The sequence below is a fragment of the Coregonus lavaretus genome (assembly GCF_964263955.1).
Source record: "Coregonus lavaretus genome assembly, chromosome: 24".
Classification (NCBI taxonomy): Eukaryota; Metazoa; Chordata; class Actinopteri; order Salmoniformes; family Salmonidae; genus Coregonus; species Coregonus lavaretus.
In genome coordinates this window covers 21,354,126-21,415,073 of record NC_140011.1, presented here as the reverse complement: position 1 = coordinate 21,415,073, position 60,948 = coordinate 21,354,126, and the positions used below count along the sequence as shown (strand labels likewise).

Here is a 60,948-nt window from a genome sequence, read left to right as displayed (position 1 = left end):
TGTTTTACAATCTTGACCAATTCAATTCATGGAACATTGATTGGCAACTAAGGGTTCAGACACACATAGTGTTTGCTGGCCAAGAGTAGGACTATTTAGCACCTCTGAACGTAATTTGCGAACCAAGTGCAAATCAATTTTACATGTAGAATCGCCAGAAAAATGTTGGCAGTCAGACATCTACAGCGGGTGGTCCCTAAAAGCACAGCGTGATGAACGATTGGCAGATGAACGCTAGACCCACATTCGGTGCGATGTGTGTGAGCCTTAAGTCCCCTCTACCTTGTGTCCAAGGTCTACTGCACTGATTGTGATATGACTTAATGGGTTGAGTTCTGGGGTCTCAGAAGTATGTCATGTAAATAAAGCATTTGCTCAATACATTATCTTCTTGTCCTATTCTAGATTATTTATTTTCATTAAATTCTGCATAAAAAGAGTCTCTTTATGCATGTATGTAAATGTTTTTTAATGCTTTATTTAAAATCAAATAAAATTGACAGATTTAATCTTTCAGGGATCCAGCCTCAGCGATTTGAACATTATTATGAGTGACATTTAAACATTAAAATCCAGAATCAATCACATAGAGAAGCATTTAATAGAAGTGATTTGACATGCTCCACAAGGTGACTGTTTCTAGTAATCTCCATTTGAAAACCTTAGGATTGTCCCTGATTTTAAAGTAGCAGCAAAGTGTACGGTAGCAGGAGAAAGCTGCTTCATAGTGCAGGTCATGACTTCAAAGGCAGGACCGTCTGTATTGGAGCGCTGTCATAATAGTGTTTCGTGTGCAGTTGATGCTTAGAGAGGTCATTGTCTATTTAGTGGTGCTGTTGGAAGAGACTTTTCATCTTCTTCCATCATTCTTCACTAGAACATAAGAGGTTGAGAATCAGTGATGTAACAGAGTGGAGCACTGTTGGTGATGATGGCATAGATTAGCAAACAGACAGGGATTTCACACAGAGGATTGGTAATAGAGAAGAACAAAAATGATGCAGCTGTCACAGAGACACATTGAAAAGGAGACAAGCAGAAGTGATGATGTCATAGACACTATTAAGCAGATAATGACTCCTAAATAAATGCATAGTGTATCTTGTACACCCACCAAGTAGACAATGTGTACAGAGTCTGGGTTGCCTTGGGTATGGAGAGAGGGGACAGTGTTTTCCAGGGCCACAGTCGCACTGGAGTCACGACGGTTATCACTGGGGAGACAGTGGGAAGAGTTACAATGACAACAGAGATAAATAACTCCATCACTGTCTAATAGAACAAACTGTTGATTCCATCAAGGGGTTAACCTTGAAAGGTATAAGGGTGCTAAGGTGGCTAAGGAGTGGGTGAGGTCTGGTGTATATGAAGTGGTGCGGTGTACAATCAGGGTGAGGACCCACTGGGCACCCCACATAATTTCAACATGGAAATTTGGTAATATTTGGTTGAGACGTTGACCAATGAGATTTCAACCTTTATTCACCCACTCAAAAAGACAGCCAGAGGTTTGTTGAATTCCCAATGTGCCATCACTATGCTTTCAACCATTTAAAAGCACAAAATTCAAAATGGGAATACAATGTCAGATATGTTTTATTTATACAACAACTTGTGTTATCACTGTGCTTCATCTAATAGCACAACCAAATGACCTGGATTGCAGTTGAGATTACATTAAAAGTACATAGTGCAAGTGATCAATGCTGTTCAAGATTCTGCACAGATTATTATAGCAATTGTGAAGATCTCCACAGACCTGCGACCTTGAACATGCATGCTTTCTATGATTACATAAGAAGACATTTATAGTTACAGTAGGCTAACTTCAAAATGTGGCCATGGATGTGTGACTCATTTTAAGGTTGAATAAATACTGTTACATTCGTTTGTAAGAGCCTTAACTTTCAGCTATTTACTGTATTACAAAAGTATTATTTAATTGTGTTTGGTTGACAACGCAGCCAAATATCAACATTTAAAGTATATCTAATCCTTGGATTCATTCATCTGAGCGTGAATCCAACATATCATTTGTTAACTTGTCGACAAGTTAATAGGCTATTTGTGTTTGGTTGTCAACGCAACCAAATATCAACATTTGAAGGAGATGCATCTTTGTGCCACTGACAGAGTCTGGCTTTAATTCCAGTTTGTCTACAAATTAATGATATGTTGAATTCACGTCTACATCTCAACCAAAGATCTAAAGTTGAACCCTGGGTTGAATTGAAACAATAACTGTTGATGACTTTGCAAATGCCTTATAGGCCTAAATAGTATAATTGATTATATGACTTAGTGCCTTCAGAAAGTATTCACACCCCTTAACTTTTTCCACGTTGTCTTACAGCCTGAATTTAAAATTGATTACATTTTGTTTTTTTGTCACTGGCCTACACACAATACCCCATAACGTCAAAGTGGAATTATGTATTCAACCCCTTTGTTATGGCAAGCCTAAATAAGTTCAGCTGTAAAAATGTGCTTAACAAGTCACATAATAAGTTGCAGGGACTCACAATTGTGCAATAGTGTTTAAAATTATTTTTGAATGACTACCTCATCTCTGTACCTCTCGTGGCAAAATTACAACTTCTGTTATGCACATACGCTGTATGAGCCTTAAACCTGTACATTTCCAACTGTCTGTTTGGAGGGCTTGTAAGAAGCTGGTATTTATCTACTCTGCCTCTGTTCAACTTCGTCACACGGTCAAGAGAAAGAGCCTCTGAGAGTGACCACAGTGTCTCAGTCTATCCTGTTCTTCTCATATCCTTCAAGGGCACAGCTGTGTGACCTGCGTGATCAAGGAAGCCACCTCAAGCCTATAATCCTCGGCAAGTAAACAATTGCCGCATTGGAACTCCGAGTGATCCGGTTTGTTCCGAAACAAAGCGTAATAGATAGTTTCTACAGCGCTGGAACCGTTCATTTAGTTCTCCAGACAAAGAGGGCTCCATTGCAAAACTATGACCCGATACACATAGCCACAAGAAGAAAACAAGGTAGCTTATGATGCACTGATCTGCATGGGAGTGGTGGAACCAGCCATGACTAAGCATTTTAGGTCCACTATATAAGACCTCCGCATTTCCTGTATTGATGGGTTCTCAACGATCACCTAACGGGTGGTCGTTGACCAGCTCCATTATTGCAATAATTAATCGATATCAAATAAAGATTGATTGTTTGAAGAAATGACAAAGTCTCTCTCACTTGATTACAATTTCCACCACAATACTTGGCGACCCAGATGGGACACCAAACTCCATCTGCTGACTGCTCCTGAGGACCTAGGTTAAACCGTGCACAGGGGCCACACCAAGTGGCTCAAGAAAACCCGCACTCCACTGAAGGAGAAATCAGGGACCTGCCTAAGATCTGGTTGAGTGTCAGCGGGTGGATACAGTGTCCCGAACAGAGACAGATAAATAGGGTGAGACTGACATTTCTTGGAAACAATGATAAAACATTTTTATTGAAGAAAATTTAGTTCTGAGGGAACTTAGCGTTGAAATATATGAAATTTGTTTAAGGGGAATACATTTGGTATTGGAATGACTAAGAGTACTGTTGTAACTCAGTGGACTCCTTTAGACCTTCCTAAATTTTATAAGATCTACGATTGCGGTAGACTGTAGTTTAAAAAAATTATAACTAAGCTACTGACTGAAGGAGTTATGACCGATTTCCATTAATACCATTTTCTGTCTGCCTGCTAGTTGTAGCAGTGTTGTAACTGCTAACCCTTGCTTTCACAGCACTACCGGTGAAGACTTTAGAATTCTACGTTTTAAAAGCTAATGCTTTGAGCCTCGTGTAGAGAAGGCCTGTGTACACAATTTGAAAAGGTGTTCTTGATGTAACGGATTCCTAGTTTTCAAGTGAGTTGACACGTGTAGTAAGAATACCTGAACTCTCGGGAACTTAATTTTTTGAATTTAATTTAGAATAGGCCAGGAATTAGTTAACTGATTGATCTAGCTAAGAGTTGACGGCTGTTAAGAAATGTAGACACAGTAAAATAACTAAACAAATAAAGAGGGGTACCCCATTAATTGATGTGTGGACACACACAATAACAGAATGATTGTGAATTAATAATGATGAACTGTTTTAACACTGATCTCTGTTGGCCACAAGATGGTGATGAAGGACAAGATAAAGTGGACTCCTGAGTGTTTGCAGGCACTTGGTGTTTGGATTTTTTAAAAATGGTTTTATGTCATCTGTCCTTATATAGGATCACAGTGGGAAGCAGCCGCCCGTTGCATACTACTCTAAGAGACTTAACAGTGTGGTGAGAGGGTTGGGGTGTTGCCTCAGAGCTGTAGCAATGTCAATGTGCCCTTTAACCTTTAAAGTTCCTCACACTGTTCATGCTCTCATTTCACAGGCACGTACTGCTCACCTCACCCCAGAAAGGCTGCTCCATTACCAGAATGTGCTGTTAACAATGTGTGAGAATTGTAAGTGGGAATTGTAAATAATTTTTGGTTTGCTCCAGGGTTTTCTGTATTTGCGGAGCAATTTTTTGCAAAATGTGTAAACCCCTTTTTTTATAATAATAATAATAATAATAATAATAATAATAATAATAATAATAATAATAATAATAATATCAGAACAGATTGACACTGATGGGTTGCGAGGATCAAATGGTAAGCTACTGTGATGCACTATACAATGTTCTGAAGTCTATTTTCCCCAGGATAAAAGCGGCTTTGCCTGAACCAAAGGGAGGACAGCTCCACAAATTGCAGCCAGGAGATTGGGTGGTCATCAAGGACCTCTGCAGAAAGACTTGGCACAAACAGCGCTGGACTGGTCCATTCCAGGTGCTCCTGACGGTTGCAGAGAGGTCGTTGTGGGTTCATGCCAGCCACTGCAGGAAGGTGCCCCACAACCCAGACGAAGATGTACAAGCCGATGAATCGTCATAGGCGACTCCAGTGGCCATGGGAGGACCAGGACTGGACTCTACGCATCATGTTTGTTGCTTTCGTGGTCAGTCTTTTCATTGCAGCTGTTGTATGGGCCCTGGAAGAAGTGGCCACAATGCAACTGAAGAATACCAGCATAGTTCCACGGCTAGACTTAAATAACAGCCGCTGCAGCGTGAGCCAATGGCAGGCTCAGGACGGGAGTCCAGCAAACTATAGCTGCCCCATTGTTTAAGAGGACTGAGATCGATGCATCAACGTGATGATTGTCCTCTTTGTACAGATGAAAAGTTTACTTCTGTATAACTTTTTAATTGTTTAAATGACTCCCTTAAGAATGTTTTGCATCATGTGAAGGTGAAGTTAATTGGAAAGTTAACTGGAAAGTAAGAATTCAAATTTTAAATGGTTTGGACTGATTAAGATTTAGCAAAGTGAAAACTAACTAAATGTTTATGTTATGAATATTTGTTAATGGTGTTAATACCGTGTTCGATTTACTGTGTGGGGTCTTTTTATTTTGGTTTTAGTGGATATTTCACAGGTTAGAAATTATACACATTAAAGGGCAAACAAATGACATTTTCAAAAGTTTCTATTGCCAGAGTTTTGGTTGCACACATGTACATTATCCTGATAACAAATGTACTGAAAAACCCAATGTAAACCTGGTACACAATGTTTGAAATGTCTTGAAATAAAGTCTGAGGGTCCAGGGTAAACACTAATGATTAGGAAAAAGTGTTTAATTTAGCAATAGTCCTATGTGTGATTCGGACCATGGCAAGGACAGAGAGAGTGCGCTGCCCCTGAATGAGGGACACCTGTCACTAATCAATTTGACAATTCCTTGAATTACCTTATGGGATACAATTAAGTTAAGGTAGGAGCAGATTTACCGCTTGTGGGAGTTCCCATAGGGGTAAATCTGACTATGCAAATGGACTTACCATTCTTACTTGAGATACCATGTAACCCTGACCCCATGACGTTCTCTGTATTTCACAATCACACAGGCCCACCGTCGTTTGCTAGGCCAGATAATACCGGGTTTGGAGGGTGGATCATGCAACTGTGTCTGACTTTTGTTTTAGTCATTGTATTGATTTTGCTGCTCATCCTCATGAAGTTTTGCTGCAATATGTTTTTAAAACTGGTAACAAATTCAAGGCCAAATGTAATGTTAACTGTTGCCATGACCAGGGCCAGAATGCAGGATGTGAAGGATTAGCTGAGCTACCCTTTACTGCTGAAGACAGTGATGTTTGACCTGTTGCATACTTAGAAATGCGCCTGTTGTAGACAGAGGTATGCTCTCACAAGGTCGGCTCAGTGGGTGTGGAATATTGTCTGAATGCCCAGATGCTGTGATTGCTAGGTGTTCTCTCCTAAGCATCCGCACTCTTGGAGCAAACGCTTTTCTGAGAAAGGATAGACACTGGCAAGTTAGAACTGTATAGGGTATGTGTAGACGGTTAAAGGTTTTAAACTCAGTAGCACAACAGAAGCCATTTACAATGTACTAGTGTAAGAAAGCCCTCTCCTACAATGTTTCATATTCTGCTTGGTTGAGGTTTTGCTTAGATTATGACATAATTGCCTTACATTATGAATTATTACTTACATGCTTACTTGTAATTTTATATTAGGTTGAGATTAATCTCAAAAAGGGAGGAATGTCGTGGCAAAATTACAACTTTTGTTATGCACATGCGCTGTATGAGCCTTAAATCTGTAAATTTCCAACTGTCTGTTTGGAGGACTTGTAAGAAGAAGCTGGTATTTTTCCACTCTGCCTCTGTTCAACTTAGTAATACGGTCAAGAGAAAGAGCCTCTGATAGTGACCACAGTGTCCCAGTCTATCCTGTTCTTCTCATATCCTTCAAGGGCACAGCTGTGTGGAGATACAAAATAAGTATTTGGTCAATAACAAAAGTTTCTCAATACTTTGTTATATACCCTTTGTTGGCAATGACACAGGTCAAACGTTTTCTGTAAGTCTTCACAAGGTTTTCACACACTGTTGCTGGTATTTTGGCCCATTCCTCCATGCAGATCTCCTCTAGATCAGTGATGTTTTGGGGCTGTCGCTGGGCAACATGGACTTTCAACTCCCTCCAAAGATTTTCTATGGGGTTGAGATCTGGAGACTGGCTAGGCCACTCCAGGACCTTGAAATGCTTCTTACGAAGCCACTCCTTCGTTGCCCGGGCGGTGTGTTTGGGATCATTGTCATGCTGAAAGACCCAGCCACATTTCATCTTCAATGCCCTTGCTGATGGAAGGAGGTTTTCACTCAAAATCTCACGATACATGGCCCCATTCATTCTTTCCTTTACACGGATCAGTCGTCCTGGTCCCTTTGCAGAAAAACAGCCCCAAAGCATGATGTTTCCACCCCCATGCTTCACAGTAGGTATGGTGTTCTTTGGATGCAACTCAGCATTCTTTGTCCTCCAAACACGACAAGTTTAGTTTTTACCAAAAAGTTATATTTTGGTTTCATCTGACCATATGACATTCTCCCAATCCTCTTCTGGATCATCCAAATGTACTCTAGCAAACTTCAGACGGGCCTGGACATGTACTGGCTTAAGCAGGGGGACACGTCTGGCACTGCAGGATTTGAGTCCCACGCGGCGTAGTGTGTTACTGATGGTAGGCTTTGTTACTTTGGTCCCAGCTCTCTGCAGGTCATTCACTAGGTCCCCCCGTGTGGTTGTGGGATTTTTGCTCACCGTTCTTGTGATCATTTTGACCCCACGGGGTGAGATCTTGCGTGGAGCCCCAGATCGAGGGAGATTATCAGTGGTCTTGTATGTCTTCCATTTCCTAATAATTGCTCCCACAGTTGATTTCTTCAAACCAAGCTGCTTACCTATTGCAGATTCAGTCTTCCCAGCCTGGTGCAGGTCTACAATTTTGTTTCTGGTGTCCTTTGACAGCTCTTTGGTCTTGGCCATAGTGGAGTTTGGAGTGTGACTGTTTGAGGTTGTGGACAGGTGTCTTTTATACTGATAACAAGTTCAAACAGGTGCCATTAATACAGGTAACGAGTGGAGGACAGAGGAGCCTCTTAAAGAAGTTGTTACAGGTCTGTGAGAGCCAGAAATCTTGCTTGTTTGTAGGTGACCAAATACTTATTTTCCACCATAATTTGCAAATAAATTCATAAAAAATCCTACAATGAGATTTTCTGGATTTTTTTCCTCAATTTGTCTGTCATAGTTGACGTGTACCTATGATGAAAATTACAGGCCTCTCATCTTTTTAAGTGGGAGAACTTGCACAATTGGTGGCTGACTAAATACTTTTTTTCCCCACTGTATGAGGTGAACAGAGGCTGGCTTGAACAGAGAGGAGTAACAGAACTAACGTTATCACTTGTTTGTTCACTATGACCCGATACACATAGCCACAAGAAGAAAACAAGGTAGCTTATGATGCCCTGATCTGGGGTGGAACCAGCCATGACTAAGCATTTTTAGGTCCACTATATTAGACCTCAGCATTTCCTGTATTGATCGGCTCTCAACGATTCCCTAACGGGTGGTCGTTGACCAGCTTCATTATTGCAATATTTAATCGATATCAAATAAAGATCGATCGTTTGAAGAAATGACAGTCTCTCTCACTTGATTAGATTTTCCACCACAATACCACATACAATTATCTGTAAGGTCCCTCAGGTCGAGCAGTGAATTTCAAACACAGATACAACCAAAAAGACCAGGCAGGTTTTCCATATACCTCGCAAAGGGCACCTATTGGTACACCCAATCACTACAAAGATACAGGCATCCTTCCTAACTCAGTTGCCGGAGAGGAAGGAACCCTTCATGGATTTCACCATGAGGCCAATGGTGACTTTAAAACAGTTACAGAGTTTAATGGCTGTGAAAGAAGAAAACTGAAGATGGATCAACAACGTTGTAGTTACTCCACAACACTAACCTAATTGACAGAGTGAAAAGAAGGAAGCCTGTACAGAATAAAAATATTCCAAAACATGCATCCTGTTTGCAACAAGGCACTAAAGTAATACTGCAGAAAATATGGCAAAGCAATTAACTTTTTGTCCTGCATACAAAGTGTTATGTTTGGGGCAAATCCAATACAAAGCATTACTGAGGACCACTCTCCATATTGTCAAGCATAGTGGTGGCTGCATCATGTTATGGATATGCTTGTAATCATTAAGGACGGTGGGAGTTCTTCAGGATAAAAAAAGAAACTTAATGGAGCTAAGCACAGGCAAAATCCTAAGCACAGGCAAAATATGTTTTCCATCAGACACTGGGAGAGGAATTCACCTTTCAGCAGGACAATAACCTAACACACAAGGCCAAATCTACACTGGAGTTGCTTACCAAGAAGACAGTGAATGTTCCTGAGTAGCCAAGTTAGTTTTGACTTAAATGTACTTGAAAATCTATGGCAAGAACTGAAAATGGTTGTCTAGTAATGATCAACAACCAATTTGACAGAGCTTGAAGAATTTAGAAAATAATAATAGACAAATGCTCTTAGATTTACCCAGAAAAACTCACAGCTGTAATCGCTGCCAAAGGTGCTTCTTTCTACAAAGTATTGACTCAGGGGTGTGAATACTTATGTAAATGAGATATTTCTGTATTTAATTTCCAATAAATTTGCAAACATTTCTAAAAACATGTTTTCACAGTCATTCTGGGGTATTGTGTGTAGATGGGTGAGAAAACAAATCTACTTAATCCATTTTGAATTCAGGCTGTAACACAAAATGTGGAATAGGTCAAGGGGTATGAATACTTTCTGAAGGCACTGTATTAAGTATGGTTACATTTCATTTGCTCTGTTAAACCTACGCTTTGGAATGACTTCGATAGAAACAGTTAATATATTTAGTTATTAAGAGATCTCTCAATAATTGTTCTCATGATAGCACATTGGTAGTAGTCAGTGACAAATATAAAAGCAAAGCAGGGCTTGGTTAAAACCCTGGATGGGAGTCCAAATCAATAGTACCCTGGATGGGAGTCCAAATCAATAGTACCCTGGATGGGAGTCCAAATCAATAGTACCCTGGATTGGAGTCCAAATCAATAGTTCCCTGGATGGGAGTCCAAATCAATAGTTGTAGATCAACTCTCCAGTAGGAAGTGCTGCCCAGCCTATTATCTTTTTTATTTCTGATAGTGGATATAACATTGAAGATCTGACATTGTTTCAAATGTACAAATTCAACATATTTTAACAAGGTTTGTCTTTGTTGAAAATTGGTTACAATTATGACATTCGCAATCCGGTGGTTGAAATTTCACCCTCAAAACAACTTTTTTCATATCCAATGTATTTTCCATTGGATTCCAATGACGATGAAACAACGTTGATTCAACCAGTTTGTGTTCAGTGGGGAAGGTGTAAAGATTGTATGTGCAGTCGACACTGTACCTATTCTCCAGGTGCTCCTCAAGGTCTTTCTTGATCTTCTCAAGAGTGGAGGAGGATGAGGAAACAGCCTGATTTAAACATTTAGGGAGTAGGACTAGGTCAGGTTGCTTGTAGGGACTCATTACTGTTGAACAAAACAGAGAAATACAAAAAAAACCGTCAAAGGATAAAGCAGAGAGTGCATGACGTGAGAAGTGTGTTTGTGTCCAGGCCCAATAGATTGTGGGTTGTGTCGTTTTTTTATGAAGGGTGACTACATTGTCCGTTCAGGCTATCCATGCTTTGGGCCTTTCTCTCGTCCTTCTTCTCCTCCTTTTGGGGGGACAGTACCTCCTGGGAGGCTGACCTCATCGCATGGATGGAGCTCCTCTTCCTCTTGGAGGATGCTCCTCTTACAGCTGAGAGAGAGAGAGAGAGAGAGAAACAAAGTTGATCTACAACTATTGACTAAGAAAAGGAATGGGAACATTTATAAGGTCTATTTGAGTGTGTTTGAGTGAAAGAAGTCACTTACGATGGATCTTTTTGAATACAGTGCCGCCCATGAACTTCAGAAATCTGTCTGCATAGAAACTGGGCCTGTGAACTGACACTGTATCCTGACACACAAACATACACAGGTGTCAGGCCGCTATGAGAGCCAAATGGAATATGAATACAATCACACGCGCACACACTGTAGCCTACCCCATCGTGTACGAGGGCTTTCCAGGAGTGCTCCACCTTCTTGATGAACCTTAAAAAGAAGTACAGATGTTACAAAGATAAGTTACGTTATGTGTAACATAGATACGTTTTTCTTGATGGAAATGATGACAGTGGTTCCACAAAAAGCTCTTACCTGTAGGACTGGAGGATGTCAATAATCCCTAAGAAGATCAGCAGCTTCTCATCTTTGTGTTTAGCTGGAATTCCACCCATTCTGATAGACAAAAAATGAATTTACATCTCAACCAGCTGCTATGCAGTGTATGACTGAATTACGGTGTGAATAATACAATGTACTAACGTTTACAATGACTCATTGTGTAGTCAGTGATATGTCATTAGTGAAAGGGCCTTATGAAGGTGAATGTTCTCTCACGTGTCATCATCTGCCACTGGCTCTGTAACCTTGCCGTCCCCTTCCCCTTGGATGGACTCCAGGGCAGTGGAGTAGAGGACCCTCTGGCCATTGAGGCGCTTACTGTCCCCCCTGGCCCCCCTGTCCAGACACTTCTTGTCCAGCACATGCACCCCCAGCAGGAGACTGTAGTCCATGATCTTAAAGCTCTCCAGGACCTGACCACAGAATCCACACAGATGAATATGACAGGAACATAAAAGTACACGTGACCAAAGCACAAACATGACCACATTTTGTTCCCACTTAATAAACAATTCTGAACAATCCTCTTAAGTGACCACTCCCCGAGACCTTCGACAACCACCCGTGCTGAAAGTCTTGTCAAACTAGCCACCAAAGATGGATTAGCAAACCAAAAACACTTAAACCTCTAGCCTTCTGACCAATGTTCCCTCAACAAAATGTAGGCACTGAGCAAATTTCTGGTCTGCTGAGCACAAACTTGAACGTTGTGAAAATTCTGTGCAACTTCCGGCACGCGTTTACTGTGAACACTGAGGCTGTACCTGCTTTAAGTTACAGTTTCAACAATTGCCAAGTAGGTTACTGTGGCTATTTGATCATAATGTAGGCCTAACAGAGTGGCCTACCATCAAAAACAATAGAGAAAAACGCATCCCATAACATTTTAACATGAAAATAGCTGTTCTATCATTCAGCCTGTGTGGTGTTCAATGCCTACATTCCATGAGACTTTTGGAGAAAAAAACATGCAGGGCTTGACATTAACCTGTATATCCACTTGTCCTTCAGACAAGGAGGTGACTGAAAATGTTGTGTTTGATGCAAGAAACCACTTTACATAAAATTAATTATTATTCCCATACCATTATTACAGAGAATCAGACAAATAATGCCACGCTTTGGCTATTGGCTACTTAGCTTATTCAAAGTCGTCTCAAAATACAACACTTCCCCTTTAAGACATAAAAAAGCTCTTTACCCGACTCGCTTTTCAAAGATGGCTAGAAATGCACACATTTTGTGCTCGTTGGAAGCAACCACTCCCCTATTGTTGACTAGAAATGAGCTATAACTGGGCTAATAACTCACTAACTAGCAAAGAATATGAACCAATGTGCACACCTGGCTACATGCAGAACTCACTTTGATCTCAAAACAAGCGCATCTACTCGCGACCACTCATACTGTAGCCTAAACAAAGTCCAGTTCAAAGTGAATGGTAAAGATCCATATATGGCAATGGCTATTTGCATATAGGCTTACTGCAGCTCTGATTGGTTATGGCGGGAAGGCCCTCGGTGGTTAGGTGGGGAAATGGAGACTGTGCTTGAATCTGAAAGTGCGGCAAGTGAAGTGTGTGATAATAAATGGAACATAGTGAAATCAAAGAATGGAACAAAACGAGCAAAAGTTGTAGTAGAAGACAAGGACCGGTCCCATAATGCATTTCTTATTGGACTGCGTTTTTTGGACAAGGAGGTTCATTTGGGAAATCCATTTGTAATATCGAGGGCTGTGAAGAAAGCAGTGGGAAAGGTGGACTCAATCAAGGTGACTAGAAGCAGCCTTGTTTTAGTTAATTGTGTCGAAGAACAGAAGAAGTGTGCACTGCATCTGGCAAAATTGCCCATGTCAGAAGTAACCTGTGTTGATCTTCGGAGCAGGGCGCCTGCAAAAGGAGTTATAGCTGGAGTCTCATTGGATATACACTACCGGTCAAAAGTTTTAGAACACCTACTCATTCAAGGGTTTTTCTTAATTTTTACTATTTCTACATTGAAATAACACATATGGAATCATGTATTAACCAAAAAAGTGTTAAACAAATAAAAATATATTTTATATTTGAGATTCTTCAAATAGCCACCCATTGCCTTGATGACAGCTTTTCACACTCTTGGCATTCTCTCAACCAGCTTCATGAGGTAGTCACCTGGAATGCATTTCAATTAACAGGTGTGCCTTCTTAAAAGTTAATTTGTGGAATTTCTTTCCTTCTTAATGCATTTCAGCCAATCAGTTGTGTTGTGACAAGGTGGGGGGGTATACAGAAGATAGCCCTATTTGGTAAAACACCAAAGTCCATATTATGGCAAGAACAGCTCAAATAAGCAAAGAGAAATGACAGTCCATCATTACTTTAAGACATGAAGGTCAGTCAATACGGAACATTTCAAGAACTTTGACAGTTTCTTCAAGTGCAGTCGCAAAAACCATCAAGCGCTATGATGAAACTGGCTCTAATGAGGACCGCCACAGGAATGGAAGACCCAGAGTTACCTCTGCTGCAGAGGATAAGTTCATTAGAGTTACCAGCCTCAGAAATTGCAGCCCAAATAAATGCTTCACAGAGTTCAAGTAACAGACAGATCTGAACATCAACTGTTCAGAGGATACTGTGTGAATCAGGCCTTCATGGTCTAATTGCTGTAAAGAAACCAGTACTAAAGGACACCAATAAGAAGAAGAGACTTGCTTGGGCCAAGAAACACGAGCAATGGACATTAGACCGGTGGAAATTTGTCCTTTGGTCTGGAGTCCAAATTGGAGATTTTTGGTTCCAACCGCCGTCTCTTTGTGAGACGCGGTGTGGGTGAACGGATGATCTCCGCATGTGTATTTCCCACCGTAAAGCATGGAGGAGGTGGTGTTATGGTGTGGGCATGCTTTCCTGGTGACACTGTCTGTGATTTATTTATAATTCAAGGCACACTTAACCAGCATGGCTACCACAGCATTCTGCAGCAATACGCCATCCCATCTGGTTTGGGCTTAGTGGGACTATCATTTGTTTTTCAACAGGACAAGGACCCAACACACCTCCAGGCTGTGTAAGGGCTATTTTACCAAGAAGGAGAGTGATGGAGTGCTGCATCAGATGACCTGGCCTCCACAATCCCCCGACCTCAACCCAATTGAGATGGTTTGGGATGAGTCGGACCACAGAGTGAAGGAAAAGCAGCCAACAACTGCTCAGCATATGTGGGAACTCCTTCAAGACTGTTGGAAAAGCATTCCAGGTGAAGCTGGTTGAGAGAATGCCAAGATTGTGCAAAGCTGTCATCAAGGCAAAGGGTGACTATTTGAAGAATCTCAAATATATTTATATTGGTTTAACACTTTTTTGGTTACTACATGATTCCATATGTGTTATTTCATAGTTTTGATGTGTTCACTATTATTCTACAATGTAGAAAATAGTAAAAATAAAGAAAAACCCTTGAATGAGTAGGTGTTCTAAAACTTTTGACCGGTAGTGTAGATGACGAGTACCTTAGTCAGAAAATCCCAGGAGTGGTCAGCGCATGTCGCCTGACCCGTATGGTAAATGGAAGGAAGGAGAAAAGCCTATCGATATTATTGTTGTTTGAGGAGACTCTACCTGAACATGTGAAGCTTGGATATGTGAGGTATGCGGTGAGAGCATTTGTGTCCAAACCATTACAGTGTGAGAATTGTAAATATGGGATATGGGCACATGTCAAATGTTTGCAGATGGGAGAAGTATGGTATTGAAGAATCGGTAAATGGAAACTGTTGCAACTGTGGTGGGGATCATACTCCGGACTTCCTTGAGTGCCCTGTTAGGGTGAAGGTGGTTCGAGGTGTCAAGGATCAGGGCTGTGTAGCGGTTCTCCTATGTGGAGGCAGGGAAGAGAGTCAAAGGGGCAAGAGGCAATAGTGTTGAAGATTTGTCATTGGATGCATCGCAACCAGTTGCTATTGTTTTAAGTCAATCGAGTGATCTGGATACATAAAGAAGGTGGATTTTGTGTCATTTATAGCCACAGTGATTAGTTGTACAGCACAAGTGTCTTAGAAGTCCAAGGAGCTGGACATCATTATATCTGCAGCCGATAAGTTTTTGGGGTTCCAGAACTTCACGGCAGAAGCACTGCAAGGACTATTGTCGCTAGGAAATGTCCCGCCCTCACAGGAGTCTTCTGAGCCTGTGTAGGGACCTGTTAAGAATTCGTTTTTTACAGAAAAGCAGGTTGATTTTGTTTAGTTAATTTATTTTTTGATAGTTTGTTTGATTATTATTATTTTTGCCCACATTATTTCCTTTTTTGGGATCCTTATTATCCACCCGCACAGTAGGTGGCGGAATGCACATCCGATTGTTGTGAATGCCATTATACCACAGAAGAAGAAGATTGGTTATGGCACACAGGTCTGTGTACGGGTCGGAGTTGTGCCTGTCAATGGAATAGAATCCTACTCCAATGCGCTCTGCCTACAAGAAAATCTCTTGGTTAGTTTTGCATTCTAAATCTTGCATAGTTGTTTTGTTTCGGTATATTACAATTGAAAGTGGCTAATATTGCGTTGATTCAATCACAATTCCCACAGTAGAGCGAAACGTTGATAGTGTTAACTAAAGGGGAAAACTCTAGAAAGTTGAGTTTAGTTCAATCTCGTGCTTCTCTGCGCGGGCTCATAACGCAGCTTAGAGAGAACATTGCTTCTGACCAACACTGATGTGACACTATAACTCCTCTAAACAAAGGCCTTAACAGTGCCTGAGTTACCCTACTGTGCTGCTGCCTAACTACCACATTGTGTTGGGTGACTGTTATTCTGCCTCAGTCCAGTTCCTCTGTTGAGGAGTCTACTGTGCTTTCCCACTAATCAAACAACATGCAGTAATAATGCAGTCATTCAGAAGGGCTCAAGGTGATGGAGGAGAGGCCGGTCATCCTTATGTAACATTATCGCCAATGAGCGTTCAAAGTTCAATGAGAAATATCCAACCAAATGCTACTGAAGGAACAAAAATGTCCCTCTAACAACACCAATTTGACTAGCCTTCATGCTTTGAATATGCAATACCAATATGTAAGTGAATCAACTGCGAGTGGCCTCACCCTGCAGTCCCTCTGCAGTGTCTTCATTAAGGCACTGTACGTGTCGCCATCAAAGTGCAGGCCCTCAAGCATCTCCTGAAAGTCGAGGTCTTTGAAGGTGGGCGAGAACTTGGCACGCTCCTTGCACGAGGCATGGCGTTGGTAGGTGGAGCCCTTCAGGTCGTATTTGTAGTGCATCTGGAGGGCCCTGGGCAACACATTGTTCATCACCACCAGGCGGGTGTTGAACCCAGCACACTGGATGCAGTACAGGCCGTAGAACTTCGGTAGCAGTGTCCTCGGGTTCTGATTCAGATTCTGAAATAAAACAAGATGGAAAAAGAGAAACATTTACATATTTAAGACACATTTGAGAATAGTTCACACATGTTGCTAACATTTAAATAAAACTTTACAATCTTTGAATAAGAATTTCCTGAAGGCACTAGAACTGATAGGAGTTGCTCTATTTATTGTGACAGGAATGGTGTTCGTGTTAAGGGAGAGGCTCACCATGTAGTAACCAGGAAGGAGTTTCTGCAGGAACTCAGCCTCTTTATGCTGCACAGTCTTAATGATGAACTCATCATCGCTGGTCAGGTAGAACCAGGAACTGCTGGCCCCGGGGTTGGACAGCTCGATCAGAGGCTCATTACAGATGGAGTACTGGAATTCATACAGGAAGAACCAATAGCATGCATTTATATAGACAGGACAGCAACAAGGAAGTTTTCAACTAACAAATCAAACCCACTGGGCAAAAACTGGTTGAATCAACATTGTTTCCACATCATTTCAACCAAAGAATTCAAATGTGATGACACTGAATTAACGTAGAAAACTGATTGGATTTGAAAAAGGTAATCAACTTAAGGGAATTCTTTTTTTCACCCAACTTTTAACCTAAACCCAATGTGAATGTTGAATTCACGTTAGTTAACAACTCAACCAGACATTGAACTGACATCTGTGCCCAGTGGGAACACTGTGCTCTTATTGATAGAACTCTGATGGGGTGTATTACTACATGATTGTATACTGTATTATCAGAGAAGCACATGGTGTGTAGGAGTGTTTTCTGTAAAGGGCTTTCCACACTAACCAGGTAGTCATCTGCTTTGATGCCAAAGAGCTCCCTAAAGTAGCGGAAGGCGAGAGGGGCGTAGGTTTTGAGGCGGAAGTCTGGGAAGTGGTGCGCTGGGGTCATGTTGCTCCCCTCACTGACAACCCAAGCATTATCACACAAACAGATTAGTGTTATCAGTGTACAACAGCAATCCTATACATCCATTTACAAACACTAATTTATCACTGAAAATATGTACATTTGCATCCCGAGAGAAGAGTGCACAGTACACAAATGTATCAGCTAGAGCAGTGGTTCCCAAACGTTTTCCACTCGGGCCCCCCTTCCATCATTGGGGAACAAAAAACATTAGCTGACATGGGCTAGTAAGTTGGTTCTGGTCATTTCTAAAACGTTATAAGAGATACCTAATCAGTTGCACAATGGAGTGCATTCAACCTAAATGTGTCTTTCGCATTTAACCCAACCCCTCTAAATCAGAGCGATGCGGGGGGCTGCCTTTATCGAAATCCACAGCACAGTTTTTGTTGATGGGGATTAACGGCAGATTTTTCCACCTTGCCTGATCGGACATTCAAACCAGCGACCTAAATAGCTCTCTGAGGGAGCAATGACTGACATGACATGGGGAAAACTGCTGATGCACTACCTAATTTTGAAGTATTCTACTATTACAGCTTTCAAGAGTAAGTTGGCCCCAGAGTTTGGGAACCACTGAGTTAGAGCAAACAGAGAATATTGTGACTGAGTGATTGACCCCTACAAGGAAGCTTTTGAAGTATACAATAAGCATCAGCTTTGTGATAAGCAGTGCCTAACTGATGCCACAACAGATGTGCATCTTTCAGTGAAGCTTTGAGGGTCATGCATGTCAAGCTAAGTGTTGTAGTTTTAAAGACGTCCTCCAGCGATAAAAAAACAAAAAAACAATCCTGTTGAAAAGCGATATCCCAAGTATAAATACAGTAAAGTACACACAAAAAGGTTTAATTATTATTATTTTTTTAGCAAGATTGAGTATTTTTTTAGACACAATTGCTAACTTTAAAGACACTTAAAATGCAACGAGAGAGCTTCATTTCCTACGTACTTTTGTGTGGCTAATATTTTGAAACAGACAGTATATGACACTCCAGCACTCTGTTTGCGTAGGGTTTGTTGGGCCCTTAAAGTGGCACTCCAGTCTCATTTCACCTTATTTAACACCTGATTTACTTAACAAAAGGCACATTTCAATAGGTGGTCCAGGTATGTCATGACATAGCACAAGGCAGGGTGTTGGCATTTCCTCTTCTGTTCTCTATTGCTCCTATATTGTTTCTCAAGATCACGGATTCCCATCAGACCAACTCTTTGAATGCCCTACTAATTTGTTTAACCTTTGTGAGTACTTTACTGTATTTATACTTGGGATATCGCTTTTCAACAGTAAAGGTAAAACAATTAAACTATTAAAATCGGCCCCCCTTGTGCCATGTCATACCTGGACCCTATTGAGATGTGCCTTTTGGAACTGACAGCGTTTTAACGACTTTGCAGATATGAAACAAAAAGACAAATCATATCAGTAAAAAATATCAAATTCCCAGCTTACGCTACAAAACCAACTTTATAAGACGTTTTTAAAATAGGTTATATTTGACTCAAAATTCCATGACGTAGAGTAAGGCATTGTTGGCCGATGGATGCAGTTCAATGAATGGATAATATAATATATAATTCACCAATAACTGTTTCGGTAGTCCAACAAATATTGTTATCACAGCTGGCCTGGTACATTGTTTTCTTCCTCCAGCCATTCGGGATGCACCGTTTCAGTTTCAATGACTCAATATGTTGGACAAAAAAATTGACGAATGTAACTAAGGATGAGAATGTCAATACAATCAAACTAGTAAGGGCAATGATCATAAGTCATTCATAACGTTGCTAATAGGCTAGCTTATCTATTTATGTAGCTATTTATTTACCAACAAAAACACGAAGCCTAACGTTAGCTAGCTAGCTAGCTGGCTGCTGGGACGATGTTATGTGATTGGATGAGTGGGTGAGTGGCCAACTTTTCCGTCATATCGTTTTTCTGTGGCTACAGCTAGAGGGGCAGGTGTCATTTGGTTAGCTAGCAAGAAATGTGAATCACTTTGCTAGCTAGCTATGCTGAACTTGAACGACTGTTATCCACAATTACCATATCCCTTAGTTGTCAATCAAATGTATTTGGCATCGACCAAATGGGCAGGCAGGCAAGTTTGTTCCCATTCAGTTGTCAAAACGTGGGTTGGGACAAGCATGCATTGGCAGGCAAGCTGCAGAAGGGCGAGCAGGCTACTATTCCACATCATTTATCAGTGCAATTTTGGAGTTTGAGAGGGTTTATCTACTGTTCCCTCGTTAGATTTTAGCTCTTCTCGCTCTGGCTATCAGTTGTTGTTCTTGTTGATGTGCATCAAATCAAATTGTAATTGTCACATGCTTCATTAACAACCAGTGTAGACTTACAGTGATCTGCTTACTTTACGGCCCTTACGAACAATGCAGAATACAATTACAAACAAATTATAATAAAATAAAAAAAATCATAACACAAGGAATAAATACACAATGAGGATTGATAGCTTGGCCATATACAGTTGAAGTCGGAAGTTTATATACACTTAGGTTGGAGTCATTAAAACTTGTTGTTCAACCACTCCACACATTTCTTGTTAACAAACTATAGTTTTGGCAAGTCGGTTAGGACATCTACTTTGTGCAAGACACAAGTCATTTTTCCAACAATTGTTTACAGACAGATTATTTCACTGTATCACAATTCCAGTGGGTCAGAAGTTTACATACACTAAGTTGACTGTGCCTTTAAACAGCTTGGAAAATTCCAGAAAATGATGTCATGGCTTTAGAAGCTTCTGATAGGCTAATTGACATCATTTTCGTCAATTGGAGGTGTACCTGTGGATGTATTTCAAGGCCTACCTTCAAGCTCAGTGCATCTTTGCTTGACATCATTGGAAAATCAAAAGAAATCACCCAAGACCTCAGAAAAAAAATTGTAGACCTCCACAAGTCTGGTTCATCCTTGGGAGCAATTTCCAAATGCCTGAAGGTACCACGTTCATCTGTACAAACAATAGTATGCAAGTATAAAACACCATGGGACCACGCAGCCGTCATACCGCTCAGGAAGGAGACGCGTTCTGTCTCCTAGAGATTAACGTACCGTTTGCCGTGCGGTAGCAGACAAAACAGTCTATGACTTGGATGGCTGGACTCTTTGACAATTTTTAGGGCTTTCCTCTGACATCGCCTGGTAGTATAGAGGTCCTGATGGCAGGGAGTTCGGCCCAAGTGATTTACATTTTTAAAAACATTTTTGTCATTTAGCAGACGCTCTTATCCAGAGCGACTTACAGTTAGTGAATACATATTTTTTTATACTGGCCCCCCGTGGGAATCGAACCCACAACCCTGGCATTGCAAACGCCATGCTCTATCAACTGAGCTACATCCCTGTGATGTACTGGATGTACTGGGCTGTACACACTACCCTCTGTAGTCCTTGCGGTCGGCTGCCGAGCAGTTGCCATACCAAGCGGTGATACAGCCAGTCAAGATGCTCTCAATGGTGCAGCTGTACAACTTTGAGGGTCCATGCCAAATCTTTTCAGCCTTCGGAGGGGGAAGAGGCATTGTCGTGCAATCTTCACGACTGTGTTGGTGTGTTTGGACCATGATAGGTCCTTAGTGATGTGGACACTGAGGAACTTGAAGCACTCGACCCGCTCCACTACAGCCCTGTCGATGTGAATGGGGGCGTGTTCGGCCCTAAGTTTCCTGTAGTCCACGATAAGCTCCTCTGTCTTGCCCACGTTGAGGGAGAGGTTGTTGTCCTGGTACCACACTGTCAGGTCTCTGACCTCCTCCCAATAGGCTGTCTCATCGTCATTGGTGATCAGTCCCACCACCGTCGTGTCATTGGCAAACTTGATGATTATGTTGGAGTCGTGCGCAGCCACGCAGTCGTGGGTGAACAGGGAGTACAGGAGGGGACTAAGCATGCACCCGAGGGGCCCCCTTGTTGAGGATCCGCGTGGCAGATGTGTTGTTGCCTACCCTCACCAAATGGGGGCGGCCCATCAGGAAGTCCAGGATCCAGTTGCAGAGGGAGGTGTTCAGTCCCAGGGACCTTAGCTTAGTGATGAGTTTGAAAAGCACTATGGTGTTGAACGCTGAGCTGTAGTCTATGAACAGCATTCTCACGTAGGTGTTCCTTTTGTCCAGGTGGCAAAGGGCAGTGTGGAGTGCAAAAGAGATACGTCATCGGTGGATCTGTTTGGGCGGTATGTGAATTGGAGTGGGTCCAGGTTTTCTGGGATGATGGTGTTGATGTGAGCCATAACCACTTTCAAAGCATTTCATGGCTACAGATGTGAGTTCTACGTGGCGGTATTCATTTAGACGGGTTACCTTCGCGTTCTTGGGCACAGGAACTATGGTGGTCTGCTTGAAACATGTAGGTATTACAGACTGGGTCAGGGAGAGGTTGAAAATGTCAGTAAAGACACTTGCCAGCTGGTCAGCGCATGCTCTGAGTATGCGTCCTGGTAATCCGTCCTGCGGCCTTGAGAATGTTAATCTGTTTAAAGGTCTTACTCACGTCGGCTACGGAGAGCGTGATCACACAGTTGTCCGGAACAGCTGGTGCTCTCACGCATGCTTCAGTGTAGGATTCTATCTTTGTCCTGTATTGACGCATTGCCTGTTTGATGGTTCGTCGTAGGGCATAGCAGGATTTCTTATAAGTGTCCAGATTAGTGTCTGCTCCTTGAAAGCGGCAGCTCTAGCCTTTAACTCAATGCAGATGTTACCCGTAATCCATGGCTTCTGGTTGAGATACAGTGGGGGAAAAAAGTATTTAGTCAGCCACCAATTGTGCAAGTTCTCCCACTTAAAAAGATGAGAGAGGCCTGTAATTTTCATCATAGGTACACGTAAACTGTGACAGACAAATTGAGGAAAAGAAATCCAGAAAATCACATTGTAGGATTTTTAATGAATTTATTTGCAAATTATGGTGGAAAATAAGTATTTGGTCACCTACAAACAAGCAAGATTTCTGGCTCTCACAGACCTGTAACTTCTTCTTTAAGAGGCTCCTCTGTCCTCCACTCGTTACCTGTATTAATGGCACCTGTTTGAACTTGTTATCAGTATAAAAGACACCTGTCTACAACCTCAAACAGTCACACTCCAAACTCCACTATGGCCAAGACCAAAGAGCTGTCAAAGGACACCAGAAACAAAATTGTAGACCTGCACCAGGCTGGGAAGACTGAATCTGCAATAGGTAAGCAGCTTGGTTTGAAGAAATCAACTGTGGGAGCAATTATTAGGAAATGGAAGACATACAAGACCACTGATAATCTCCCTCGATCTGGGGCTCCACGCAAGATCTCACCCGGTGGGGTCAAAATTATCACAAGAACGGTGTGCAAAAATCCCAGAACCACACGGGGGGACCTAGTGAATGACCTGCAGAGAGCTGGGACCAAAGTAACAAAGCCTACCATCAGTAACACACTATGCTGCCAGGGACTCAAATCCTGCAGTGCCAGACGTGTCCCCCTGCTTAAGCCAGTACATGTCCAGGCCTGTCTGAAGTTTGCTAGAGTGCATTTGGATGATCCAGAGGAGGATTGGGAGAATGTCATATGGTCAGATGAAACCAAAATAGAACTTTTTGGTAAAAACTCAACTCGTCGTGTTTGGAGGACAAAGAATGCTGAGTTGCATCCAAAGAACACCATACCTACTGTGAAGCATGGGGGTGGAAACATCATGCTTTGGGGCTGTTTTTCTGCAAAGGGACCAGGACGACTGATCCGTGTAAAGTAAAGAATGAATGGGGCCATGTATCGTGAGATTTTGAGTGAAAACCTCCTTCCATCAGCAAGGGCATTGAAGATGAAACATGGCTGGGTCTTTCAGCATGACAATGATCCGAAACACACCGCCCGGGCAACGAAGGAGTGGCTTCGTAAGAAGCATTTCAAGGTCCTGGAGTGGCCTAGCCAGTCTCCAGATCAACCCCATAGAAAATCTTTGGAGGGAGTTGAAAGTCCGTGTTGCCCAGCGACAGCCCCAAAACATCACTGCTCTAGAGGAGATCTGCATGGAGGAATGGGCCAAAATACCAGCAACAGTGTGTGAAAACCTTGTGAAGACTTACAGAAAACGTTTGACCTGTGTCATTGCCAACAAAGGGTATATAACAAAGTATTGAGAAACTTTTGTTATTGACCAAATACTTATTTTCCACCATAATTTGCAAATTAATTAATTAAAAATCCTACAATGTGATTTTCTGGAATTTTTTTTCTCATTTTGTCTGTCATAGTTGACGTTTACCTATGATGAAAATTACAGGCCTCTCTCATCTTTTTAAGTGGGAGAACTTGCACAATTGGTGGCTGACTAAATACTTTTTTTCCCCACTGTATATACACACGTACTGTCACTGTGGGGATGACGTTGTCTATGCACTTATTAATGAAGCCGGTGACCGATATGGTAAACTCCTCAATGCCATTAGATGAATCCCGGAACATATTCCAGTTTGTGCTAGCGAAACAGTCCTGTAGCTTAACATCTGCTTTATCGGACCACTTCCATATTGAGCGCGTCACTGATACGTCCTGTTTGAGTTTTTGCTTGTAAGCAGGAATCAGGAGGATAGAGTTATGGTCAGATTTGCCAAAAATGGAGGGCGAAAGAGAGCTTTGTTTGTATGAGTCTCTGTGTGTGGAGTAAAGGTGATCTAGAGTTATTTTTCCTCTAGTTGCACAGGTAACATGCTGGTAGAAATGAGCTAAAACTGATTTAAGTTTTCCTGCATTAAAAGTCTGCAAATGTAAGAGGACTCCCGTGGTATTTACATATTTGCAGAAATCCATTCAGGTATATTTTGTGGCCTTAGGTGAATGCTTTCTAATGATCTGAAGTTGTGCTGTTGCTACTGCCTGTAAACACACAGTCCAATTCAAATTGAGTGATGGCTGGCCCGTGTGGCAAATGGCTTATTTGCATATAGGCTTACTGTAGGTCTGATCGGTCTGTGTAGAGTCCGGTCCTGGACAAGACAGATGTTTTTATTAGGTTTTATTTACTGCAGTGTCTATTAATTGTCCAAACGCACAGCCACTTTCCCACACTACATTGCTATCGAATTTTCCCAAATGCCTTACTCTGCGTCATTCCCAAACATTCTATGAATGTATGAAAACTTGGAAATGAACAGGTGTTAAATGAGGTGAAAAGGACACTGGAGTAGGACTTTTGTAGTGAAAGGGACTTCTGTGTCAATGGGAAAATCTGACCAATGAGGTTCAGATATGCTTCTTTAACAGAGTTTGTGCTGTATTCGTGTCACTAACTAGTGATGTGTATAAGCCTGCTGAGTGATGCCAGTGCTGTGTACTGTACCTGGGTAGAAAGACACTCTCCACCATGTAGAAATCCTGCATGAGCACATCTCTGTCAGGCTTGGATGTCAGGTTCCCCACAGCATACCCAATGCCCAGCTGGATGGCTCCTTTCAGTGCAGCATCTGTGGGCTGGGACCACACAAACATTATATTCTAAATCAATACAACACAGATTATAATGTGTAGGATTCCAGATCAAACCATACCCATAAAATTTTTGTACATCTGAAAGGTACATCTGATGCATGTCAGTCAGCATGTTCATGGATACCAGGACCACCTGTAGCTTTTTAACTGATTTCGGGATTTCCGTTCTGAACCGACAGAAAGGCAGAAAATCTGCAGGGCAGTCAGCGTGCCTCTTGTGTGGCTAAACACAGTGGCTGATCTACCTAATCACGTTATCCGCCACTCTGGCCCCTCCATCAGCCAACACAAACAGACAGACTGAGCACTGTTACGTAACGCTCAACCACAACACCATCTCCAGTCCAGGGAGGGCAAAGCATTGCCCAATATTAAGAGGAATGGCAGTAATCCTTCTTGACGCTCAGTTCACCAATGGAATCTCGTTCACACTCAGAAGGACATTATACAGGATTTGTAGATGTGTGCCATACATTATAAATCAATTACCGGGGCCCAAAGACTCCATACCTTTTTGTAATCTTTTGACCCACTGGTTCCTCCACCTCCATTCTCAGTGGTTGTTGTTGCCATCTTTTGGATAGAGAAAATATAGATTCATTTAAAAGCAAGTTTAAGTATATACCCTTTCACCCTGTTTAACATGACATAATAATAGATTTATTCCATTCTAAATCATGGTTGTGGTATTTCATTATTAACCAATCAAATCACATTCATTTCATAAAGCCCTTGTTACATCAGCAGTTGTTAGAGTGCTTTACGTACAGTGGGGAGAACAAGTATTTGATACACTGCCGATTTTGCAGCTTGTAGAGGTCTGTAATTTTTATCATATGTACACTTCAACTGTGAGAGACGGAATCTAAAACAAAAATCCAGAAAATCATATTGTATGATTTTTAAGTAATTAATTTGCATTTTATTGCATGACATGAGTATTTGATCACCTACCAACCAGTAAGAATTCCGTCTCTCACAGACCTGTTAGTTTTTCTTTAAGAAGCCCTCCTGTTCTCCACTCATTACCTGTATTAACTGCACCTGTTTGAACTCGTTACCTGTATAAAAGACACCTGTCCACACACTCAATCAAACAGACTCCAACCTCTCCACAATGGCCAAGACCAGAGAGCTGTGTAAGGACATCAGGGATAAAATTGTAGACCTGCACAAGGCTGGGATGGGCTACAGGACAATAGGCAAGCAGCTTGGTGAGAAGGCAACAACTGTTGGCGCAATTATTAGAAAATGGAAGAAGTTCAAGATGACAGTCAATCACCCTCGGTCTGGGGCTCCATGCAAGATCTCACCTCGTGGGGCATCAATGATCATGAGGAAGGTGAGGGATCAGCCCAGAACTACACGGCAGGACCTGGTCAATGACCTGAAGAGAGCTCGGACCACAGTCTCAAAGAAAACCATTAGTAACACACTACGCCGTCATGGATTAAAATCCTGCAGCGCACGCAAGGTCCCCCTGCTCAAGCCAGCGCATGTCCAAGCCCGTCTGAAGTTTGCCAATGACCATCTGGATGATCCAGAGGAGGAATGGGAGAAGGTCATGTGGTCTGATGAGACAAAAATATAGCTTTTTGGTCTAAACTCCACTCACCGTGTTTGGAGGAAGAAGAAGGATGAGTACAACCCCAAGAACACCATCCCAACCGTGAAGCATGGAGGTGGAAACATAATTCTTTGGGGATGCTTTTCTGCAAAGGGGACAGGACGACTGCACCGTATTGAGGGGAGGATGGATGGGGCCATGTATCGCGAGATCTTGGCCAACAACCTCCTTCCATCAGTAAGAGCATTGAAGATGGGTCGTGGCTGGGTCTTCCAGCATGACGACGACCCAAAACACACAGCCAGGGCAACTAAGGAGTGGCTCCGTAAGAAGCATCTCAAGGTCCTGGAGTGGCCTAGCCAGTCTCTAGACCTGAACTCAATAGAAAATCTTTGGAGGGAGCTGAAAGTCCGTATTGCCCAGCGACAGCCCCGAAACCTGAAGGATCTGGAGAAGGTATGGAGGAGTGGGTCAAAATCCCTGCTGCAGTGTGTGCAAACCTGGTCAAGACCTACAGGAAACTTATGATCTCTGTAATTGCAAACAAAGGTTTATGTACCAAATATTAAGTTCTGCTTTTCTGATGTATCAAATACTTATGTCATGCAATAAAATGCAAATTAATTACTTAAAAATCATACAATGTGATTTTCTGGAATTTTGTTTTAGATTCTGTCTTTCACAGTTGAAGTGTACCTATGATAAAAAAATCACAGACCTCTACATGCTTTGTAAGTAGGAAAACCTGCAAAATCAGCAGTGTATACTTGTTCTCCCCACTGTATATCCAGCCTAAAACCCCAAAGAGTAAGCAATGCAGAGGCAGAAGCACAGTGGCTAGGAAAAGCTCCCTAGAAGGCCATCCTTCTGGTTCTTTTGTTAAGCATAAACAGGAAACAGGTGAGTTCCTGTTCCACGACACATTAAATGGTGTGATATCAGGGCTGCTTTTACCTTATAAAAAGCAAACATTTAGCAATTACTGCCTATACCAGTTACACACTTCCTAGAGGAGATAGAGAGGGTCAAGTCCAAAAATTATCAGCAGTATAGCGAACACAAAAAACATCTGTATCCCACTGTCCATATCAAGTTCCCATCTACAAAACGGAGACGTTTACGCAATCAGCTTGATGAAAATACATTATACTGTAGCAAATATGACAATTTAAGTCAAGAAAGCACTCAAGGGACCAACATCGGAGGTTTCACTGAGATAAAGTTATTCAGCTCTGAAAAAGGCTTCTTCTATAATCAACAACCTTCCATTCCCAGCCGCTCAGTAAAGTTGTGTGCATCTGTTCGATAGTTTCTGCCAGGGTCCAATACCTGGGCATCTTGTAGTCTTTCAATTAGGCTCTCTCTTCCCAAAGAAACAAAACAAATCAACAAGTAACACTGAGGTAAAGTTGCTCGGTGAAGTGGACACGAGACCCATTGTTATAAGGGCTTATTCATGATTCATTAATTAATTCATGATTTAGAGTCTCTGCCAATATGATGACCACAATAATATACCACTCCAAATCTTGGAAAGCAAAGCAATTATTCGACACATTCTCACATTGTGTTGTGAAAAACAATGACGAAAAAAGTATTTACTTGTGCTACTTAATCAACAGACTCAATGTAAATGCAACTCATCTGCTAACCTCACACCAACCCATCAACCACTCACATTCTGAAGCAACTTATGTGAGCATCTAAGTCTTCATACAGGTAAAGTGGCTGAAGGTAGCATCATACAGTGAGGGAAAAAAGTTATTGATCCTCTGCTGATTTTGTACATTTGCCCACTGACAAAGAAATGATCAGTCTATCATTTTAATGGTAGGTTTATTTGAACAGTGAGACAGAATAACAACAACAAAAAAACTGAAAAACGCATGTTATAAATTGATTTGCATTTTAAATGAGGGAAATAAGTATTTGACCCCCTCTCAATCAGAAAGATTTTTGGCTCCCAGGTGTCTTTTATACAGGTAACGAGCTGAGATTAGGAGCACTCCCTTTAAGAGTGTGCTCCTAATCTCAGTTCGTTACCTGTATAAAAAAAGACACCTGTCCACAGAAGCAATCAATCAGATTCCAAACTCTCCACCATGGCCAAGACCAAAGAGCTCTCCAAGGATGTCAGGGACAAGATTGTAGACCTACACAAGGCTGGAATGGGCTACAAGACCATCGCCAAGCAGCTTGGTGAGAAGGTGACAACAGTTGGTGCGATTATTCGCAAATGGAAGAAACACAAAAGAACTGTCAATCTCCCTCGGCCTGGGGCTCTTTGCAATGATCATGTGGACTAGCCAGTCTCCAGACCTTAATCCCATAGAAAATCTGTGGAGGCAGCTGAAGGTTCGAGTTGCCAAATGTCAGCCTCGAAACCTTAATGACTTGGAGAAGATCTGCAAAGAGGAGTGGGACAAAATCCCTCCTGAGATGTGTGCAAACCTGGTGGCCAACTACAAGAAACGTCTGACCTCTGATTGCCACCAAGTACTAAATCATGTTTTGCAGAGGGGTCAAATACTTATTTCCCTCATTAAAATGCAATTCAATTTCTAACATTTTTGACATGCGTTTTTCTGCATTTTGTTGTTGTTATTCTGTCTCTCACTGTTCAAATAAACCTACCATTAAAATTATAGACTGATCATGTCTTTGTCAGTGGGCAAACATACAAAATCAGCAGGCGATCAAATACTTTTTTCCCCTCACTGTAGATGCATCAAATAGATGGTGTATCCTGCTTCAAAGTGCCAAAGGATGTGCAATTGTTCAATTTGATGTTTAGGATTACCATAGCTCACATTCCCTGCTTTTTTTGGTACAGTACTGGAGTCGTGTACTGTACATTTTGTGTGGTAGCCTTTCATTGTGGGGGTTTCAGTTCATACTGGTTAACTTGGGTGGGAAATGAATGTGTATTTCTATGGGCACAAGTACTGTTCATGACACAAACTGTTTATACCCTCTTGTTGGCGGAGAGAAAATGGTCTTGCAATTCTATACATTTTGCAATGTCTAATGTGTATTCATGTGATATTTCGGTGACTCAAACATTTCTACAAAATCTATGGGCTAAAAAAGTTAGCTAGAAAACGTTAGCTGATCTAGACATTTCTGACAAGTTACATACTGAACAAAAATATAAAACGCAACATACAGCAATTTCAAAGATTTTACTGAGTTACAGTTCATAGAAGGAAATCAGTCAATTCAAATATTCATTAGGCCCTAATCTATGGATTTCACATGACTGGGCAGGGGCGCAGCCATGAGCGGGCCTGGGAGGGCATTGGGCCCACCCATTTGGGAGCCAGGTCCACCCACTGGGGAGCCAGGCCCAGCCAATCAGAATGAGTTTTTCCCCACAAAAGGGCTTTATTAGACAGACAGACAGACGTACTCCTCAGACGATCTCACAGGTGAAAAAGCCGGATGTGGAGGTCCTGGGCTGGCGTGATTACACGTGGACTGGTTGATGGAGGGATGGATATGGGGGTCACATCTGCCCTCTTCTTTCTGTTTACTTGTCTTTGTCCTGTATAGCTTATTTTGTATGATACATTTTTTTACCTACAACTCTGGGTCTTTTTGTATCTGTCTGCTCTTTTATGTTTATATAAGAATTGCATACTTGTCTTTTCTACAAGGTACCTATACACCATTCTTGTGTGTGTTGAATAAAAAAATATTTGAGCAACAACTTTCAAAAGTTGAAAGTCAGACTGAGTACCTTTAAAAAAGATATATAATAAGACCCAAAATGTAAAAGTAGGCTACAAAAATGTAGACTAAAATCATTCCAATCCCGATTAAAATGCAACGGCTGTTTAGTGTGTTGATGGCTGGCTTTAGGACCATGCGGATCATTCCTTGGAGAGAAGCTGCCAGCCTGCGTGCCTTTCATTTTAAGCAGAGACAGTGCCAGACAAGTGTGCGGATTGCTTTGAATTTGATGTCGGCATTTGAACTCGGCCTTGTAAGCCTCAGGGCCAGCTGTTTTATGTAGCGGTTCCTTTCACATTGATGTTGGCATAGGCGGCGCATCCAACAGGCTAGGGGAAAAAAAGCTTCCCCTAAAGTGCATTTAATTAAGTTGTCAAAATTAGCTATAATTACTCGTGCCTATACAGAAATAAATACAATCATTCAAAATACTACACCAAAGAGCATGATTTGGCCACAGAGGATCATTAGTTTCTTAAAAAATGTTTTTGCTATGGATTTTTTTTAAGCGCACAATTTAGTAGCGCGCTGCAAATAGCCTACCAAATAGCTCATTGTTGAATTGCTGCGGTCAGTGAAAAGCAGTTAAATAGGCCTAGGCCTGTCGAAATATTTCAAAATACAAATCGTAGGAAAAACAGTTTAGAAAGCAAATGACTATTGCTGAAAAGAGAAGACAAAGAAAATACCCCAATCTGTCTCTAGTTATCAAAATGCTCAACTCCCAATTGAGCGAACAGTAGCATATCTTATTGGCACCAGCAGAGATAAATCGGCCATATCCCTGGTGAGTGTGTGCATATTCACTGTCTTTATCATTGGATCAGTACCACTGGAAAGTTTTGGGGGATAACAATATCTAGATGTACATCAAATTGTACAATTTGTGTCTGCCTTTTTCATTGGCCTAGATTAGATGGTCATTTTTACTGATCTGTTTGCCAGTGTCAGCAGAATAGGCTACTAATTTGTGTCATATTAAAAAAGATGTTGCTTATGTCTCCAGTCATATAAGGTGTAGTGGAATTGCATGAAATGTGTTTATAAAAGGCTACATTTTTCCAGTGCAAAGAAAGGAAAATAAATGTCTCTGATTAGGCCTACTGTCACTACGCACACAGGTTTGCATTGTTCATAACTGCCGGTTTTGCTAACAGTGATTGAGTTATATTATTAGCCTAAATTATGACTATGCAATCTACTCATCACATTAGGAATAGTAGCACATCTTACATTAGTCTGCAAATGCGATGACAGATGCATGCAATCCTTTATTATAAAGGTGCAATTTTACAGTGAAGAAATTGCTTCCCCAAACTTGAAACTCACACGCCCCCTATGGATGTCGCATTTGAAGTCAGCCTTGTTGTAACTTGATAGTGTGTATTATGCATCTATTTCACGTTGTACTGTGTGCGCAGTTCCACAAGTAAATTAGTCAATTTATGATGAGGTTGAGTAGTGGTTGACATTGTATATGCCGTTCCACAGACCTGTAAACCTAACATTGCGGTGATAATTAATGGCTGGGGTCATTTGTTTGTTTTTGCTGTTCTCCAAAGAGCATTTTAGAGTTTTTAAATTGTGTAGAAATGCCCCACTTTGCTATACCCTAGGTTAAGCTGAACCTTTAATGTCAATCCCTGATGACCAAATCACTGGATTATATAATATTACGTACAGCACAACGTGAGTAAAAACATGGAACCTCTGAGTAGTCACTGCTATTCTACTTAGAGTCATCGAAGGGTGTTAAGAGATTACCAGTTGTGAAAGGCTCTCCCCATCAAAAACAATGATGCAAAGAAAAGCTGTGCTTGGTCAGACTTTAGATTGAATACCATTCAGTTAACCTTAACATCAACAAGGGTTGATGTGTGATGCTATCATACTGGGGCACTGTGAAATCTGAGCTGAAGATTTGTTGACCATGCCATAGTCAAATATGGTCCACACACACCCACCCATACACACTACACATACTGTTTCATAAATAAATGCCTCTTTAGGAGTGAAAGATAGGAAATGCAATATAAAAGAGAGGAAAGAGGTTAATGTTTACATTTCGTGTGGAGAGGGTGATAGGAGAGAAAACAATTATGCAAATAAGGCCAGAGATCACCTAAGCAAACAATGGACTGACAGTATTGTGGGATAGGTGGTAGAAGAGCAGATTAACCTGGAATAACCCTGCCAAATGTGAACAAAGAAACCCCTGAATGCAGTCCTATTACGGTCTGTCCATGGGGACTATTCTAGTAGAATTTTGTATAAATATCTGGTTTATATCTGATGCCTGAATGCAGTCACAGAGCCAAAATAGTGTTAGCATCATATCCTGTTCCTACATAATATCATATGCAGGTCAACAACTCCAGTTACTAGTTTACTGAATTGTGTATACTTTTATCCCAGGCCAATCATATTCATAGATTCCATAATTATGCATGTAAACAATAATGGGTAGCCTACATTATTGTACAAAGTGAAGTTCCTACTCTGTCAGGTTATGGGGAAGTGACAACCCACTGGGCACAAACTGTTTCAACGTAATTTGTCAAGGTATTATGACGTGGAATCTACATGCAAAATACATTGAATTTGAAAAAAGTAATCAACTGTTGTTTTGAGGGTGAAATTTCAACGCCAGGATTATGTCATCATGGTGACCAAATTTCAACAGACAAACCTTGTATAAAATATGTTGAATTTGTACCTTTAAAACAACATCAGATCTTCAACGTTATAGCCACTATCATATATAGGCATGGCAGCACCTCCTACAGGAGAAGTGATCTATCTACCGCTACCCTTTGGTCTCCCATCCAGGGTTTTAACCAAGCCCAGCCTAGCTATTTGTCACTGACTATTACTAATGTGCTATCCTGAGAACGATTGTTTAGAGATCTCTACTTAAAAACTAAATAGATTCATTGTTGCTATCCAAATAATTGCTAAGGGTTTAACAGAGCAAATGAAATGTATCACTCATATATCTTTAATAATGGTATTTAGGCCTATATAGCATTTGCAAAGTCATCAACAGCTATTGTTTCAATTCAACCCAGAATTCAACAAAACATAGACAGTACAATAGGCCTAGGGTTTCAAACTCTGGTTGATTTAAAATGTAATGATTTTTAGTGATATTGAATTGTGTTTAGTTGTCAACGCAACCAAATATCAACATTTGGATAGTTCCATCTGTGCCACTGATTTAGTCCGGCTTTAATTCCAGTTTGTCTCCATTTCAACCAAAAATCTAAGTTAAAGAATAGGACTAAATCAAATCAAACTTGATTTAAATTGAATTTAACATTTTGATTTAATTTGATTTAATCCTTAGATTAGTTGGATGCCAGATGTATTTCCTCCTGTGGTTCAGCAAATCAACTTCGTGTCATCATCATCAATAGCCTTCATTGCGATTATCAAATGCAATCTTACCAAGACTGCTTGGATTGAATGTCAAGAACAGCAAAGAAAAGTGATTTGCAGTGAGAACTTAGACTATGTCAATCACAGAATAGTTAATTATGTTATGAAACCAAAAAGTGGCGTAGGCTATTCGATTGATCACCAAAACGTCGACAGGTGCCACCAACAATGGCCGACATATTCAGGCGGTGTCAAGTTTGTAAACAATTGGTGACAAGAAGACAACATATTATTTTTCGCATGTAAAATATGTGTGCGTCCTTACCTTGAATATTATCGTCGTTGTAAAAATGAAAAAACAAAGACGAGTAACTTTTGCAACCAGGTTTCATCGCTTCTGACTCCTCTGAAGGCTTACGGTAATGATGAGTCAGTGACGCGCGAGAATCCTCGGTGCTTCGAGCCATCCTCCGCCTACTGTCATGTCACGCACCTTTGTGTAAAACCCGGAGGTATGGTGTCCGCATATTCGCACAAAGCTGTTGTAGGCTACTATGGGCTGGCTACTTAAATGATAAGATAAATTGAAAAACGTAATCTATAGTTGAACGCATTCCAGTACTCCTATGGATTTGAAGTCAAATAGTCTGCAAACCCATAAGCCTATTATAAGGTCTCACATTTGAGTAAATGCAGTGATTTAGCCAGTTTCGCGGGAGCCACTGCATTATATTTTTTGCCATGGGGCAGAGAAAAATTTGCAGTTTAATAGCTAACTCATGCCATTTTACACATTTTGTAAAATGTGGGGGGGTGCTAAGCCAGTGAGTAAATGGCATAAACCTACAGTGGTAAATATTATATATTGTTTGTATTGGTTATGGCTTTTGCCTATAGTTTGCCATTAACCATAATAATTAGTTGTTGTTCAGAGCTGTGAGTTGTGTATCTTAGTCAGTCGAGGATGGTGCAATTACACTGAACAAAAATATAAATGCAACATGCAACTATTTCAAAGATTTTACTGAGTTTCAGTTCATATAAGGAAATCAGTCAATGATAATAAATTCATTAGGCCCTAATCTATGGATTTCACACGACTGGGAATACAGATATGCATCTGTTGGTCACAGATACCTTTGAAAAAAAAGTAGGCGCGTAGATCAGAAAACCAGTCAGTATCTGGTGTGACCATCATTTGCCTCATGCAGCGTGACACATCTCCTTTGCATAGAGTTGATCTGGCTGTTGATTGTTACCTGTGGAATGTTGTCCCACTCCTCTTCAATGGCTGTGCGAAGTTGCTGGATATTGGCAGGAACTGGAACACGCCGTCGATCCAGAGCATCCCAAACATGCTCAATGGGTGACATGTCTGGTGAGTATGCAGGCCATGGAAGAACTGTGACATTTTCAGCTTGCAGGAATTGTGTACAGATCCTTGCGACATGGGGCCGTGCATTATCATACTGAAACATGAGGTAATGGCGGTGGATGAATGGCACGACAATGGGCCTCAGGATCTCGTCACGGTATCTCTGTGCATTCAAATTGCCATCGATAAAATGCAATTGTGTTCGTTATCCATAGCTTATGCCTGCCTCATACCATAACCCCTCCGCCACCATGAGGCACTCTGTTCACAACATTGACATCAGCAAACTGCTCGCCTACACAACGCCATTCACGCTGTCTGCCATCTGCCCGGTACAGTTGAAACCGGGATTCATCCGTGAAGAGCACACTTCTCCAGCGTGCCAGTGGCCATCGAAGGTGAGCATTTGCCCACTGAAGTCGGTTACGACGCCGAACTGCAGTCAGGTCAAGACCCTGGTGAGGATGATGAGCACGCAGATGAGCTTCCCTGAGACGGTTTCTGACCATTTGTGCAGAATTCTTCAGTTGTGCAAACCCACAGTTTCATCAGCTGTCTGGGTGGCTGGTCTCAGACGATCCCGTAGGTGTAGAAGCTGGATGTGGAGGTCCTGGGCTGGCGTGGTTACACATAGTCTGCGGTTGTGAGGCCAGTTGGACGTACTGCCAAATTCTCTAAAACGATGTTGGAGACGGCTTATGGTAGAGAAATTAACATTCAATTCTCTGGCAACAGCTCTGTTGGACATTCCTGCAGTCAGCATGCCAATTGCACCCTCCCTCAAAACTTGAGATTTCTGTGGTATTGTGTTGTGTGACAAGACTGCACATTTTAGAGTGGACTTTTATTGTCCACTCTAGTGTACCTGTGTACCTGTGTAATGTTCATGCTGTTTAATCAGTTTATTGATATGCCACACCTGACAGGTGGATGGATTATCTTGGCAAAGGAGAAATGCTCACTAACAGGGATGTAAACAACTTTGTGCACAACATTTGAGAGAAATAAGCTTTTTGTGCGTATGGAACATTTCTGGGATCTTTTATTTCAGTTCATGAAACATGGCACCAACACTTTACATGTTGCATTTATATTTTTGTTCAGTGTGGTTCAGAATCATATGATAGCCTAGACCTACTATACTCTGAAGCTCAGCATCATACTGTACACAACACGAGAAAGATCATACTTGAAACTGAACATGTTGTGTGTGACAATCATATTGTACACTCAATATGCTTTGGTCTTCCATCTTATAATAATAATATAATAATATGCCATTTAGCAGACGCTTTTATCCAAAGCGACTTACAGTCATGCGTGCATACATTTTTTTTGTGTATGGGTGGTCCCGGGGATCGAACCCACTACCTTGGCGTTTCAAGCGCCGTGCTCTACCAGCTGAGCTAAAGAGGAACATTACACAATGCATGGAAAGCAAACACAAAACAACAAAAGCAAAACACAATTATATGAAACAAACACATTTTTTTGTGTTTGTATGCAGATCCTCTCAGTGGATATATCCTCTGGCGTGTTGATGTTAATGTGTCGATGTTCTCCGTATCCATAGCCAGAATGATTTTGCAGTGCATGGTGATCGAACAGGTTTTCTGTTATATTCATCAGAGGTGTAGGGAGGGTGAAGTCTGTGAATCCCAAAAATTGTAATTATACAGATGATTAACAAAACATGCACACAACATAATGCATATCATGGTTTTTGTGGTGAATGTGAATGATAATGGTTTTCATACACATACCTTGGCTATAATGTAGAGCTCTATGGGATATTCATTGAAGAGGTAAGGGAGGAGGATGATAAATGTGATCAGCATAACATAGCAATACCAATTGACATACCTTTGTATGCCTCATCTGTATACCTGCAGACACAGGCACAAAAGTGAGCAGTTCTGTCATCTGCATCCAATACAGCTAGCCTTCAACATATTCTTATAGCTTACATATTCTTACCTCTTTGTTGATTGATATCCATTGAATTGTGTCCATTTTCTGTTTTAGAAAGTGATATTACGTCTTTATACAGGATTAGTTAATGTTTGATATTGTGAGCTGCATATGATTTGGAGGATGAGGACATTCCATGTATTTATTTCTGTCACTGGTGGGTGCCAGAAGGTATGCGTGCCAAGATAGCTGGGGGGCCACTGGTGCTAATCTTAGAAGGAGTACGTGATGGAATATCCTGATTAAGGTGCAAGATGATACCATATAGGGTGATGCTATTGTGGTGAGGAGTGACACTCAATAATGGTTGGCAACTGTTGGAAAGAATTAGCTTGTAAAGTATATAAGCTAAGAAATGTCCTTTGTTCAGGAGTTCAGATAGCAATGGGCCACCCACGTGCTGTTTGCTATGTGAATCCGGTACCGCAATATTAAATACTTTGCATCAACTCTCCATATAAGTGTTTAAGTATCTTCTTGCATACTGAATTACTTGATGCCAGAGAAACTCATCATAACAGATTGGTGTCTAAATTAACAGGATGCAGTTTACAGCCAAAATAACAGGTAAGCAGACTTTCATTTTATTGATTATGTAAAATTCTGCTTATCTGTGGAACGTTTAAAATTCAATATTTTTTTGAGGGGAATAGATGAGTGGTTTTCAAGTATGTAAACATATGTAAGGAGAAATATCCAATTAGACAATGACATGGTGCTATGATTCAAAACAGGGTGTGTTCAGAGTAATGAGTAAAAACAACTGAGGAGAAGGAGAGTGGGTTTAACAAGATTGGGCGTAGGGTCTTTTAATGTGTACGACATTATAGAGATAAAGAGTTGTAAGGTTTGAGTACTTTAATATGAAAAATCATTATAAAGTTGTTAAGAGGTTCAAGTCCTCAACAAGAAAAATATTTATAAAGTGTGATAAAGTTAGGTTTGAGTCCTGTGGTGTGTAAGAATCATCATAAAGTGTTAGTTTTGAGTAAAGGTTAGAGTCATTTGAGAAGAGGTTCAAGTCCTCAACAAGATTTGTTTAGAGGTTAAAGTCCTCAACAAGATTTGTTAAAGGTTAGAGTCCTTTGTAAAATCCCTATGAGAGAATTAGCCCTTTGTGAATTACTCAAAATGGTCAGGAGAGAGAGAGAACAATAACTCATACGGCATAAAGAATCGAGCAGATACAATTAAGCATGTTGAATCATGGCATCAATGACAAAATTGGCAAACAACATTTTAATAAAGATCAAGTTGGAAATTTGATTCAAATATTTAATTGCTAACACTGCATTAATTAATATAAATAAGGGGGAGTCAATTTAGTAGACCTGAATCTGGCAAGACAATCACAATTGACGATGATAGTGATATATATGATGGATTATTTATAGAATTTATGGAAGTCAGGCTAATAAAATATGTTATCCTAATATAAATTATAGTAAAATGTTAATGTGATGGATGTGATTCCAAGTTTGGCCCTTTTTATAGAAGTAATATTCCTGCAGGTTATACAAATATTGATTAAGTGTGTTTGGGAAATAGTATTGTGTGAATATGGACATATGTATTAATCTGAAGGTTGGATAATAAAATATAGAAATATGTATGATAATTTGATATAAATTTGGATATTAAGTTTTGATATAACGTTATCTTGTGGTTCCGTACATCAATGCCCATCATAGTATATCACGAAGTGGTATTGACAGTGGGATGTAGTTTAGAAAGTAGAGACAAGTCTATATTTTCTGGGAGGCTTGACTTTGACGGGGTTTCCGGAAGGTTAGAGAACCGTTGAGGATCCCATGACAAGAAGGTCAGTGTCCGGGAAACTACAGTCTGTTTTCTTTTGGTTCCGCTGGGAATATGTTTGAAGAAGCTGATTTGTGTCGATTGAGAATCGTTAAAAAACACGAAGGGATTGTTTGATGTGAGTACCTAAGGATTTCTAACGTTCTATATGGATTATGTGAAGATATGAAAATATGATGAATTTTATGTGGGTGTAATCGATTACTAGGGATTTGATAAAGTAATAATTACAATAATATGTATATATTAACTTGCTCACCCAAAGGTGGACTTAAGTAAGGGATAGGAAACAATAAATGAACATTTTCGGAGTTGGTGCTGTTGATGGATTATTTGATAGAGATAAGGTTTAAGAAATAAATGGCCCATAAGGTATGGAAATTAACGATGTAACTTATAACATAGTACAAAGCCAATTTAGGGTTTCCATTAAACTAATTGGCATTGCGGAGCTAACGTAATGTAGTAAAGGAATTTCATTATGTCGCAAGGGAACACATAATCCATTTGATTAAACTCGTCAGATCTATTTCCAAATCAATAAATGTGGATTTGACTCATTGACTGTATTTGTGAGAATCAGGAGAAGAGGGCGTAACCAGGGAGAAAATATAATAGTTAAACCACAGTTATTTAAACAGTGGTGTATACAGGAAATAGTGAAAATAGAAATCTGGCTTGGAGAATTTCAGATATGGACTAGCCATTCAGATATACACATATATATAAAGAAGTCAAAGAAAAAAAACTAAAAAGGAAGCATTAGGGAATAAATGCAGAGATGAAGATTAGAAAGAGAACCACAGGAAAGTAGATATGATATAAGGGGAGGTTACATAGGGGAATGGCAGCAAACATAAAAATAATAACATATGAGGTAAACATGTGGAAGGAAAGGAACAGCTATAAACAATTTAGATAAGGGAAACATAGAGTAAGTCGATGCAAATGGAGGACCAGTGGAGAGCAACGCAATGTGGATATTAATAGGGGAAGACAGGGTGATGACTCTGACCAAGAATCACAGCAAGGAGCTATGGGAGGCAAATTAAAAAGAGAATTGAGAAACAGAAAGACAATGAAATAGCCAGATGTTAAGACGACAAACCATTGTAATTGGGCTATTTGCGGGATTTCTTTGTCATTTCAATAGCATTGGGTCTATGGCATAGACTAAAATGTGGGTTTCTGAGTGTAATTCAACTATTGGTATGTTTTGCTGAGACAGATACTGCAGCCAGTGTTTGTTTTGGTGATGTAGAATGGACAATTTAGCAGCGTGCTTGGTTCAAATTGAAAGACTCACTTATGCCATCGGAATAGCGAGACAATTTCGAGTTGCCTAATGGTTTGCTAGCTTAAACTACTGTGAATGGGGTCGTAATTTCAATCACTAAATTGAATGTTAATACTATGGATACAAATTGAATATATGCTTGTCAGCTACAGCAAGTGTTTGGTTTGTTACCTGTAGCCCAATCAAAGGACAGTTACCTAGATCTGCTGACTTCTAATAATGGCGGATTGGTGGTGTCATTAGAGCTGTGGCTATGATCTTAGTTGATAACAGGGGAAATAATAGTATAGTGCTGAAGCACAGGGAAGCGAGTGTGTTATCTTAATGGGAAGTGAAACAAGGGGACAAAGAGAATAAAAATAGTATTAAAAAACACCAGGGATAAAAAAGCAGTGTTGGAAAGAAGCAGAGTATGAAAGATACCATTAACTGAGGAATATAGAACATTTTAGCTGAGATCACTACAGAAATATTACTGACCCAGTATCGTAACAGAGACACTGAACCAAAACATGAAGCTACAACAGCAATCTAGGATTGTGAAAGTTGTCAAGTTAGTTTTTTAACCCTACGATAGAGGTAAATTCAGAACGCTGTTTGAGAATGGTTTTTATTTTTTCTGCTAGTAAGAATAGGAGAGTTTCCAGGTGTTGGTCTGCGGGTGTTAGCAACTGGGGCTCGCTGAACTCGAGCGAGCTGTAAGGGACATAATGGGTTAAGTTTGGTGTAGTGGGATCACAGGTTGCTGCAGAAAAGGAGGAAGTCAAAGGGGGGTGAGTGTTATCGGTGTGAAATGGCTAGCTACTTAGCGGTGCGAGCTAGTAGCGTTTCAATCAGCGACATCACTCGCTCCGAGACCTTGAAGTAGTTGTTTTCCTTGCTCTGCAAGGGACAAGGCTTTTGTGGAGCGACGGATGACGGTGCTTCGAGGGTGAGTGTTGTCGATTTGTGCAGAGGGTCCCTGGTTCAAGCCCAAGTAGAGATGAGGAGAGAGACGGGAGCAAACTGTTACAGTGATGATGTTGACCCGGATCACTGGTTGCATTGATTAGATTATACAGTGGGGGAAAAATGTATTTAGTCAGCCACCAATTGTGCAAGTTCTCCCACTTAAAAAGATGAGAGAGGCCTGTAATTTTCATCATAGGTACACGTCAACTATGACAGACAAATTGAGGAAAAAAAATCCAGAAAATCCCATTGTAGGATTTTTAATGAATTTATTTGCAAATTATGGTGGAAAATAAGTATTTGGTCACCTACAAACAAGCAAGATTTCTGGCTCTCACAGACCTGTAACTTCTTCTTTAAGAGGCTCCTCTGTCCTCCACTCGTTACCTGTATTAATGGCACCTGTTTGAACTTGTTATCAGTATAAAAGACACCTGTCCACAACCTCAAACAGTCACACTCCAAACTCCACTATGGCCAAGACCAAAGAGCTGTCAAAGGACACCAGAAATAAAATTGTAGACCTGCACCAGGCTGGGAAGACTGAATCTGCAATAGGTAAGCAGCTTGGTTTGAAGAAATCAACTGTGGGAGCAATCATTAGGAAATGGAAGACATACAAGACCACTGATAATCTCCCTTGATCTGGGGCTCCACGCAAGATCTCACCCCGTGGGGTCAAAATGATCACAAGAACGGTGAGCAAAAATCCCAGAACCACATGGGGGGACCTAGTGAATGACCTGCAGAGAGCTGGGACCAAAGTAACAAAGCCTACCATCAGTAACACACTACGCCGCGTGGGACTCAAATCCTGCAGTGCCAGACGTGTCCCCCTGCTTAAGCCAGTACATGTCCAGGCCCGTCTGAAGTTTGCTAGAGTGCATTTGGATGATCCAGAAGAGGATTGGGAGAATTATGGTCAGATGAAACCAAAATAGAACTTTTTGGTAAAAACTCAACTCGTCGTGTTTGGAGGACAAAGAATGCTGAGTTGCATCCAAAGAACACCATACCTACTGTTAAGCATGGGGGTGGAAACATCATGCTTTGGGGCTGTTTTTCTGCAAAGGGACCAGGACGACTGATCCGTGTAAAGGAAAGAATGAATGGGGCCATGTATCGTGAGATTTTGAGTGAAAACTTTCCATCAGCAAGGGCATTGAAGATGAAACGTGGCTGGGTCTTTCAGCATGACAATGATCCCAAACACACCGCCCGGGCAACGAAGGAGTGGCTTCGTAAGAAGCATTTCAAGGTCCTGGAGTGGCCTAGCCAGTCTCCAGATCTCAACCCCATAGAAAATCTTTGGAGGGAGTTGAAAGTCTGTGTTGCCCAGCGACAGCCCCAAAACATCACTGCTCTAGAGGAGATCTGCATGGAGGAATGGGCCAAAATACCAGCAACAGTGTGTGAAAACCTTGTGAAGACTTACAGAAAACGTTTGACCTGTGTCATTGCCAACAAAGGGTATATAACAAAGTATTGAGAAACTTTTGTTATTGACCAAATACTTATTTTCCACCATAATTTGCAAATAAATTAATAAAAAAATCCTACAATGTGATTTTCTGGAATTTTTTTTTTTTTCTCAGTTTGTCTGTCATAGTTGACGTGTACCTATGATGAAAATTACAGGCATCTCTCATCTTTTTAAGTGGGAGAACTTGCACAATTGGTGGCTGACTAAATACTTTTTTTCCCCACTGTATATACACACGTACTGTCACTGTGGGGATGACGTTGTCTATGCACTTATTAATGAAGCCGGTGACCGATATGGTAAACTCCTCAATGCCATTAGATGAATCCCGGAACATATTCCAGTTTGTGCTAGCGAAACAGTCCTGTAGCTTAACATCTGCTTTATCGGACCACTTCCATATTGAGCGCGTCACTGATACGTCCTGTTTGAGTTTTTGCTTGTAAGCAGGAATCAGGAGGATAGAGTTATGGTCAGATTTGCCAAAAATGGAGGGCGAAAGAGAGCTTAAGTGGGAGAACTTGCACAATTCGTGGCTGACTAAATACTTTTTCCCCACTGTATGAAAGGGATTGTCCGACCAACCCATGGCGGCCTAGGATAACATAGTAATTAAAGTGGCCTCCCTGTGAATAGATGTTTTGTTTGTTTTGACTATAATTTAACAATAATTTGTCACCTGCTAAAGTAACATTGGATAGAAAGACAGAGGTAGAGGATAATAGAGATTGTAGAGGGTTTTCTGGGTTAAAAGGAAAGTAAGTTAATTGGGAAATGAGAAATGTCGAATTGGATTGTTTGAGTAGACAGGTATTAAAATAATGCTTTCTAGTAATGTTAATTCAAATATGTTAGTAGGTATTGGTGGTTTGTGGACAGAATTGACTAATGCCATGATTTAGTCCGCGGGTGAAAGAGAGTCGTGCTCGCTGGGCTATATCGGGATGTAAAGGACGCAGGGGGTAATGTGAAGCAGAGATCTGAATAGTTGAATAGGAAACGTTCTTTAACAATTTTTTATTATTATTATTCAATTCTATAGTTTGTGTAACTCCAGTGAGTTATGCAGACAGTTAATGAATTCTAAAAAGATAATATGTTTCTGGTACGTTGAACAGTGGATGGGTGGTAGTTTTGACTATTACGCTGATGGGGAAGTACCAACTTTTTGTAGGTTGTGGAGTTATTAACCAACAGGTTTATATTTTTAATAAATCAATGCAACAGGTTGCGATGATTACATTACCGGAAAGGGGTTATAGGTTTATATTAGAAGGTGTAGTCTACTTAATGAAACGTGTTATTATCTGATGTGTTTTAAGTAGGATTATTTATTCTAGGATTGGTGGAAGTACCCTACAGTATGTATGTTAAGGAAGACATAGGAGATCACATCTCAAACAACTTTTTAATAGACACCTGGGATCAAATATAGCTGTTCTTTATGTGTAGTAATTGATTATATTTGCTCATGACTAAAATATTACATTTAGAGGGGTGAAAGGAACAATCTAAGGGGAAACAGCTATTTACTATGTCATTGATCCAGTAACGATACCGCGATAGGAGAAATGGAGCTGATTTTGGGGTTGAATAATCATTGTGAGAATTACAGAGAATGAAGTCTAAAGGGTAATCAATTAAAAATACTAATTGTAAACTCAGAGAACCTTGAGTGGTTTTCATCTTTTGAGAGATTTTATGTCATCTTCTTCTGGAGTAGTCACGAGGAATTAATTTGAAACAAACGATTAATGAGTTAAGGGAAGACAGTGGAATTATCGTTGCCATGCTTGTTGATGATTAAGAGTAAATGTTAACAATTTGTAAACTTTCATTTCCAGGAGAAAGGGCTTTCATTATCTTTTACAGATTTTCCCGTGTATGTGGTCTTGGGAAGAGATGTTAGTTATATTCGGCAGTTTGATAAATATGAAGATATCCGGATTAGGTCATAAGAGGGAGCTACAGAATTAAATAAGGCATGACCATTTTTGTTTGTTGTTTTACTATATGATTTTTCAAAAAACCACATACAACCCACCTAGTATGATGGTTATATAGGGTTTTTATTTTTATTTTAGGGGGTTTTCACAGGTTAGAGATGATAAATCTTAAAGGGGCACACACTTGGAATTTTCGGTCGTTTCTTTTTCTGAGTGAGTTTTGGGTAAACACGTGATTTCTTTTGAGAAGAAATGTAATGAGGACTTACTGTACACTTGGGATACAACAGTGATGAAATGTTTTGACTGTTGTTAATCATTAGTCTACTATAGAATAAAACACTTATTTGAAGTGTTTGAATGACCTCTGACCTCTGTCCTGACTTTCTAGTGTGATTTGATCACCCACACTGGAAAACCGAGAGACATAGGATGATGAATTTAAGGTAATTTATTATACCGAGTTGAGGGTCGTTTATAATACTGATAATTATGAAGAAGTTTATAATAGTCCTATATATGATTCGGACCATGACAAGGAGAGTGAGAGAGCTAGTCCTGAATGAGGGACACCTGTCGCTAGTCAATTTTACTATTCCTTGTATTACCTTATGGGATGCAATTAAGTTAAGGTATTATCAAAGGTTGTCATTTTAATTTAATTTATTATTTTGGTTTAACAGGCAATGTTGTTGTTTTGTTTTTTGAACGCATGAATCACGATGTGAGTCATGTGTCCAAAGGGGGGAAGTACTGGTCGCATGGGGCTTTTTGGTAGATATGCAAATTGTATTAAGAATATGAGCAGTAGTAATTAATGTGTTATGGGTTAGATTAAATGTTTTATGTGTGTCAAGTTCTGCGTGATTTCTGGCTGACCACAGCTCTGCCCAAACTTGAAAACGGCTTTATCCTTGATGAACGCAAAGGACAACTCAAAACTGTTCACTTTATGATTTTTTATTGTCATAAAGATGGAACAGAATAGGTTGATAACCTTCAAACCACACAAACAAAAAACCATGGATTAGTTACAAATAACTCTCAATTCCACTTTCTCAAAAATAAGCATAAACTAATGTTACCGAATCCTCAAACCTAACCAAACAATCATTTCATCATTTAGATTAACCTAGGATCATTGCAAGTTAATAATTAAATATCAATATCATAATTAAACATTTAACAATACACATGATTATAGTAACGTTACTGTCAAGTTCTACGTTCACATAATGAAGTCTTCACTATTTAATTTAATTAATAATTGTATGTTACAACCAAACAAAAGGGCATATAGAAGCATGAATTCACAACACATTCTGTCCTACCAGTTGCGTCTTTGGATGATCAGGAGCTGTGGTCATTGGTATCTCTTCTCAGGAATGAGTGAGAGCCAAGTAAGCTTTTACCAAACATTTCGATGCCATGCACATGCACTGCTTGTGGGTGCGCAGGTTAATATGGTCCCCAGAGCACTTCCTGGTGGTTGGTTTCAACAGCTCCGGTTGCATGGTTGCCCCCTGCAGGTTGGGAGTGCTTTGAGCACCCTGGGTGGATTTAGGCTTGAGTGCTCGGTATAGCTTGTAGTCAGGAATTGACACAACACCTCCCACTTGACCTCCTGGTTCTTCAACCCAAGGAGGTCACACAGAACTGTGATGTGTTGGATTCAGTTACTCTATTTTGATCCTGTTGCTGCTGCTCTTCAACTGGAAGCAAGAAAACTATCCGTCTGACATCCCTGTGAAGAACTGTTGCTGGTATCTTGATTGAATGGTTTTCCATCTTTTTAGTGGGCTTCACAGTTGCGACTGGGTAGCTGGGGAAGGATTGGAGATATACATCCCTCACAATTCCCTTCTTGTCCGTGTTAACGTCAATAACTCTGGCAAGCCTGTACTGACCTCTCAAGGCGTTCTGGTCGGCCAGCCAGACGACATCTCCAATTGCCACATTCCTGTGAGCGGTGTGCCACTTGGTCCGGACAAACAGGTTTGGTCCGGCTAACTGACTCCATTTCCTCCAGAATCGGTCAACTTCTGTTTGGATGGTTCTTAATCTCTTGTAGGAGTAACCTTCAAAGTCAAAGGTCCCTGGATCTCCTCTGGGTCCGGTTCGTCCGAGTAGAAGTGAATTTGGGCTAATGTATTCTACACAGTCCTCTCTGCTCTGAGTCCTGGCATCAATAGGCCGCTCATTGGCAAGGTTGGAAGCCATATAAAGGAAAGTCTGAAATTCACCCCATGTGAGGACTCCATTACCTCCCAGATTGTGTAAAGCCCGCTTCACAGTTCGGACAGCGGCTTCAGCAGCTCCGTTTCTGTGAGGTGAGTCTGCTGGATGGATCCTCCAGCTCCATTCTGTGCCATGCTTGGAAACGTCGTTTTCAAGCTTCGACTTCTCCAGCCGGTCCAGAAACATGTAGAGTTCTTTGAGGGCAGGTCTGGCTCCGACAAAGTTTTTTCCAGGATCCGACCACAATTTCCTTGGATGCCCTCTCAGTGCCGTAAATCTTTGGTAGGCTAACAGGAAGCCTTCAGCTGACTGGTCGCTGACAAGGTCTGTGTGCATAGCTCTTGACACCATGCAGCAAAAGACAATTCCCCACACCTTAAGTTTAACCTTCTTTCTCACCTCATCCTTCACTTCATAAGGTCCAAATAAGTCCACTGTGGTGTACTCAAAGGGATTGGCTGGTGTTATTCTCTCCGATGGAAGGTCACTCATGATCTGTTGGCATCTCCGGGCCTTAAGTTTCCTGCATGTCACACAGTTATCCACGATCTTTTGAGCTAGTTTCCGGCCTCTTACTACCCACGCTTTCCTTCTCATCCGGAGGAGTGTGCCTGCGATGTCTTCATGATTTGTCTTGTGGGCTTCTTGAGCTAGAAGGGAGGATACCCATGACGTGCAGGGCAAGATTGGTACTGCAGTTTTTTCTTCATTAAAGATTTGGAATCTTCCTCCACAGAGCAAGAGTCCAGTGTTTTCCTCTTTGACCACAGCAAGCCTGTTGAGTGTGGTGTCTGGCCAGGTTACATCCTTTTGGGCTGCAAGGAAGAGATCCCTGAGTGCATCTTCACACTCCATGATGGTAAGTGTAGCTTTCTTGATTCTGGACTTGATCTCAAGAGCTGAAGGAATTTCCTTTTTCTTTGGCTTGCTTGTGGTGGTGGTCTTGGCTAGCATTTCTTTCCACCTTGTGGCAGCTCTCCACACCCAGGCAATGACTCTTGTCAACCTGGTTAAACTGCTGAACTTGCTGATGTTAAGGATATTCCCCACTGAATAACCAGAAGGTGGTCTTTGGACTTGGACTTGGTGCCCTCTTCCATTAGGGCTGCTTTGCAGGTCTTTACCTTTGTCAGAGGTTGGAGATATTGGTATACGTGGAGCATGTTGGATTTTTTTCCCCACCTGCGCTCGGGTCAGTGCTGCTGTAAAACATTTCCTTTGGAGCTTGTTTATGCCTTCTTTGGCATCTGCAGCGACTTCTTTGGCTGACTTTGTCGGCCAATCCTCTACAGGTCGTTTCAGAAACTCTGGGCCGTTCTGCCACACAGAGTTCTCTTTGAGGTCCCCTGGGGTTGCTCCTCTTGTCATGAGGTCAGCAATGTTTTGCTCACCTGGAATCCATCTCCAGTCCTCAACTGATGTGGACTTCTGGATCTCTCCCACTCTGTTTGCAAAAAAGGTCTGGTACCCATAACTGTCCCTTTGGATTGCACCCAGCACAGTTTGACTATCTAACAGATGGATCCAACGTCCTACTTGCATCCGACTGTGCTTTTCAATGTATTTCCTGAGTCTTGCAGCGAACACAGCACCACAGACTTCAGCCTTCACTGGTTCTCCCTTTTGGTCAAGTGGTGTAAGCTTGGCTTTGGACTCAACAAGTCGGACCAGGATGCCTTGCTCGGTCTCCCACCTGAAGTATGCCACTGCTCCATAACTCTGGTCGCTCCCATCTGAGAATGTTATTCCCCAGGGTTCTCCAATCCTTTTGACTGGAGTCAGGCTTCTATGGAAGGTAATTTGGTTGAGGTGTCTGTATTCCTCAAACAGGCGGATTGCTTCTCCTCTAAGTTTCTCAGACAGAGGTGTGTCCCTTGTGTCTCTTGTTAGAGCTTTGCCTCCAGTTTCTTGGAATGCTTTTCTGACTAAAATGGCTCCTTTCTGTTTGGCAGGTGTTGCAAGGCCTATTGGGTCATACAAACTAGCTACTTGGCTAATCAGTTGCCTTCTGGTCAGTGGGTTTGGAGTTTTCATTCTCACTTCCTCTCCAACGAGATCTTGACTGATCCTCATCTTCTTTTGTCTCTTTGAGAAGTTTATCGAGGTCATGAGGTACAGTTTGTCTGATTCGACTAAATAACCAACTCCAAGGGCTCTGTTGTCTCCTTCTCTCACTTGGTTGGGGAGGATGAAGACTTCATCTGATGATGTTGGATGTTCTGATGTAGATGTTTGCCTCCCACTTTGGCCTGATCGGACCCACGGCTTGAGGAAGAATCCACCTGCCTTTAGGATTTCTTCGACTTTTTTGGTGGTTCCGTCTAGCTTTTCCAGGTCATTATGGGATGTCAGGATGTCATCTACGTAGGAATCCTCTTCAAGGACCCTCCGTTCCTCTTTCAGATGTGTGAACATGGGCAACTTCGCTGTTTCTCTCATGGCTAGTTGTGCGATACACCCTGCTGGTCGATCGCCCATGTTGACCCTGGTGATGGCATATTCCTCAATGTCCCCATCATCACCGTCTCTCCAGAGGAATCTATGGAGGTGCATCTCCAGGTCTTCGAGCCACACAGAATTGTACATCTTTTTGATGTCGCCGAGAGCAGCATGGATTCCTCTCCTGAACCTTAGCAGTACCGCTCGAATAGGATTAAGTACATCAGGCCCTTTCAGAAGAAGGTCATTCATGCTGCTTCCTCTAAACCTCTGGCTGCTGTTCCATACCAGTCGGACAGGTGTAGTTATAGAGTGTGGGTTTGGTGCTATCAAGTGACTGACGTACCATACTGGACCTTTCCAGTCGGCAATGGTCTTTCTAGTGAGTTTCTTTGCTGCCTTCCTTTCCACCATCTCATGAACTTGAGTTGTGTATGCTGCACGCCAATCTGGTTCTCTCTTGAGTTGTTTCTCCGTCCTCAGAAACGTGGCTTCCACTGCGCTTCTGTTGTTGGGCAGGGAACTTGGATCTTCAATCCAAGGGTATTTTGTGTCCCAGTGAGGCTCCTGACTATGCACATCTGACTCCACGTAACTGAGACCTTGCCTGATTATCTCAAGCTCTCTTTCTTCACTAAGAGTCATGTCTTTGCCGCCTGGTTGACAGTTACCACAACGACATCCTCCACACATGGGTTCACAGGCCGCACCAATGCTGTCCCACTTCCACCAGTCCAAGAACTCTTTGCCAATAACAGTGGTTTTAGTTTCAGCTCTAGATTCTTGCATCTCAGCAATTTCTTGATACTTTACTGCTGTGATTCTCATAGATCGTGCAAAATGAGTTTCAGAATTGTGCAGGGCCATGTCCACTACTTCACAGAGGTCTGGATGTGCTCCTCCAACGGTCTTTCCTAAAGGGCTCTCCCACAGGACAAGATCTCCTACTACCTTTACTCTCTGTGGAGCAAGTCTTCCTTCCCGGTGGCTTATGAGAAGCTCAACATGTTCTGGTCTGTGAAGGTCTTCCAGGTTGGTATCGGGGAAGAACTTCTTGAGGTGTTGTGCTTTGATTGCTCTGTGAACTTTTGCAATCTCATCCAACCCATAACAGATCAGCTCATGAGCTTTCTCCGTGCCTCTTGGTGTCTTGACTCTCACCTTGAGTAAGTATCTTTTGGTCTTCACCTTCATGGCCATGCCTCCAACTCCATGGACGACTAGTGTGATCCTTTCACTTCGAAGCTTCAGTCTCCTGGCGGCTGTGTGAGTGATGTAGTTGGTGTCTGATGCTAAGTCAATGAGAGTTCCAATTTTCTGCCCTGCGTTAGTAGTTACTTCGAGAAGCATAAGAATAACTGGTAATTCACGTGTGCTTGAGTCCATTACCCCAGGAAGGCTTCCTCCAGTGCAGTGTGATTTTGCCATGTTGGTGAAAGCATTCCTGAATTTTTCTGCCACGTCCGGGGTGAGCTCACGTATTAATCTCTCTTGCTCCTCTGTGAATGTTTGCCTCCTGGTGCTGGGTTTTTCCACTTTCACGTATTCTTTCCTCTTAGCCCCTCCTTTAAGGCAGAGAAAGAAATGGTGATCCGAGGAGCTTCCTCTTTTGCAGTCTCTGTTTCTGCAAAGGTAAGTGTCCGTACATTCCTCATCCTCTCCATGACATCTGAGGCATCTTCTGCATGCTCCCAGTCTTTCGACAGCATTCAGCTTCTCACTAGGCTTTAGTTCTTTGAACTGCTTACAAAAGAAAATCTTCTCACGGTGCTTTTCATCTCCACACACAACGCATCCTCCCTTTCTCGTGGACCTTGTGGAAGCATACCGCTTCTCCGGGTACGTAGCTTTCTTTTCAGGGTTTTCACTTACACCCAACTGGTCTAGTTATTATTTCACTTACACCCAACTGGTCTAGATTAAGTGTATTTGTGGTAGGAGGCAGGATGTAGAGGAGGCCTGTCTCTGAAACTAGTGGACTGCAACAAGCTGCAAGAATGTGCACTTCGTAATCTCAAGGCTTCTCCTGACTGATAAGAAGACATGGTATAGTAGCATACGGTGTCTCACCTAACAATGTTTTTAAGACTTTCTTCCCACGAGTGAAGGCTTCTCGCCCAACCTAGCAGGAGAATATGAGCATTGTCTGCGCCCTGGAGACTGGCGGTAAAGGATTACAGAAGTAAGAGATGGAAAAACCCTAGGTGGAGAGGTCAGTACTAGGTGTTGCTGGCTACCTCGATGGAGGGGAAAGTAGCAGAGAGAGATACCTGCATCCATGTGTCCCACTGTAGGAGTGTTCCAAACCAGAGGAGGAAGATGGCAACGCCACTGCGGAGCATAGTTTTTTCTTGTGTCTGTGTGTCTTTGCAGCAGTGACTCTTAGCTTCCCTATTGGTATGCTGCCAGAAGGACACACTACACAGAATGATGTTGATAAATTGAGAAAATTCTGCCTGAGCCCGAGACCCTAGTGACGGAAGAAGGTCCAGAGCCAAAGGGACCATACATTGTCACCCAGGCTACACCAACGGATGTATGGATAAAGGGGAGATCGACCTGGTATCATCTAAACCACTACAACAGAGTACTACGAGGAAACCGACGACCTAGAGATGAGGGAGCTGGAGCTGACCAGAATCAGGTGATGGGAGACGATGGCAATGGGAAGGCTACTGATGAGCTACGTGATATGGCTGATTCCCTCGGCGGAGGGACAGACCTCCAAGGACATCCAAGAACTTCAAGATCTTCCAGAAGTTCAAGAATCACCTGACTTTTACATTTACATTTTAGTCATTTAGCAGACACTCTTATCCAGAGCGACTTACAGTTAGTGAGTGCATACATTTTCATACTGCCCCCCCCCCCGTGGGAAACGAACCCACAACCCTGGCGTTGCAAGCGCCATGCTCTACCAACTGAGCTACAGGGGACTACACACCATTAATTTCTCTGACTGTGGAGGGTTTCCCTAACAGAAATTGAGGTCTAACTTCCCAATCCTGTGAATCTGCGGTGTAGTTGATAGGGTGATAAGGGGAGTATATTAGAAATTGGTATTAAAAATAATTGGTAAAACATAATAATTTGTCATATAGTCAATGCTTATATGGATTTCTTGGATTAGAAATGAACTCAACTAAACTGTTATGTTCTGTCTTCTCTTGAGGTAAATACAGATGGTGACTTGATGCATAGCAGGGATAATTCGGCCTAGAATGGTGTGAACCTAAAAAGAAACCCTCTAAACTGGCTGAAGATGAGCATCAGAGGCGTTGAAGACGTTCCTGTACAGCACCACTTCTACCTGCAACCGGTCTACAACAGCCAATCGAAGCTATCAACTGCTTTTCTCTCATGCCTTTTTTCTCGGGAGTGGGACAGGAGTCCACAAGGAGTGAGGATGAAGAGAAATCTGTTCAAATGCAACATTTATCATGTTGTTGGTATACTGGTTGGCAAATGGACAAGACACAATGGGGTGTAGAGATGGTGGTGACTCGGATGAGACACTGAAGTTGGGACATTGTCATGGGCAATTCATTTTGAACTATGAAGCTGTCTGAAGAACATAATGAAGAGACGCCAGAAGATTGAGTGTCGGGGAAGAAAGGGGTTGGTCATCTGTGTCGATAATACATTTGGATTTATCTACATTTGGGAATTTGGGAATGAGGTTGATGTAGGAGGTATATACACTGCTAAATTAATAGTACTAAGAATGCATTGAGATAATGATTTGTAGTTATTCTCAGGATGAGGAAGGTCATACTAGAATTATGGATATTTATACTGTATGTTAATATAAGTTTACATTCTGACAGTTGTAATGTGTGATAAAGTTGAGGGTTTTAATTTTGAGTGATAGGACCAATGTGAATCACTAAGAATTGTCCTTCTTAATTTGGTTGAGATAAGTAATTTGGTTTTGGTTATGATTTATAAGATGACTGAGTGATTTAAGTAAATCATTAGTATATATTAGTAACTAAAGATGTTGAAACTATTTTTAGCATGTCTGGTATTGCTTGTACAATTGCGAGATAACTATCTTAAATAGATATTATGGTTAAAACAGCGATACATTATTTTTATGTGTTAAGATACACTTATATGATTTATTTCGAGTAGAAACTTTTGAATCGTACTGTTTGAAACATATAAATTAATGCAAGGATTGTGCCTGATATCATGAACATGTTGAGTATTAGGTTACTGTATTCACATATTAGTCACTATATACATTTGAAGTATTTGGAGGTATTGATATGGGACTATTTATTCCCAAAGAGGGGGGATTGATGTGGATGTTTAGAGTGGTACATATCTCTGTTGCTAGGCAAGAACTTAATTGGTTCCTATCATGGGGTTTGGTGTGTGTGACATAGGAATGTTTATACTATTTTCATCTGATCTGACCTTGGGTTGAATTCCTCATTCCTGCCTAATCCAAGGCTGTGTTGATTTATCAGTGACTGAAAGTATCTCTCTTCAGGCATATTATGGAACAGAGTCAGGGTTGAACAGAGTTGAACATGGTACCTATTAACAGTCATGGGTTTTCAAGCGATTGGGTATGAAATGTCACTCATTGGACAATATGCAATTGATAATCACATAGCATTGGATGCTATTACAGTAGATAAAGGGGGAATGTATGCGATTATAGGGGGAGATGCATGTTGTACATACTTGCTATCAGAATAGGAAGGTTTTGGGAATTTAACTAAAGCTATTGGAAATATTAGAGAAATACAGGATGGGATTAGTGATTACAGCTAGAGATGTAACTTAGAAATTGTCATGAATCAATGTATTTTCTGGGATGATGTCATGAGGTTAGGAATTAATTTGTATGTTTGGTTTGTTTGGTTTAAATAATGATAGATCTGTGGAATTTTACTTACAACAGAAAAATAATGAAAATGGGGGATTGATATTACGTCTTTTATACAGGATTAGTTCATGTTTGATATTGTGAGCTGCATATGATTTGGAGGATGAGGACATTCCATGTATTTATTTCTGTCACTGGTGGGTGCCAGAAGGTATGCATGCCAAGATAGCTGGGGGGCCACTGGTGCTAATCTTAGAAGGAGTATGTGATGGAATATCCTGACTAGGGTGCAAGACGATACATATAGGGTGATGTTATTGTGGTGCATCAACTCTCCATGTAAGTGTTTAAGTATCTTCTTGCATACTGAATTACTTGATGCCAGAGAAACTCATCATAACAGAAAGATTTACACAAATACAAAAAGATTGATGGTATCATCATAAAACAATATCAATTTAGATCATACAAGGGACAAACCTTACCTTATATTGAGGAGATCTTTACATTTTTCAGTTAAGTTTCTGCACTTGCTGTCCTTTCACATTCAAATGTTTCAGTTGGGCAGTTAGGTTCCTGCAAGAACCCCCACCAACTAAGGAGGTTCCTCGATGAACACCACCTCTTATGGGGTTCTTGGAAGAACCTTTTGGGGGCCATTTTCAGTGCCACAATCTAAAAATTAGGGGTTCAGCAAGGGTTATTCTAAGATCCTCAAAGTTCTTCGAAGAACCTTAGGGTTCTTGGCACTGAAAATTGCCCCCAGCGGTTATTCCAAGAACCCCATAGGAGGTGGGGTTCATCAAGGAACCTCCTTAGTTCACTACAGTTCAACTTGAGAACATATGCTGGTTGCCTTACAATTGTAAGTTCAATCAACATTGTATATTTTTTTTCAGTGCAGCGTATGTGCACGGGTGCGCTTCATGCTGCTACAACGTCGTAGCTACTGGGACCAAAACAGCTGAGAAGTTTAGCGTCGCGCTACAACGCTCTTGGTTGTTGCGGAAATTGACCCTACTACTATTTACTTCGTGCATCTACATCCTCTTGCTGAGTCTAGCTTTATGACCTAACCTAACCTATGACCCTAACCCATCAGTTTATGTATTACTTCCCCACTGTGGCAAGAAGTGACATCCCAAAAAACAATATAACACATAAATGGACGCATAGGCTACTTTCTGTCCCTGTCACGCCCTGACTCAGGGGACTCTTGTATGTTGAGTCAGGGTGTGGATATTCTATGTTGTATTTTCTATGTTTGTGATCTAGGTTTTGTAGTTCTATGTTTGGCCGGGTGTGTTTCCCAATCAGAGGCAGCTGTCGCTCGTTTTCTCTGATTGGGGAGCATACTTAGGCAGCCTATTGGCAATTATGGGTTGTGGGATCTTGTTCCGTGTTGAGGCTTGTTTAGTGTTCAGCCTTAGGACTTCACGTTTCGTTTTGTTGTTTTGTCGTGTGTTTATCATTGTAATAAACATGTACGCATTTCACGCTGCGCCTTGGTCTGACCCGTCCTTAAACGAACGTGACAGTCCCTAACACTAAAACTACGACCGAAACTAAATATAAAAAGGAAAGATAAATGCTTTTTTTACAACTTATACTTAAAACGAGTAAATCAGATCTGAAAACTAACTGAAACTGAATTTCAAATAAAAATCTTAAAACTAATAGAAATAAAAACGAATAGAAAAACACTCATGTTACACTCATGTTTGTGTAGTGTTCCCTCAGTTAAATTGTAGGTATCTTATCTAAGCCTACAGTCGCAGACATGCTGAAGTCAACTGGAGTCATTGACTTGGGACATTAGGCCAAAACATCAGTGGAAGCTTTGAAGTGTAACACCGAGGAAACGTAATTTCCAGAGAAATGTCAAGGAAGATTTCCTCGCATTGGTACTTAGCAGTAGTCTAAATTATAATTGTATTCAGTACTTTTTGAGAAGCATGATTTCATAAATGAAATTGTTTTCGCTTGCAGCAATGTTGATCAACAATTATCCACTATTGTCGAGGTATTAGTTGCAGCGTCAGTTGCGGAGATGGGAAAACTCCTCCGCTGCTGTTATGCCGTTCAGCAGAATGAGGAAAGTAGTTTGCTGAAGAGTAAACTTAAACTGGTGAACAAAACCAAGACGGTGAGTACACATTTAGTCGGTTGCTATTGGGGGGGAAACGAGTTTGCTGTTGAAAACGTGGCTAGCTAGCAAACTGTAGATCGCTACAAACTTTTACCAGCTACCTAGTTAACGTGAACTGTTACTGAACCCCTTTAATCTGTGACTACTGTCGTTAGCCCACCTAGCTAGTTAGCTACCTGAACATCAGTTGAAACCTGCTAGGTTGCTCTAACTTCCTATTTTAATCTTTCAGATACAATTTTCATAATTCATGAAGATGTTTGGGAAAACATCGTTGGGAAAAATGGTGATGTTAATGAACGTGATTATGGTCAAAAGAGAGAAGATTTCCACAGGCATAAGCGCCCAGTGGAGTGTCAAGAGGGACCGAGGAAGGAGCACCAAGAGGTACACACCCATAGGCTATATCAGAGAATAAAAGTGTCCACTTACATTGGTCATTAAAGGTGTGTGTGAGCTGAAGTATGCTAACGGTAATGTAGTTAATTCACCAAGTGTTCTAGACTAGTACAATTTGTACTCCCCACTTAGCTAGCTACCTGACCAGATAATGATAACAACATAAACAGTGCACATGTGTATTTGTATGATGTCAATACTAGGCTGATTTCTTGCCATATCTATGTCTAAAAAGCAAATGCATTATTCAATCAGTTCATTGTATCATACACTGGAGTTAAATTCTTAGCTAGCTGATTTATAATGTGGAATATTTTTATGTGGTGTTTTTGATGCATGTCTTATTGGATACACATACATTTCCACAACTACTGCTCTGACCCTCTCTCTGAGAGTGGTCATCAAGAGGAGGATGACTTTTACTCCATGACCAGAGAAACACTGAGCCAAACTCAGGCAGGAATGGAGAAAATATCCAGTGTGGAAGAGAAGATACTGGAGATGTGGGCAAGACTACACTGAATACGGGTGGACACGATAAAGTCGATCAGACATTTTATTAAAACATTGTACTTGAATCAGTCAGCTAATGGTATCATGGCACCACTACCATTTAGTTAACTTTTGAATGAGTTTTTATGATTGAGTAAGGACACTCTGGACAATCAGTCAAAACACCATTTAAAATTAGTGTTCCTATGCATTTATTGGGAAAAATTCCACCATTAGACTGTTAAGAAATACTTTTTTTAGGATTGGTACATTGTTTGCTGTTTAAATTATTTATTAATATCCACAATCTCATTACATTTACATTTTAGTCATTTAGCAGACGCTCTTATCCAGAGCGACTTACATATATATATTTTTTTATACTGGCCCCCTGTGGGAATCGAACCCACAACCCTGGCGTTGCAAACGCCATGCTCTATCAACTGAGCTACATCCCTGCCGGCCATTCCCTCCCCTACCCTGGACGACGCTGGGCCAATTGTGCGCCGCCCATGAGTCTCCCGGTCGCGGCCGGCTGCGACAGAGCCTGGATTCGAACCAGGATCTCTAGTGACACAGTTAGCACTGCGATGCAGTGCCTTAGACCACTGCGCCACTCAGGAGACTATGTAATGTAGAAGTTTGTTTTACATTAACGCCTCAACAACCACAATGTCCCTCTCTGTTGCAGATGTGGTTGCAAATTACCTCACCTGTGTCAGACCCAGAGAAACAAGACGGCCATCCCTCAAACACAGAGCCAAACACAGGCAGGATTGGAGAAAATGTCCAGAATGGTGATTCTTTAAATACAGCCCAAAGTTCGGATAGAAGCGCTGCCACCGGAGCAGTGAAGAAGCCCTTCATTTGCGACTTTTGTGGAAAGTGTTTCAATTGGAGATGTATGCTTAAAGCCCATCTTAATTCTCACATCAAACCCTTTAGCTGCCCGCAGTGTGGGAAAGGTTTTAGTACAAAGACGGGGTGTAGTAATCACCTCTTGGTGGTGCATTCTAAAGAGAAGACCTTCAAATGCGCAGATTGTGGGAAGATGTTTGCATTGAGAAGTAGTTTGGTCAAACACAGAGAGCTTAACCCAACTCGGCACACCTGCACAACGTGAAAAAACATTCTGTGGCGACCGTGCGCTAAAAAGGCACAACTACAGTGATCACCCGGAAAGGGCAAACAGCTGCTCTCTGTGTTCTAAGACCTTTCAGTCATGGTATCAATGGGATCTTCATAAAGCAGAGCACTCCGAGGAGAAGTATTGCTGTGAAACCTTTGGCAAGCTTTTCGTTTCACCTTCATCCTGATCCAGTCATCAGAGTGCAACTCATACAGCAAGGGCTTATCGCTGTGATGTATGTGGCAAACGTTTCCGTCTTTCAACCTGTCTCAAAGATCATATGACTTTACAAACTGGACAGACACCTTTTGTCTGTGGTTTATGCGGCAAGAGTTACTGTCGTGCAAGCCAGCTCAAAGCACATGCGTTTGCCCATACCGGAGAGAAACCGTTTGTCTGTGACGTATGCGGCAAGCGTTTCCATCTCGCACACTCTTTTGAAAGACATAAAACCATGCATACTGGACTGTAATTCATGTGGCATATGTTCGTACATATTGGTGAACAACCTTTTGCCTGTAATATATGTGGTTAAAAAGTTCAGTAACCCAGGTAATCTCAAGACACAAGCTTTCTCACACAGGGCAGAAATTGTACGTTGTACTACTTGTAAAGGTTTCACCCAATTAACAACCCTTAAGATAGGTCAGCGCAGTCACACTGGCGAAAAGCCTTACACGTGTAATATATGTGGGGAAGGCTTTACCTCGCATGCCTACGTCAAGAAACACAAGATGATTCACTTTGCCACCTTAACTTCGTTCAAAGTCATGTCTGCAGCCACTGTGGTAAAGGCTTCGATCACAAATCTGTGTTGAATCAGCACATACGCACTCACACAAAACATTCAACTGCCATATTTGTGGTGAAAGTTTCACGATGAAGGCTACATTTGAAATCCACATGCGCAGTCACACAGGCGAGAGACCATTCAACTGTCGCATTTGTGGAAAAGGTTTCACTGTTAAGTCTTCTCTTGTAAACCACATGCGCACTCACACGGGAGAGACCATATGCTTGTGATGAATATGGCAAGAGATTCTCCCAGACAAGTCATTTAGTATCTCACCAGCGTGTGCACACTGGTGTGAAAGCGTTTGTGTGCAACAAATGTAGGAATGGCTATGCGTGTGTCCGTAATTGGAAAGAATGTACAGGATCACGCTGAAGAAAACCGCTCACACGATCACTCTGTATAATAGGATGAGCTTACTTCATAGATGTTCAGTTTCATTTGATGGAGAGATTATACTATTAAAGGCACAATAGACAATTCTGCTCTAGACTGTCGGGATGTATACTGAACAAAAATATAAACGCAACAATTTCAAAGATTTGACTGAGTTACAGGAAAGCAGTCAATTGAAATAAATTAATTAGGCCCTAATCTATGAATTTCACATGACTGGTCACAGATACCTTTTTTTAAAATGGCCTCACAATGGGCCTCAGTATCTCGTCACGGCAATGTGCATTCAAATTGCCATCGATAAAATGCAATTATGTTCGTTGTCCGTAGCATATGCCTGCCCATACCATAATCCCACCGCCACCATGGGGCACTCTGTTCACAACGTTGACATCAGCAAACCGCTCGCATACACAACACCATACACGTGGTCTGCGGTTGTGAGGCCGTTCTCAAAAACGATGTTGGAGGCGGCTTATGGTAGAACAATGTACATTAAATTATATGGCAACAGCTCTGGTGGACATTCCTGCAGTCAGCATGCCAATTGCACGCTCCCTCAACTTGAGACATCTGTGGCATTGTGTTGTGACAAAACTGCACATTTTAGAGTGGCCTTTTATTGTCCCCAGCACAAGGTGCACCTGTGTAATGATCATGCTGTTTAATCAGCTTCTTGATATGCCACACCTGTCAGGTGGATTGATTATCTTGGCAAAGAAATGCGCACTAACAGGGATGTAAACAAATTTGTGCACACAATTTGAGCTATTTGTGCGTATGGAACATTTATTGGATGTTTTATTTCAGCTCATGAAACATGGGACCAACAATTTTTGTTCAGTGTAGATGTAGTTGTTTTGTCTTCAATGTATAGGCTCTTTGTCGTCTGGACTGAGAGAAGATAATACATATTTGGTGAAATATTTATTGAATCAAGGGGAAAAGTCAATACCTTCCTTACAAGTTTTAATTGGCCCCCACGGAGGGCCGAGTGTCTGCGGGTTTTCGCTCCTCCCTTGTACCTGATTGATTAATTAAGGTCACTGATTAGTAACTAACTCCCCTCCCCTGGTTGTATAGGTCTTAATTGAAAGGAAAAGCCAAAAACCAGCAGACATTAGGCCCTCCATGGAATGACTTCGACACCCCTGCCTTGAAGGTTCTGCATGGTCAATCCGACTTCTGCAGTGGCCGTACAGCATTTACTTGTGATACGGCCTCTGAGAAGTCAAGGCATTCATACTTCTTGCGCTTCGCAGAGCTGTTGTGAAGGAAGATGTCAAGGAAGTGAGTTTGTGTTTATACAGGACCTCATGCCCCAACCTACCATCAACCAATCATATCAATGCGGAGCTATATGGAGCCCTCCGCATTGTTACAAAATTTGGGAGCCGCATGGCGATGCAGTACGGAGCTCGATTTGGCCTCCGCAAACCTCCAGAGTCGTAGCAATTGTGCCACACCCTCCGTACAGAGCATCTGGACCACATTGCCAGATCAAGTATAAATTGGCGTAATAG

General features: G+C 41.4%; 2 pseudogenes across 2 annotated transcripts; one reads left to right on the top strand and one right to left on the bottom strand.

Annotated features, from left to right (window-relative positions):
• Window positions 1-504: 504 nt before the first annotated feature.
• LOC311100314 (phosphatidylinositol 4-phosphate 5-kinase type-1 beta-like) lies at window positions 505-34,139 on the bottom strand (annotated as a pseudogene). The gene is made up of 13 exons (XR_014615717.1): window positions 34,035-34,139; window positions 25,543-25,605; window positions 24,884-25,014; window positions 17,420-17,537; window positions 16,831-16,983; window positions 16,339-16,635; window positions 11,465-11,661; window positions 11,222-11,302; window positions 10,895-11,116; window positions 10,638-10,778; window positions 10,381-10,504; window positions 1,115-1,214; window positions 505-873 (listed from the first exon to the last, which is right to left on the bottom strand). The product of XR_014615717.1 is annotated as a phosphatidylinositol 4-phosphate 5-kinase type-1 beta-like (transcript).
• A 22,938-nt stretch (window positions 34,140-57,077) lies between these two features.
• On the top strand, window positions 57,078-58,423 carry LOC311099431 (annotated as a pseudogene). Its single transcript has 2 exons — window positions 57,078-57,122; window positions 57,799-58,423. The product of its transcript is annotated as an uncharacterized misc_RNA (transcript).
• The last annotated feature ends 2,525 nt before the right edge of the window (window positions 58,424-60,948 follow it).